At 42.3% G+C, this 72,089-nt stretch overlaps 2 protein-coding genes across 2 annotated transcripts in view; one reads left to right on the top strand and one right to left on the bottom strand.

The window, feature by feature from the left end:
• The window catches only part of DIPK1C (divergent protein kinase domain 1C), a gene marked incomplete at both ends in the record, with an annotated part of 17,028 nt that extends 14,691 nt beyond the window's left edge, over positions 1-2,337 (top strand). Inside the window, one exon of the mRNA XM_079718195.1 lies at positions 2,137-2,337. Within this exon, the coding sequence (XP_079574321.1) occupies positions 2,137-2,337 (201 nt within the window). The remainder of the gene's footprint in view (positions 1-2,136) is intronic.
• Positions 2,338-37,958: 35,621 nt separating this feature from the next.
• On the bottom strand, positions 37,959-67,922 carry LOC307061934 (uncharacterized protein C18orf63; the record flags this gene model as incomplete). The annotated part of the gene is made up of 12 exons (XM_079717307.1): positions 67,762-67,922; positions 65,458-65,536; positions 63,455-63,511; positions 61,552-61,663; positions 60,604-60,645; positions 59,065-59,141; positions 51,609-51,718; positions 48,658-48,754; positions 48,464-48,546; positions 47,078-47,261; positions 38,203-39,201; positions 37,959-38,015 (listed from the first exon to the last, which is right to left on the bottom strand). Exons 1-12 carry the CDS (start codon positions 67,893-67,895, stop codon positions 37,959-37,961), a joined length of 2,031 nt encoding a protein of 676 aa, XP_079573433.1. The 5' UTR covers positions 67,896-67,922.
• Positions 67,923-72,089: the final 4,167 nt, after the last annotated feature.

The following is a 72,089-nucleotide window of genomic DNA, read 5'->3' as shown; positions in this document are numbered from 1 at the left end:
CTAAAAAATGGAATCCTGAATGTTCCAGAAAAAAACTGGGAGAATTTAAAGTACTACCCTAGAGTTCGGAAGGCCTTTCTGAGTACAGAACAAAGCTCAGAGGCTATTAAGAGGCACAACTGACACATTTAACCATTAAAAAAAAAAAAAAATCCACATGGCAAAAACAAAACAAAGTTACAAAAAATATGAGCAAATTTAAAGGTTAAATGAGAAAATTGGCAAAATGTTTGCAACTGCTCTTACAGACAAGGAGCACAGAGGACACAGACAGCTCTTATCTGTCTGAGACTCAGAGCTGCTGAGACTCACGGCATCCCCCAGCACCGTCCTTGGCTCACGGCAACCCCGCATCCCAGGGGCAGCGTCTAGTGATTGGTCAGTGGGGAGGGGGGAAATGCAAAGCCCAGGCCCCTGGCCTCGATAAGGAAAACTCTGTAGGCCATTCCAGTACCAGAAGTTTTCCTTCTCCCTTAGTTCCATGGAAAGATGGTTCCTGAGAACGCCCCTCAATAAATCCCTGCATGCAAACCTCCACCTTACAGTCTGCTCCCCAGGAAACCAATCTAAGCAGGGGGTTAATATCCTTAATATATAAAGATCATTTACATATCAGTATGAAAAAGTTAACAATCTGATGGAAATGTGGGCAAAGAACATCACCTTGACCACCCACTGGAAAGGAAGCACAGATACTTTCAACCTGACTGATAAGAAGAGCCATACAAATTAAACCATTTTCATTCAGCAGTTAACAAAAAAGAAAGACGACACGTGTTGTTGAGGGCATTCTTGTCATACGCTGCTGTGAGAGTGTAACTCGGTACAACTTTTATGGGGTCAATCTGGCAATATCTATCAAAACAAAAAATATGCATACCCCTTGGCCCAGAAATTTCATTTCCAGAAATTTAGTCATATGCAAAATGAAAAAGATATCTGCAAGATATGTATTGCAGCATTTTTCATAATAGCAAAAGTTAGTGAACAACCTAAATTTCCATCCATAGGGAACTAGCTAAATAATTTATGATATGCATTTGAGGTACAGCCATTAAAACAAATGGAATATCCTTATAAGGACTGATTTGGAAGGCTCTCCCTGATATTTCGTTAAATGGGAATGGAAGCTATAGAACAGTGTGTGTAATATACTCCCATCCATGTAAAGTAAAAGAAAAAGGAAATGCATGTATATTTATAGACTCTCCAGAAGGACATTCAAGGGAGTGGTTGCCTCTCAGAGCCAGGAGCCGAGTGTCTGGTTGTCAGGAGTGGGATGGAGACTTAAGATTACAGCCTATCTTTTGGGACATTTTCCATGTTTGCCCCTGAAAATGTATTATCAACTCAAAAGAGAAATAAGATAATTTGTTTCTAAACAGAATCCTCAGTCTTGCAGAGGCTGGGAAACACAAGTCAAAATTATAGAAACTAAACTAAACAAAATTATAGTAGCTCTATAAAATTGAGGCATTTGTTAACTGAGTCTAATATGAAGTGTGACATAGAAAAATGGAGCAGAATATTAATTATGCAGCGCTCCATCCAACACGGAGGGAACCATGAAGCTTGTAAAACAGACAGCGTGTTTAAATGGAGAATTTAAAGAGATCTTCAGTCTCACTGAATTTCATACCCAAGGAGAATTAAAGGCTGTGAGATAGTGGCTTAATTTTTACTTCTAAAATAAAACATCTCAAAGGCTCCTCAAAAAGAGTCTGCAGCCTTTCCCTTCCAATATACCTTTTTTTCAGTGAGCCTCAAAGTACTATCACGTTTGCATACCCCTTGTCACCAGCGTGTCCTGGGGCCCTCAGGACAACCCTGCCAGGTGGCGATGACTGTCACCGTGACCAACCTATGGATAAGAAAGTGCGCCCTCAGGGGTGCGGTGACGGTGGGGCTGGCAGCCTCGGGCCTGCCCAGGGCCCACTCCTTATGCAGCAGCTCCCGCCTGTGATTTTTCTACTGCAGTGTCCTCAGTCCTTTCTGAGTGTCACCCGGAGCTTCCCCCTCGGCATTTCCACCGCACCCGCGGTGGCCTTCTCCCCGCTGGGCGGGTTAGGGTCCAGGAAGGGCCCTTCCAGGAGGCCCCCGGACCTGAGCTGCCCGCCCCCTCCCGCCCTCCCCCAGGTCGTCTGCGACAAGATCCTCCGCCACTGGTTCTCCTCGCCCCGCGGCAGCCCCGCCGTCTCGGCCCCGCTGCGGCGGCAGCTGCGGGCGACGGTGCTCGAGTGCGCGGCCCAGGGGGCCCAGGGCGCACCGCCCCGCGTGCTCGCGAAGCTGCGGCGCCTGCTCCAGGCCGCGCTGCAGGAGCTGCGGGAGGACGAGTAGCCGCGGCCCCCGCGCGGTGAGGGGAGCGCGTGCGCAGCGCGGACAAGGGCCTCGGGGACGCTTACTGTGTGCGGAGGGGGCCGCCCGGCGCTGTTCGTCCCTCAGCCGCCTCCTCCCTCTGCTCTGCTTTGAGGACCCCCTCCGGGCCTCGCCCGTCACCCCTTCGAAGTGACACGAGGGAGGGGGTCCCGGCGCCGGGTCCTCGGAAGGAGGCTCCGCTGTGCTGAAGCAAGAGCCCCGCCGGGGCCCTGCAGACGTCACCACGTCACAGAGCGCACCTGCGTGCGCGCACGCGCGCATGCGCGAGGGTGAGTGCGCGCGAGGGTGAGTGCGCACGTGGCCGTGAAAGTTGCGCGGGTGTGTGGACGTGTGTGCACACGTGTGTGAGCGGGTGAGGGTTTGGGGCCTGTGCGCCTCCGGGCGGGGAAGGTGTCTCCTCTGGCGTATCCACTGGCACCGCGGGCCTCGCTAGCAGAGAAGTGTCACCTTGCTTTTGGAATTGAAAACAATAAAAAACCTAAGTCTCATCTCTGGGAACTGTAGTTTGTACTGGCGAGGGTGTGAAAGCAGAGTTTACAGTGTTTTTCATTTTGAGGAACGAATTGTAACATCGCCTTTAGGGAGCACTTCATCTCTTATCACAGTACATCCTCCCTGGGAGCAGGCGTTGCAGGCTTGGTGAATTCAAGGCAGAGCCGGGCCCAGCTGGCCTGTGCTCAGTGCCTGTCTGTGACCCGGCGCCTCTCTGCCACTCCAGTGAAGACCAGGCCGCAGGACCCATGTCACCTGTTGGCAGAATTGGTTCCAGGGGGTTCCCGACGCTGCCACTCTGCTGCAAGAGAGCAAACGGGAGGAAACCGCATGCTGGTCACTCCCCCGGTGGGGCACGTGGAGCTGGCCAGAGGTCTGTCCACCTTGCGGGGGGGACACAGTCCTAGTCCACATCTGGGGAGGGTGAGAGCTCAGCAAACCACCACAGTCCACCCTCAAGGTAAACCCAGAAAGATGCCAAGAGAGGATTAGGGATTCTGTTGATGGTTTACACACATGAGAAGACAAAGTAATCTGAAGTTGTAAACTATCACAAATTGACAAATTCCAAGTATTTGTCTTTTCCTTGCCCGAACCCCTTCTGCTGCAGACAAAGAGCAATTGCCTATGTATGCTGGTTCGGCTGCATCCCCACTCGCCTTGAGGACGGACGTGCCTAAGGCCCCCCAGTTCCAACTCTGTGACTCCCCACGCTCTGGTCGGGAGGACTCCTCCCCTCCCCCATCACCACTGGCATTGTCCACATGACTGAATTTCATCAACGGCCTCCCCTAATCAAATATATGAACGACCCACTCTGCCTAGCAGGCAGTAAAAAGCCACGTCTGTCACTTTTGTGGCAGAAGTAAGTTAAAACTAAAGTTTGAGCACAGGCCCTGGATTAGTAGATTCTAAAAGAAAAGAGAATTGGCTGCGGTGTGCCCAGCGGAGGCTTGTTGCACCTGAGCTGTGCTATTCGAGGTTGTGTCTGCAGTCGTGAGGGTCTTAATGAGTCTCGGGGCCCTCGGGGCAGGTTCTCTTTCTGAGCCTACGGTTCCCACGAAGACAGTGAGAAATAGACGGCGAGGGAGGGAGGCGCAGGGGCTTTTCGGTCTGTGCCCTCAAAACAGTCAGCTTTTGCATTGTGAGGGCACATGGGTCTCCTGTGGTTGCCCTGGGGTTACAGCCCTTCCTTGGCCTTTGAGCTAACCGCCCAGGCAGCGGAGGGAAAAGGTTCCTTTTCACTTCAACCAGAATGAAAACAAATGTTTCTGTTTCTCATGGAGGCTGTGCAATATGTAATTACCCAACACAATAGTGTTTTTATTGCTGAAAATTGCAGTTTATTCCTTCCCCTGCGTCTGACCACCCATCTCACACACAGACACACACAGACACGCACCATGCCCTTTTCCCATCCCGCCTGGGGAATTCCCTCTATGGCAGCATCTCTTAGACTGTGGTGAAGTTCAGTTTTTGTTTTTTGTTTCAATTTTCAAACCCTTGCAAAATAATACTTTCATCCACTTTAAACCATGTAAATCAATCCCTTCTGGCCCATGCTGCTGAAGGGGGCTCCCCAAAGAGCAAGGACAGAGCAGAAAGGGGCGGAGGCCGGTGGGGTCTGCTGGATGTGGCCCTGTGTGGGGCTGGCTAGAGCAGAGCTGGGAAAAGGCATTCATTCCTTGATAGGCACAGAAAGCATCTCTACTCACTGCTATTTTTTAAACTCCCTAAAGTCAGTTTTTCTCTCATCTTTTCAGTTTATAAATGAAAGAGCTCTTTCTCTTGTGTCAAGAGTAAGGCCTGGCTCATAGAAGTCACGTGGAAAGTGTAGCTGGTTACAAGTATGATTCGATCACTGTTACAACTTCTACAAAAGCCACTCGTACTGTAACTACTAAGGAGAACTGGCCCCAGACAATCCTGGAGGGAAGAATTCTACTTTGGACCCAGTCTGGCGCAAAGCAGGGTCTCAGTCACAAAATTCTGCTGACAGAGACATTGGAACCTCTGCCACCATGGCAGCTCCATCTGAACGAGATGGGTTGACAGAAAACTGGGGAGTAGTGATTCTCTGGGAGTCGTCCCAGAATCGTCTGGAGGCTTCTTCAAAGTCAAAATTCCTGGGTCTGGAATCAGGATCTCTGGGGCTGAGGCTGCCCCCAACCCCCATGATTTCCAATGCACCCCAAAAGCTTGAGGATAGCCTCTAAGTCTATCGTTGCGGAGGCCGTTACCAGTTGGCTCCCAGGGGACTTGGCTGGAGTGTGACGCTTACAGAAGGTCTTTCCTCAAGCAAGCTCCTCTGAGCTGCAGGGCACTGAGTCAGTTTTTCTACAAAGGATCATCTTTACATAAAATAATGGCCTGCTGACCAATTACTTTTGCATAATAGACATGGAGGTACGACTTTTGTCCTTCCAACTTCTATTCCTTAACGTCAACTGTCACCAGCCCGTTTACCAAACTCCCGACTGGTGGTCCAGAAGCACTGCTGCCCTGGCCCTCAGCTGCCTGTCCTGGCCGAGGAAGCGCCACTTTGTCCCCATTTCGCTGGGAAGCGCCCCCTCTGACCGCTCCTTGCTCCCTCCCTCTCACAGTCCTAAGAGAATGCCCCTTGCTCAGGGCAAGGACAGAAAATATGCAGTCGCCCACTCACTGTGTGATTGCTAACTGGGAAGGGTCCCCCCCAACTCCACTGAGATCGTTCCTTTTAACTCGTTTAGTCTCTCTCACTCCACCTTTGTTGCCAAAGCTTGATGTGCCCTGAAAGAAATCTCTGGCCTGGGACAAGCAGAGTCTGGGACACTTACCGGCTGTCACATTTAAAAACACACCTCAGGAAACTGCATGACTGTTTTCAATGGCTATGGAAGGGGTTTCCCGGGATGCTTTTGCTCCCCTTCTTAGCAGGACCACGTCTCCTCCCTCACATTTCTGGACTGTGGGTGTTTTGATTTGCTTTTCCAGTGGTGATGAGGAGAAACTCGGGGCCATTCATCCCTTCTCACCTGTTCCTTTCCTGCGCAGGGTACCTGTGGGTGTTCTAGAAATATCTGCCTATCTGGAGAGGACCTGGCTGGCCTGGATCCTCGCCTTCCTTCAAAGCACATCTTGCAGGCACCACGCGGTTTCAGAGAGCTGGAAGGAGTGGGCTAGGCTCCGCCCATTAGCAGAGCTTCGTGTTACGTCATCACACCGCTTCCCTGAACGGAAGGCAGCAAATCATCCCCAAACCTCCTTTCTTCAGACTCTTCGGCCCTTCAAAACTTCATTCTTTGCTACTATTTTCCTTCTCTCTAATCACTTTTCCTTTTATCCTCTCCAGCCTCCTGACAGGCCTTTGAAGGCAGGGAGATGAAACTGGAGACGTCTAACAAGGAGGCATGTCATTCTGAGAAAGCTACAAAAGTCTCCAAATTAGTGCTTTCTTAATCAATACTTTGACTCACTATAAAAAATTCCTGCTTACCTTCGGCTCCTGCCACATCTTTAATGTTGCTGTTTCCTCTGAAAATACTCGGCTGAACCCCTGCAAGCCGGCCTTCGCCAGACCCCGCCCCCCCGGGACCCCCGGCCCTGTGGGAGCTCTGCTGTGCAGAGACCAGGGGACTCGGGGGCTGCCATGTGAGGAGCAGCTTCTCTGTGGGCGGTGGGGCTGGGTCCCCGGGAGGGGAGGGGAGACCGCATCGCACGAGCACAGTTTCTCGGGGTCAGGGCGCTTGCAGCAGCAGCAGAGGGGCCGAGGGGCCTCCTGGTCCCTCTTCCTTGCAGAGCGTCCTGTTCCACGGGTGTTAACGCTGTAGGCTTTCAGTTCTAGGAGGGCAAACTACAAAGCGTTTACAGACAATTCTGATTTATTGCCTTTCTTTCCCACATGTTCTGTGCAGTTCTGTGCACCTGGGACCTCGCCTCATACCCACACGTTTTCCTAAAGGAGGCCAATGTCTACAGCAATGCTTGAGAAAGAAAGAGGCAAAGAGCAGGCAGGAACGTGTAGCTCGGACTTGACAAGTAAAATCGATGCACTCCATAGGTTTTTTTCTTGTGGTAAATATACATAACATAAAATTTACCATTTTCAGTATAGTTCAGTGGCATTATGCACAGTGACGATGCTGTATGACCGTTTCTGTCTGCAAATTGAGACTCGTGCCTGCTCTGGGGCTGCTGGGCCAAGGCAGTGTGGACCCTGGCTTGGTGGGGACTCTGCACACAGCAGTGGCTCCTGTGACCCTCCCCAACACCCACTGTAGAGCAGGGTCCTGCGCCGTGTGGGTGCTCTGTGAACATGGGCTTATTTAATTCTTATCTCAACACTGAGGCTGGAACGAGCTCGTATTAGAGATGAGAGAACAATATGTGAGGTCAAATCCGAATTCTGTCCAAGGCAGAAAACCCTCAGTCTTTTGACCTTGGCCGTCACTGGACAGAGATCAAATGCTCCATCAAACTCCACCTACGCGTCATGCGTGGGGCTTCCAGCACTTCAGAGAGCTCCAGGGGCCTCTGAGCTGACTGTGGGTAAACGCTTCTCTCAGGGGCCGCTCTTGCAGGGAGACCAGCAGAATCTCTCTGCATCTCCAGGACGTTTAGGGTGCTCAGGGTGCTAGGAGCACTGTTGCTGAGCCCAAACTCCTGGGAGGTCTAGGATGCAGGCTTGCACCGACCACCAGGCTTGGAAGGACGGGACTGACAAAAGAGTGAAGACCCCAGAGTGGCCCTGCACGGACGACCCAGTGGCATGCACGGAGGAGGTCTGTGTCTGCAGGACACAGGCTCCCTTGGGCTGGCATGCTTAGCAGGACCAGGCGGGACCTTGCAAAATCATGCCCCTTTTATCCCGTTTGCATCCACCAAGTTCTCTGCACTCACTCACAGCACCATAGGTTCTTACACGGGAAGAAAATGTCAGAGCAGCAACAGTGCCTGACATTGTTTCAGCACTAACTATGGGTCAGGCATTAAGTAAACACCTCACACGTGTTATGTCATTTAATCATCTCGATTCTAACGGGGATGGATGACTAACGTGCACACAACCCAGAGTTGCAGCCTAGGGTGTAGAAAGGCCAATAACTTGCCTGAATTCACGCAGCTTGTACACGATGGGGTTGATGCCTGGGCCCTGGGCTGTCCGGCTCCAAGGCTTTCAGACTGAGCAGCAGTCATTGCCAGATGCTGCTCCTGAGATGATGGCGTTCGACCTTCTCATCAGAAAACAAAGGAATGCCAGGCCCGAGTGTGGCTGGCCCACAATCAAGGACTGAGAGCTCTACCGTGTGCGATGCTTGCCTTCCCAGGCTCGGTTGGCAGGAAGAAAACCAGGCGGTATGGGTAACTGTAGTGATTGTACCATGTGATTTGGGTTCTGAGTCCTCTCCCATGGAAGCTGGGCTTCTAGGGGCCTCCCCGTTCTCTTTGAAGGCTGGGACGTTCTCTTGCTGCTCTGCCCATCACGGCCCCTCTCACCACTGCGTCTTCAGTTGCCTCTGGCCCTGCCCCTCTGTCCGGGATGGAGAGCACCGAGGACAGGACACAATTAGGCGTCGTGATCCAGGTACCAGGTCATTAAGATGGGACTGTGGTCATGGGAGCTCAGAGTGTAGGGCAAAGCACATAGCCCGGAGCTGCAGCATAAGGTTCCAGGGTTAAGATGGGATCTCCCCACGTGGTGTATTGAGGCGGGTGTGCCAGTTTGTCCTGCTGGGGGGGAGAAGCATCATCACTCCAAGCGGGTTTTGAAAGATACTGACAGATGGAGAGTGGGAGTAGGACCACGGCCAGGGGCAGCTGTGCTGTGAGGAACACAGGGTACACGATGAGGCCCCTCCCAACATGACGGTCCCCCCACTCCCGGGCTCTGTTTGGAAGAGTCTGAGAGAAACGGGGGAGGGGATGCCCAGTGCAGCTGGAGTTCTGTCTAATTCTAGAGGAGATGCCTTCTTTGAAAGAACAATCGATTCCCTCCTACACATTAGTGAGGGCATCCCAATCATTTAGAACAGGAGGCTTTAGCTACCACAGACAGCAGTGAAAGGGCAAAGAGGCAAAGCTATTTGTAAAGACCTGAAGCGTGGCTGGCCTGAGGGATGAGAGCTGCAAACACTCCAGAAGACAGGGGCGTCAAGCTAATGCAGCGACTCCACCCAGAAAGGCTGGAGCCTGGAAAACAAATAACAGTACTCTGTTTTCCATAATGAAGTGATTTATGCAGCCTCTTGGAGGGAAAATGGCCAAATTCTCTTCTTTAGTAGCATAACAATGCGTAACTTTAGAAGTAGAGTCATCTGGGTCATTGGGGGTATTCACAACCCAGTTTGCTGAGGGCAGGGGTGTGCCCCTTGTTTGCTTGGTTCCGCTGGCATCTGGGAGCAGGCGGTGGGGACAGCAGGGCCCGGGCCGGACTGGGGCACGACCACTTCCAGCAGCCTCTGTAAAGCGCGTCCTCAGGCCAGCGTCTGCAGCACACGCCTCTGGTGACCCCACTGCTCTGTTCCCTCTGGGGTGGAGCCTGCGGGGCTCACTGCCCCCGCCCTGCCTGCCCTCCACCACCCAGGAGAGACGGCCTTGATAAATCCTGACGTGACAACAGCCAGCTGCAGAACAGTTGGTATATTACAATCCAATTTTTTTTTCGTTTTTTAAAGTTGAAATATAATTGGCATATAACATTGTGTAAGTTTAAGGTATACAACATGTTGATAATATAATATATATGATTCAACATATATTATATTATGATTACCACCATCACGTTAGCTAACAATGCTATTATGTTACATAATTACCATTTCTTTTTTGTGGCAGGAACAATTAAGAGCTAATCTCTTAGCATACACTTCAATTTTTGTTAAAGAATAAAAAGCACCTCTGTGTGCATGTGTGTATACACGAATATTTGAGAATATATGTATATACAAATATATGTATTTAGAGCTCTAGAAGTATACGCACAAAACTACTGCTTGTGATTATCTCTTAGAGAGGGTGGGAAGGATATTCACTTCTTAAATTATATCCTTCTGCATTATTCCTGATTTTTTGGTAATACTCATTTTTGGTAATTAAAAATTAATAACAAATACATATTTTAAAAGTCAAGGTTTTCAAAGTTTTCCAAGAGTCAGTTTTCAAAGTTTCCCAGGGAAACTTATTTTAAACTGTTAAATTTAATAAGATTATGGGCCAAGGCCTTAGAAAAAAATACAAGTCTATAAAAATCAAGGTTATTTTTGTTCGGATCCTTAGTACAGAACGGTTCTGTGAGTTGGGAAGCAAAGCAACTCTGCTCTTACACTCAAAATATGTGTTACCTATTGAATAACATAAGGGGTACATGGATATTTCTTTTCATGGAAGGGGCTTGGTTTCATATTTTCTGAAACTTAGAATTTATATTTATGAATACGATCCTATATAAACACAGCGTCTATGATAGGCTATGCTCGTAGTTTGAGAGAAAACTGCATTATTTGAATGTACTGTTCATTCTTGAAATGCTTTCAAATTCAAGGCACTATTTACTCAACTATGTTGACTAGATGGAATTTGACTTTACTTCTGATATTGCCTTTTTTTGTTTTGCAGTTTTCTGAAGTAATTAACCTATTTTATTTGGGGGGGACAAGTAGACTATATACCTAAATATAAGTAGAGATAAAAGACACGCCTTTCAAATCCCTCTCTCTCCACAAAGATGTGGCAAGTTTCTGATTGCTGCTACAACATAATTCATCAAGGACATTGGCGTTGTGAAGCCTTTTCTTAAAATTTTCAAGATACAGGGAGAAAAAAACAGACATGGCAGACAAAGAAAGCAGGTTTGTAAAACTTTGAAGGTAATTCACCAAAAGTATATTCGGGGCCTTTGATACCTTATTTTGCTTTGGTTTGGTTTTTGATTTTTCTGCTTTAGGATTCTTGAGAAAATATATTTCCTTTCAAACCCAAAGGCTGTACCATAGTGATCTCTGAAACACTTTTTGGACAGAGGAGAGGGATGACTAAGCACATCTGTTTGGGTCCAGCATTAGCTGGTGTGCAGGAGTCCGCTGGAAATGAGCACCAGCACATCTGCGTCTTGGCCATACCTTTGTTCTTGGATCCATCTTTGTGACTCTGTTTTCCCAAGCTTCCAGGGATTGGAACGTCCCCACAGGGGGACCATTATGGGAGGGGCTCACGGGAGGACAGGAAGCGCCACATGGTGACTTGGAAAGTTCACGGCAGGGTGGGTGAAGAGGCCAGTGGTGCAACTAATTTTCAGGTCCATCGGCAAGGGCCCCAGAAGACAGCTGCTCCTGCTGCCGGTTCCCAGGGTCCACCTGGGCTCAGAATAGGTTCTAACGTGGGGTTTCCTGGGAACACGCAGGCCTGAGACCCCTGATAAAGTTGTCAACGCAGCCATCTCCTCTCCAGCTTCGCTAAAGCTCCTCTTCAGCTGAGTCTGAAGATTAAAATGGGAGGCCCAGTTTCAACGAATAAACAGCCAGGTTTAGGCGCCTGTTCTAAGGAAATGGCTGGAATGTGTTAGATTAGGAGACAGAAGTTATTATCTTAGCTATCCATCGATCCATGGATCCATCCATCATGTAACTATATCTATCTATTATCTATCTATCTATCTATCTATCTATGTACTATATTTAAGATAGATAGTCTTTCCTTAAAAAACAGCTTGTACAGAAAGCAGAAATGACAGATCAGCACGGGAACTGGAAACCTTTCACAGTTGGGTGCCAAGTCCTCATAAACGCACTGGTGGAGCCTTTCAGCCAACATGCTTGCAGAACACTCAATGTTCCTGAGAGGAGAGATGAGAAGAGTCAGGGGAACAGGAGCGAGGTCCTCCCTGACCCTTCTCCCCATCTTGGAAGTTTCCTTTTAAAATGCAAACCCTCCGTGTATAAGTGAAAGAACAAATCACACTCCCTTTCAATTTCCCACTTCCCTCCCCTCTTCCCCAGCTGGAGAGGATGGCCCAGCCCTCTATGCCTTTGTAAGAAATGGGCTCATTTCTCCAGCCCAAGGAAGCATAATCTGAAAAGGTGCTGGGGGGATGGGGGGGTGAGCAAAACACTAACACAAGATGCAGTAATGCACCCACCCCTCTGATGGCATCACAACCTTGAAAACTGTGGGGTTCTTAGGAAAATGTTTGCATTCCTCTGTTTGGATTTGATTCCGTTACTCCTCACTGAGGTTGGATTTGGGAGCGGGTGTGCACGTGTTTGTGTGCGTGCGCATGGGTGTACATGTGTGTGTGTCCCTATGTTGTGCTAGTTGGTACCAGCTTGATGTTTGGAAGGAAAGGATGAAGAGACCTGAGGGGGCCACTGAGGGAGCCCATGCCAGCTTAGCCTGTTCTTCCATCGGTAACACCCTCAGGGTCTGAAGGCAAACTCTAGCAAGGGGACAGGCACCCCTGGGTCGAGGACAGGTTATGTGCCCGGGGCAGCTTTGTGGCCTAGAGAAGGGGTGAGCCTGTGAAGGTCTTAGCCTGTTTTGGGTGGTCTTCCCCTTGAACCTATGGAAGTGATGCCATCTTGTACTGTTAAAAATCTCCTTCTTTGGGACTTCCCTGGTGGCGCAGTGATTAAGAATCCGCCTGCCAATGCAGGGGACACCGGTTTGAGCCCAGGGTCGGGAAGATCCCACATGCCGTGGAGCAACTAAGCCCGTGCGCCACAGCTACTGAGCCTGCGCTCTAGCGCCCACGAGCCACAACTACTGAAGCCCGCGCATCTAGAGCCCGTGCTCTGCAACAAGAGAAGCCACCGCAATGAGAAGCCTGCGCACCGCAACAAAGAGTAGCCCCTGCTCGCTGCAACTAGAGAAAGTATAGTAACGAAGACCCAAAGCAGCGAAAAAAAAAAAAAAACAACCAAAAAAACTCCTTTTTCCGCTGTGTAATTCTCTTGAGTTGTTGCTCTAAACCCTTCAGGAGACTCTTCCCCAACTTCACAGGCGGTGGTAGGCAGAATGGGGGCTGGGCAGAGAGGCAGGGGAGCAGGCCAGCGTCTCCCTCTGCTTTGCCTGGGAGAGGAGCATGTGGTGTCCCCAAGTCTAGGAAGGGAGTTCTGGGGAGAAAGCTGAGGGGGGAGGGGTGCCCACGGAGGAGCAGCTGCAGAAGGACCCGGGGCGCCCCTAGAAGAATAACGGAACTTCACACCTAGAGTGGAAACAATCGAAACCTTTTTGGTCCAATAAGAAAGGACCCCAACAAGTCACTTAGCGGCTGTAAATAACTTATAATTACTGAGTAACTTGCTGACATGGCCGGCAAAGTCGTCCATCTGACATCACAGGGAGGAAAAGAGATGTCCACACACAGCTGGCAGAACAAGTCATGAAGGGACTCTTGCCAAATGGACCTAATTTCTGGATGTGATAACAAGCTTAGTGGATAATGGGAGTGCAGTGAACTAGAGCATCTTTCTGCTTCTTTTGAGCATTTGTGGCCTCTCCATAAAACCTATCTCAGGGAAAACCAGCTAGTTTTATATCCATTGATTGCATGGATTTATTGGCTCCTATTTTTTTCCCAGTGAAATCATACACCAAGTAATCATTAATAGCTCAATGTCAAGTCAGGAGGAAGTACTGATCTGAAGAAAGCACTTTTCTCAACTGCTCCCAGGTTTGGAAATTGAAATTGACATTAAGCTTTCTGATTCCTTGGAAGAAATAAATGGGAATCAATAAAAGAAGACTCAGTGAGACCTAAACAAAGAAATTGGTTGGGAATAGAAAAACTAAAAAAGTAAATGAAAAATGGTGGAGACAGACATTTGAGCAGGAAAAGAGGAGCATGCCACAGAGAAAGACCAGCAGTCGTATGAGACTCTTTCTGGATGCCTAACATAACATGATTGGAGTTTATCCCTCATTCCTAAGGGGGATGGCCAAGTATCTACCAGTCATACGTGGGTGCTTTGTCATGCATGCCAGCTCTACCCTGAAGGCTTCCTAACCAAGTTCCCTAACTCATGGGTGGCACTCATCTCTGTTAATAACCCAGCACTGGTAAGGTGCTTACTCCTCTCTCAAAAAGAGGATGCCTAGAATCTATTATGGCAAAATTCAGGGATAAGGAAAGTAGATTGGAGTTTTCCCTGGGCCTGTGAAGGAATTCTGCTGGTCCCGCATGTTTCTAAGGTAAATGATTTGGGAGCATTGAGGCAGGAGGAGGCCTGCCACACAGTCCTGATGGGTCCCCGGATTCCTTGCTAGCTCAACTAATCCCCATTCAACCATCTTCCTAAAACCCACTAATCTCATCATTTTTCGGCTTTAAAATCTGCATTGCCTCTAGAGAAAGTCCAAGTGCCAGCTGGGATAACATGGGTTAGTATGAGCTGCTGGAGCTAGTCTGCATTGAACTGAGTCATGCTAGCTCTACACCAAGCCATGCCATCCAAAAAAAAAAAAAAAAAGACTTTATTTCTTGGAGCAGTTTTAGGTTCACAGTAAAACTCAGCAGAAAGTACAGAGAGTTCCCATATACCCCCTGTCCCACAAAAGCACAGACTCTGCCACTATCAACCGCCCCCCACCAGAGTGGTGCTTTTGTTATAACTGATGAACCAGCATCCACTCATCATTATAACCAAAGTCCACGGTTTACATTAGGGATCACGTTATGGGTGTTGACAAACGTACAAGGACACGTATCCACTATCACAGCATCATACAGAGTAGTTTCACTGACCTAAAAGTCCTCTGTGCTCCACCTATTCACGAAGGAAGAAGGGGGATCTGGAGGGGGATGCAGGAAAGAGCCATAAGGTTGATGGGTGGATTGCGGTCCGGGCTGGACTGGAAGAGGGTCGAAGAATAAAAGGATGGATTGGGTTTCCTCATCCTTGAAAGGAGAAATCAGACACAGTGGTCAACCCCTTTAGGGGGCCTTTCAGATTGGTGGGTGAGAGGATGGGATGCCCCAATGTGGATTAAAGGGCGGGGATTTGTATGTGTTAATTCACTTTTATATTCTGAGTTCCTGGCACGTTAACAGGTGCTCAATAAACACCTTGGATGAATAAGCCAGACAAACTAAAGAACAGGGAACTTAGCTGAGCGAGATGAAGGGTTTCCATGCCGCGCCCATTACCAGCCTCTGGAACTGATGGTGAAATCCTGCCTCAGGAGGCAATCAAGTCTCTGGAGGGTGTGACTGAACACGCATTTCCTGAGTGCTAGAAGTGCGGGGTGTTCAGCGTGACTAAACGGTTTCTTAAGTATTATCTGATCTGGGAAAGCAGTAGATGTGCAGTTAGCTATAAAAATAGAGCGAGGCAATGCTGTCAGAAGAAGGAATAGTGCTGCACGCACAGCAGTGTCTCCCCAAGCTGGCTGAGCATGAAGACTCTCCAAGACAGCAAAGGTACAGGGTCCATCCCACACCTTCCAAACCAGAATCTCTGGCAGCGACTCTGGAATCCTCCCTCCGACCTTTTACAAAAGCTTCCCCGTGTGATTCTGATGATCAGCTAGGTTGGTTTGCCAAATGTTGGTACAGAAAAACAATCAAGTGGGACGTCTTTAAAAACTGGCTGGCGCTGGCCTGTTCAAAGTGATCTTGGTGCAGTCCCTTCTGGAGGCCGGGGGCCAGCCTTATGCTTGTGAGCTGAGGCAGGGTCTGCGGGGTGGAGGACGCCCCTCACAGATCTGCCCTTCTTCTGCCGAACACTCCACCACCTGCAGATGAATCCCCCATTGCGAGGACTCGCCTCTACGGAAGCAAATACTGCATTTCCGGGAGTGTAAACTATCATATCATACACCTGCATCTGTTCCCTGCAGCTGCTGTAACAAATTTCCACGAATCTAGTGGCTTAAAACAACAGAAGTTTATTCCCTTAAGTTCTGGAGGCCAGAAGTCCAGAATCAGTTTCCCTGGGCTGGAGTCAAGGTGTCGGCAGGGCTGGCTCCTCCTGAGCCCCCAGGGAGAATCCCTTTCCTCACCTCCTCCAGCTTCTGGCGGCTGCCGATTCCCCTCGGCTTGTGGCCGCATCCCTCCCCTTATCACCTCGCCTTCCTCTCTGCCATAGTCTGATCTCCTTCTGCCTCCCTTTTTTTTTTTTTGCAGTACGCAGGCCTCTCATTGTTGTGGCCTCTCCCATCGCGGAGCGCAGGCTCCGGAAGTGCAGGCTCAGCGGCCATGGCTCACGGGCCCAGCCGCTCCGCGGCATGTGGGATCTTCCCGGACCGGGGCACGAACCCGTGTCCCCTGCATCGGCAGGCGGACTCTCAACCACTGTGCCACCAGGGAAGCCCCTGCCTCCCTCTTTTAAGGACACTTATGATTATTTAGGGCCACCAGGTAATCCAGGATAATCTCTCCATTGCAAGGTCCTTAATTTGATCACATCTGCCTTTTGTCACATCAGGAAGCGTTTGCAGGTTCCAGGAATTAGGATGTGGGTCTCTGGGGGGGTGGTCACTAGTCAGCACACCCCAACACCGGTCTGAGTGAAGGACCAAACGCAGGCATTCAGCAAATTCACTGACTTCCTAAATATAAGCCAAACCAGCTGCACGGAGTGACAAGCATTTTGTTTGATGAGAAGAAGAACTGTAGAGCTGCTGAGAGGAGGCCTGGGCTGTGCAAACAAAGGCGGAGGATGCTGGGTTCCCCAGGAGTTTAGTGGACTCTGGACTCCCGGGCTAGAAAGCAAAGCTCAGGGCTGGGAGTGGCAGGGGACGGGCAGGAAAGCCCCAGGGACAAAGGCCCCCCAGCTTCTGCAGGGATGTGCCTGAGGGTCCTGCTCTGCTTACCTCCGCGTGTGACAGCGAGGCCCGCGGGAAAGGACGGTCGTGAACGTCTTGGGCCACGTGATAGTTATTACCATCATTGCTTCAACCTGTTCCGAAGATCGTTTCTGGGCTGAGCTATCCAGTTCCCAAAAGGAGATACTCAATTTTCACTTTTTTTCTTTTGTCCTTTTAACCTAAAACCACACTGCTCTGAGAAACTTTATTCTTCTGTGAAGCAAGAGCTCACTAACGCAAACGGTGGGGGGAGTTGCTAAGCGTCGCAGCTGCAAATACTGAAATGGAGACCAGCAGGTTACAAATCATCAGGGGCCTATCCACAAGTCTGTGTGATGAGGTCGGAGGGAAGGGAGTATTTTTAAAAAGTGCCTCAAGACTATGAATAGAAGGTCACGGAACTTAAATAACTGTATTTTAAAAAAAGACATTCTTTTCCTTAAAGCAATACTTGAATAATAATGTTTTTGTCTTTGACACCAAATAAAGTCATTTAAGATGAAAAGCTCCTTCGAGCTGCTAATGCTTGGAACTGACTTAGACGTGAGCGCCCGTGCCCCCGGCCCTGAGTGTGTGGGAATGTGTTCTTCTCTCGAGTGTCCCAAAGGGCACATGCGCTGTGGGACCAGCACAAAGCCAAGAGGGGAACCCGGGTAGGTTATCGCCAGCAGGGCCCCTGGGGAGCGGGGTGGAGTCTCTCAGAGAACCCTCTCAAGTCTGTGTCCTCAAGGAATATGCAGGGATGATTCGCGGGGACTGGCCCTGGTTCCTGCGTACCAACCCCGGGAGCGGCCTGGGTTAGAGCCGCCTGCTGGTCTGATGGCTGCGGGGAGCCGCCTAGGGCGCTGAAAACCCGCACCCAGACTGCTGCTGGCCCGGGGGTCAGGCCACTCGAGATGGCTGTTCTCTTGCTCTCTGTACATCCCCTGCCTGACCACTCCCTGCCTCACCGACACTACTCCCAGGAACCGCTTGTCCCCTGCCCCAGCTAGTGACTATTCTCAGGCCAGAACGGCTCCAACCGGCTAGTTTATTAAAGGGACACCTCTGCCCTGATGGTCAGTAACCTGTGGGGCTGTGTGGGACGTGCCCCAGCTGCTGGTTTCCCCGGTAACTGATGAGCCCACCTGACATCAATTCCCCTGTAAACTGTAGCCTCCTCCCCGAGTAGCGAAGATTGCTGCCATGTCCCGCCTGCCGTCTACCGTACTCGGTGGGGCGTCGCTCCAGGACCCTTTGTTTTGGGTGTGTTAGGTCCCCTGTCCACTAAGCCATTTATGTCTTTGTTGTTGTCTCCCGGCTCTTTCTTCGGTCTCAAGGCGGGGCAACTACAAGGCTTGCAGTTCTGTAGGGTGCAGTCCAACACCTTGAATGAACACTGCGTCTTTCTGAGCTCTGTTTTTGTTGGTTGGTTTTTGTTTTATAAGGTAGAATCCAGTGCCCCCAAACTTCATAGGGGTCTGAAGGCAATAAGGTATAGTGCTGAAGTGTGCATGTCACCACTCGTGGATGTGTGCCTCAGTTTCCTGGTCTGGGATAGGATGCTGTTGGCCTCTGAAGGGCACTGGGCACAATGCCTGCCAAGCTGCCAGGGCCTGAGCGAGTGGCTGTCTACTCCCCAGCGCTACACAGTGCCTGGCACAGGGGTGGTGCTGGAACGACTGTGACAGTGTTTTCCAAACCAGAGCACTCCATGGACGACTGCTCCCATCCCAGGACTCGGTTTTCCTACTTAGGAATGGCCCCTCTAACTCATCTCTTGGCTGTATGGACGGCTCTCTTCACACAACACGGTAACGCAAGGACTGTTACCCAAACCAAGCAACGCAGTCATGGTGGGGGACACGCCCCCATTGACACTGGCTCTGAAGCTGGGGAGCGGGGCTCCAGGGCCCCTTCTCTAGCTGCCACTCCCGCCCGTTGTCCTGGTTCAGGTCTGGCCTGCAGAGTCGCTTGAAGGGGCTGCACAGCTCCTGGGCTAAAGTAACCAGGGGACTTGTGCCTCCGTGTGCAGTGACTTGATCTGGGGCCTTCCATGTCCTGGCTTGGTGCTCTGGAGGTTTTAGCCAGAAAGTGGCCCTGTGGCTGGACACCAACAACATCGGAGAGAGGCCCTGGGGCCTGGCTCTCTTCCAAGTCAAATGACAGAAGTCAGGGAAAAGCTGAGGCCAGGCTGCAGAGTCAAGACGAACAATGCTACAGGGCCATTAGGAGCCGACCGAGAAACCAACCGACTGAGGCCTACCTGCATCATTAAGGAGTTCGGTCAATACCAGCCCTTTAACTGCTGCCTGGAGAGCTTATCGGATTACAAATGAGTCTCACCCACAAAAACACAGGGATTCATTCCTAAATGGTTCGTGAGTGGTTCACAAGACCACGTCTACCTGAAAGAAAGAAAAGTGTATTTTGCAAGGGACAAACCCAGCAGGCCCCCAGGGCGGGGAGTGCTGCAGGATAATGGGAATCTCCATCTTTGGAACTGTGTGGGTCTACTTCTCTCTAGGGTTCTTCCTTCCTGGTCTGTCCCAGTGCTTGGATCAGGATGACACGGAAAAGCCGATTTTTAGTGCAGAGATCTTAGGCTCTGTGAGCAGAAGGAAATGTTCGCTATTTAAGTAGCTGTAGGCAGTCCTCTAGAATAAACCCCGGATCTGAAGATAAGCACTGATCAGGATAAATTTGTCAGCACTTTATAGTTGTCTGCATCCATTCAGGCTGCTATAGAGAACAGGTTCGACTGACTCGGGTGGGGGGCTTATAAACAACAGACATTCACTGCTCACAGTTCTGGAGGCAGGAAGTCCCAGATCCAGGCAGATTCGGTGTCTGGTGAGGACCCACCTCCTGGTTCTTAGACAGCTGCCTTCTCACTGTGTCCTCACAAGGTGGAAGGGGCAAGGGAGCTCTCTGGAGTCTCTTTATAAGGATGCTAATCTCATCCATGAGGGCTCCACCCTCATGACCTATCACCTCCCAAAGCCCCCACCTCCTCATACCATCACCTTAAAGGGTAGGTTTGAACCTGTGAATTTTGGGGGGACACAAACATTCAGACCATAGCAATATCCTCTTTAAAATGTTAATTCTGGAATGTCAGTCCATGTGCAGGTTTCAGGAAGGAGAGCCTTCCTAAGACAAGAGCCGTGGCAACATTTATGGCCCTCCTCTTGAATTCCCAAGGTCAACGACCCTGGGGGGAGGGGAGGGATGGAGGCCAGGGCCCCTGGAGGCCGACGGTGAAGGCGCTACATGGAGCCGCATTGCGGCTGAGCCAGCATGAGAGGACATGGTGGAGGAACCATAACTGCTCCCACTAAGGCCCTGTCCCGCGGGGCTCAGACACAGGGCACTGAGCTCTGTGTGTGGCTGAGAGAAAGTGCCGGGGCTGGATCTAGCAACCCTGCTCATAAACAAGTCTGCTGGACAGTCACGCTCACTCGGGGCTTCGCCCCCTCAACCTGGGTGATAGGCACGTCCTGCCTTGTGGACCGCAGAGCAGGGAGCTAATCTCTCTCGTTGGACTGGGGACTAACTGGGCATCAATACTGTCACCTGAGCCCCTGAGTCAGCACGAGCAAAGTGAGCTTCCTTCCGCAGGGGTGAAGGTGGAAGGTGCTGGGAAACACTTTCAAAAGGCTCTCTCTCCCTCCCTACCCCCTTCTCTCTTTTCTCCTTTTTCTCCTTCTCAGTTCTACTACCCTCTGCTCCCTGGTGAGGTCGTGGACCCTCACGTGGGGACAGGCTGGGGCCCTACCAGCCAAAGATCTCCTTTAGCCTGACATTGGGGGGCTGCCAGGCCGTGCCAACGGTAGAGAGAAAACACTCCCAGTGTCTGCAGCTCCCTGAACTGGATACCCTGAACAATGGCTAGGCCACCTGCTGAGAGCTGCTTAAAGCTATTTGGGTCATCAATTAGATCAAAGAGGCATTATAGTCCAGTGAATGGCCGCCTCTGAATAGATGTGAAAACAGCTTTTGCTAGAGTCCCAGAGTCCCAGAATCCAGGGATTGCAGAGGACCTAAAACCTTCCAGTCTAATCACTCAGCTCAGCTGATTGCTGGAATTCCCTTTGGCAATACCTCTGCAGGTTATCCAGTCAATATCTGAGCTCTTCTAATGACTGGGAGCTCATTACCATCCAAGGAGGCCCATTTGGATGTGTTAACTGGTATAAAAATTTCTAATGTGAATCGAAGTAAGTTTCCATTTAGCGTCTGCCCATTAACCCCATTTTATCACTGAGGCTGTGCAGAGTAGGTCCCCTTCCTCTTCTACACTCATTTGTTCAGCAAACATTTGGAAGATTCCAGAGAGCAGCAGAGGTCAAAAACATGGACCTGGGGCTCAGACAAGCCTCAGATAGAATTCCCAGCTTTGCTGTTTTGTGGCTGAATGACCTTGGGCAAGTGACTTAATCTCACTGGGTCACAGTCTCTGCATTTTTAAGTGGGGGTTAAAAACACTTGGACTTCAGAAAGTTAGGAGCAATAGAGGAGACATCTGTGGAGCATAAGCAGACAGCAGCTGCTGCTGTCTGAGTACGTAGGCTGGGCACGGAGTGTTGGACCCCCGAACTCAAGGGAGATGCACAGACTGCCGCTTCCTCACGGCCCAGGGCAGCAGAGCAGTTTTCAGGCTTAAAGAGTGAACTGCTGGCACTAGGACAGCATCCTTGGATTTTCGTATCAAGCTGGACTTGGTTATTTTATTAACTGAAAATTCCAATTCTGCCCCCTGATCTCAGACTTCTGGTCAACACACACATGGTGGATGGAGCTGATATGGGAGACACACGCCCCCTCCATGATGGCCCCACTCCAAAAACACACAAAAATGCTTGATAAAACAACAACACATTTGCAAACTCAGATCCAGGCTGAAAATTCCCCAGTGCCAGAAAGAAGGGAACTCAAAGCCATAGCTGAGAACCAAGATGGAAACTTAGTGGACTGTGAGGCTCTCGGACCTCTGCTTCCACCTGCAAGAAGGAAGGAGAGGAGACACAGGTGCCCTTCTTCCACTCTCGGCACAGAGCTGGGGTTTGACGTTCACTGGGGAGCCAGGGAAGGACCCTACAGTAGGGAGCTAATCACCCTGAAGGTTGGGGGTGAGCAGGGGTAAGAAACTTCTGTTCATCTGACTGAGGACATGGCTCAGAAACACACCACTCACTCTGGGTCATGTGTGTAAAAAGAGTCAGCAGAGTTCTGGGCTACTTGCAGGTGTAGGGTCTGAATCACACCACCTATGAGGTGCAGAAACCCTCAGCTGAGAAATTAACATGTGAATCTGGTCCAGAAACGATGACATCCAGGGAGTCCCAAGGGAGGTTCCCACGTCCCAGGGCAGATGCAGGGCTGCATGTGGAGACAGCTCATACTGAAGCTGATTTCACAGCCAAACAGTACACATGATGTGAAGAAACAAACTACCACTTGAGAGTAATCAGATGTAGCAACTGGGATAAAGAACCTCCCAGGAAGCACCAATGACAGAGCAATCTGGAAGAGACATCACCATAAATATGCTTGAAATCTCAAAAGGGAGGGGAGGCAATGAAACAAGTGCAGGAAGATTTAGAAAGGAATGAGTAGAAACTCTAGGAATAAGAAATAGTTATTATAATGAAAACTCAATAGTGGGCAACATAACAAGGTAGATGTCACTGAAGAGATCATTAATGAATTGGAAAATAGATCAGCACAGAGAGTTAAAGAGAACAAAGATATGGGACGTTAAGCAACATGGAAGACAGAATGAAAACTTTCAACATATCTACAGAATATGTCAACTGGCTCAGAAAGGAAGGATCCCACAAGGTTTCCTTCAGAAGAAAGAAATGCAGAGAACAGGGAAGATAAACTATTTGAAGAAATAAAGACTGAGGATTTTTAGAATTTAAGACCCAAGTCTTTAAGTTGAAGAAGCACACAATGTCCTGAACAGGAAAAATAAAAGCAACTCCACATTAGATGCATCATAAACAAACTATGGTATATTAAAGATAAACAACCTTCAGAGAAAAATCACACATCCCTTACAAAGGAATGACAACTGGACTAAAAACAGACTTTTAATCAGTAATTATAAATGCCAGTAAATAATGTTGAGAGAAAATAACTGTCAGCCTAGAATTCTATATTCAGCTAACTTATCATTCAAGAATGAGGGTAAAATAACATTTTCAGTCTAAGACATTTGCCAGGCCAAACCCTCTCTGAGAGAATTACTAAGGGGTAATGAGAAGAAAGTGGAACCCCTAAAATACAGTGGGCAATGCAAGACCCAGTTTGTTAAAAATGATGAATTTTGAGAAACTTAAAAACAAGGTGGAACTAAAATAACTGACAAAAAATAATGTGGAAAAGGAAAGGACTTGGGAATGAAGACATTCTGAGGGAGTGGTTTTGCTCCAGAAAATGATAGAAATTTTAACTAAATTTAAGTCTGAGTGGGAAGAATTAATTGCAGAAGATTTAATTGATGGAGAAACCTACTGTGCAAAGGGAGAGAAAGGCATTTAGCTTAGCTACTAAGATTTAAAGGAGTTAAATTAGGAACTTCAAGTCAGCCAGACCTTGAGGGGAGAAAAGTCAAGCTTTCGTCCTATTATTAAATTGGAATTCCAGTCTCCTGTTTCGATAATAAATATTGAAATGGATTCTGACCACCTGGATGCAACTCTAGGAAAATGTGAGTTGTGTTTGTTTAGTTTAGCTAAGGAGAATGGCAACCTTGATGTTTACACTCCCCAGTATTTTAGTGAAAGACTGGGGGATATATCATGGACTTTTAGGTAGAAGCCATTTGAAACTGGGAGTCTAGTGGCAACTCGTCAGAGGTCAATCTCTGCTAACCACTTTTCTGAAAATATTGTGACCATTAAGTAGGAAAGGGAGAGGCAATCGCCAGGTACTGCTGATCAATGATTTGAGTGGAATCAGCATTAGATAATAAATCAATATACAACATCTACCCCATCGTCTTGTCTTCCCTAGCATTACTGCTTGAAAAGAGCTCCAGAAACCAGAATCTCCTAGACTGGAAAAGGCTGAAGCTATTCCTGATGGCTTGTCCTTCAGAGCAGTTTGATTCAGAGTGAGCCAGGAAGACTATTCCAGGGTGTTGAGCCTGCCCAGAGGGGCATATAGATCGGGGGTTAACATTTAGATCGTTCAAAAGAAACTGCGTTTTAAGAATGCATGTTAAAAGAGATTAGAAATACAAACTGTAACTGCCCGATCGGGAGAAAAAAGGAGGGGAACTAAAGAAAATTTGATAAATCCAATAGAAATGGTGAAGTAAGGAGCCAAATAAAAAGGAAGGCAGACAGAAAACAAAATGACATGGCAGAAATAAATCCACTGTACTAAATGCAGGCGTGAGCCTATGCAACATTACAAGGAAAAGGAATAAAAGTTATAAAAACTAGAAGAAAGAAATAAAAATGTCAGTATTTTTAGATTGCATGATTGCATATGTAAAAAACTGGAAAGAATTTATTATTTAGAAAACTCAAATTAATTAAAGAATAAAACATATCAATCAATTGAGAGTTAAATATAATTAATATGAAATTTAGTCTTTTTGCTAGAAGCAAACAATGGTTAGAAAATGTACTTGGTAGAGATGTTATTTATAATAGCAAAAGCAACAACAAAAGTCTTTAGTGATAAATCTAATAAAAGATGTGTACACCCTTTATGAAGAAAAGACATAATTTTAAGAAGGGACATAAATGAGACTTAAGTAAGTGCAAAGACCTACAAGGATCTACATGTATTCAAAGATCTACATATATTCAAAGACATACTGTAAATATGTTTATTTTCCCTCATGGTTGCTACTGCTGTGGTAGTATAAAAACCAAACTTTTTTTATGCTCACAGATTCTGTGGGTTAGAGTTTAGAAAGCCAAACTCAAAACAGCAGGAACAGGCAGGAAGGCCCACTTCCAAGACGGCGCCTTCCCTCATCAGTCAGGCCCTGGTATGAGTGTAGCCCTGAGCACCTGCATGTGGTCTTGTCAGGGGCCTGGGCTTTGCATGGATAGTGCTGGGCTCTGAGCAGGAGCTTGCAGATGACATTTGATCCCAAGTTAGAAAGGTCTTGGATTTTTCTGTTATATGCAGCCTAAATTTAATGTTAAGTGATACACTTGCATATCTTTGCACCCCAAAATTCCCTCACAAACTCCAGCAGCATAGATGAGTAATGTTGATTTTACTTATGCTGGAGAGGGATATTATATCGCAAATCATATGAATTCCTAAAATCCTCTTTAAAACGTTCTTTCTCGGGACTTCCCTGGTGACGCAGTGGTTAGGAATCCACCTGCCAATGCAGGGGACACGGGTTCGAGCCCTGGCCCGGGAAGATCCCACGTGCCGCGGAGCAACTAAGCCCATGCGCCACAACTACTAAGCTTGCGCTCTAGAGGCCGTGAGCCACAACTACTGAGCCCACGTGCCACAACTACTGAACCCCACGCGCCTAGAGCCTGTTCTCTGCAACAAGCCACCACAATGAGAAGACCACTCACTACAACAAAGAGTAGCCCCCGCTCGCCACAACTAGAGAAAGCCCACGCGCAGCAACGAAGACCCAACACAGCCAAAAATAAATAAATAAATAAATAAATTAAAAACAAAATTCTTTCTCCAAGATTCTTTTTCCCTACAGCAGCTGTTTCATTCCTAGTTTTTCTCTCCCATCCTTTATCTCCTCTTATCTCCCTCATATCTCCTCTTAAGCTTAGCCAACCATTCTTTTCTCCCACTCTGCCTCAAAGTTTTGTCAACCTGCACACTCTGGCCCGGCTGTCTGCTGAGCAAGACAAGACCACCAATTGCTCACCAGGTATGTTCCTCTGGGGCTGCATGTCATTCTTCCACATTTTAGATCATAATTCATGGCTTACACCTTTCCAGCCACTCCACTCCCACCCCCTATATCACATGGTAGGGTGTGGAATGCACAGAACTGCCACCTGCATCTGTGTGTCCCCATTGGCCAGCACGGTGTTTGGCAGCTCGGGGAACGAATGATGGGTAGAATTCAGCAACACCTGGTCCACTTTCTTGTCGCCACACTTCCTATTGCAGCCTCCAAAGCAAATAAGTCTGATCTCTTTGCCACATAGAGAAACCGGCTGAACCAAGGTTATGCTCAGAGCCACTGGGAGTTCTTCACTCCTCCTGACCTGCACTTGGGGGGCCATGTATTTTCCTCCTTTTGGGCTCCTTCTAAATAGGGAGCAGGACAGGGAGGACCAACTTCAATTGTTTGGTAAGCTACAAATTTTGAAGCAAATGTATGTCCGGGCTTCATGTGTTTCTGTGGACTTTGCTCTGTGCTTTTCTTGGCTTTTATCCCAAGCCTCTTGGGCAATTATTTTTGGCTCATTCAGTGAATGGCTTTAAATCAATTTCTTCTATCCCGAATGCTTAATATAGGGCTCGTCCACATGTAGTATTCATAGTACTATTGGAGAGTGTCCCTTGTTAATAAACCTTTCTGTCCCTAAGCCAGTTCCCTCCTCATGGGTGCTGTGCAGTCTGTTTTCCTGGGCTGATGGAGAAGTCTAAGTGGGTTCTCCCCTGGAGGAACTGTTTCTCAGACTCCATTTCCATAGGGTGGTAGGGAAAGGTCTGAAAAATACTGCATTGGAATTTCCACAATTTCTAATCTACCCAGATTAGCATAAGGCCTTTTAAGTCTCTAAAGATTTTTGGGCAACAATGGAGGTAAAGGGGCCAACTACATGTTTTGTGGGTGAAGAAAACCCTTGGGCAGGGCTGCTTCCACTACAAATGGAAACCCAGGTCAGTGTCCACTCCCCCAGTCCCCAGGTGGGAACAGATTATCGTGCCCAGGCCCTGATCAGGGCTGGGGGTGCAGGACTCAGGCTGGTGCCCCAATCGGGGCTGGGAGTGTGGGCCTCAGGCTGCTTGACGTTTTCTAATCCCCTGTCCCTCTGTATCAGTTTCCTATTGCCGCTGCAGCAAATTACCACCAACTTTACCTGTGAAACAACACATATTAATTATCTTAGGGTTCTGGAGAAGTATGAAATGGGTCCTATGGGCTAAATCAAGGTGTCGACGGGATCATGTTCCTTTTAGAGGCTCTGGGGATCCTGCTCTTTCCAGCCTCTGGAGGTCACCTCATTCCTTGGCTCACAGCTCCCTCCTCATCTTCAAAGCCAGAAACATGCCATCTTCAAATCTCTCTCTCTCTCACCTCTGCTCCATCCTCACATCTCCTTCTCTGACTCCCCTGCCTCCCTCTTTCCCTTAGAAGGGCCCTTGTGCTTACAATGGACCCACACGAATATTCCAAGATAGTCACGTCTGCAAAGTACTTTATGCCGCATAAGGTGACATACTCAAGAGCTTCTGGGAATTAGGTCGGTGCGTGTTAGTGGGGCCATCATTCTGGCCCCTCCCCGTGTACTGTGAGACCCTGAAGGTAAGGCCTGTGTTGGTCCTTCTAGTTTCCACCCTTCTCACACCCAAGTCCAACACAGGCAGCACTACCTCCAATGGCTGGATGGCTGGTAAGTGTAAAATGACTGAGTCTGATAAATGGCTTCTCTTGAACATTGATTTTCCTCCACAGAATGATGGCTGCGCTGTCTTCGGAGGGCCCATGGCCCTCCCTCCGCCTTCTTTGTTTTTTATCTTCATTTCTCTATTATCAACTTCCACCTCATTTTCACGTTTTTTGATTGCATGAGGAACTTACAGAACTTACCAGCGGAAAGGGAGGAGAAGGACCACTAACTGAGGGACGATGTTTCTTCTGACTCTGTTCCCCAAACGCAGCTGTGGGTAGAGTCGGGGGGTCACTGTGTGGCAAATGGGCCAGCCTGGAACTGGCTTTTTTAAAGCACAGAAATGTGCTAGAACTTCAAATCATTTCTGTATCTGCTGTCTTTTTCCTCTATTAGATGGGGCTCTTTAATATTTCTCTGCTCTTCCTTTAAAAAAAAATCAATAACAGCCCTTATATAATTCAGTGGCTGGAAAGACAAGATAAACTCAGCAGTTGTCTAGGAAGTATGAATTTTTTTTTTTTTTTTTTTTTTTTTGCGGTACGCGGGCCTCTCACTGTTGTGACCTCTCCCGTTGCAGAGCACAGGCTCCAGACGTGCGGGCCCAGCAGCCATGGCTCACGGGCCCAGCTGCTCCGCGGCATGTGAGAGCCTCCCAGACCGGGGCACGAACCCGTGTCCCCTGCATCGGCAGGCGGACTCTCAACCACTGCGCCACCAGGGAAGCCCGGAAGTGTGAATTTTAAGATTAGGAAGCAGAAAAAGAACACACTGCTTAGGGAGCTCGAGATTCTCAACAGGAATAGATGGATATGATTCCAGCTTAAAGGTGACAGTTCCAGAGCCCAGGAATTTTCTTTAAAGACAAAACCCAAAGCAGTTCATAGTCTCTCTTTTTCACCTTAAAAGCTTTTTCCCCCTTAAATTATTTGGCCTACATCACTTTAAATACAGAAAATATGGGGGTGGGGTGCCTTTTGGGTTCCCAGACCCAATTCCAGCACACGTGTGGAGGCTCCCTCACACCAACATGCAATTCTTGGACTCCAGCTGACGACTTCAACTCAATTCTGATGCCATCCACCAGGAGAGAGAATCACATTCCACAGGCTAAGGTCTGATCCATAAGGCCGCCCTCCACTTCAGACGCCAATCCCAAGTCCAGGTTGTTACCTGTGCTTCTGACCAACTGGCCATAAATCAGAGGTCCCCACAAGCCCCTCCTCAGTTTCAATTAACTTGCTAGAATGGCTCACAGAACTCGGGAAAACTGTTTTTTCACTAGATCGATTTATTACAAAAGGATATTAAAGGATAGGAATCAACCGCCAATGAAAAGATACACTGGGGAAGGTACTGGGAGGGGTTGTGGAGCTCCCATGCCCACTCCAGGCGCCACTCTCCCCAGATCACGACGTGTTCTCCAACCTGGTGCTCTTGGGTTAACTACATAGGCACGACTGGTTACATCATTGGCCACTGGTGATTGAGTCGACCTCCAGCCCCCTCCCCTCCCAGGAAATCAGGGGGTGGGACTGAAAGTTCCGTTCTCTAATCACACGGTTCACATGGCAACCAGCCCCCACGCTTGCGTGGGATCCAGAAGTCACCTTCCCTGAAGTGTTTTCAGGAACTGAGGACGAGAGACCGAATATTATCTCACTGCCCTTATCGCTCAGGGAATTCCAAGGGTTTAGGGACCTATGAGCCAGGAACTGTGGATTAATGACCAAATATATATTTCTCATACTGTTTCTCATCCGAATGGCCAAATATACATTTTTGCTGTAAATCACAATATTGCAGATGGGCATTGCAGCACACACCATGGTTCAAATCCGATGCTTGTCAACACAGTGAGTAAAGAGAAGGCAGGTTTATATGCTTTTACAAGCACATGAGATTACCTGAGAAAGGTGCTTGCAGCCCAGTGGTTCTCAGAGCAGCATCACCTGGGAACGTGTAAGAAATGCGGGTCCCAGCCCAGACTGACACGTTTGAGAACCATCCTCCTCTAGTACGGTCAAGGAGTCTAGTCTGTAGGAGCCGTTGTCATCTTCAGGGCCAGCTTGCACTGTCTGAGTTGAGATGTTCAAGGACAGGATCCCTCTTCCAGCCTCCCCAAGCCCTGCAGATACATGGAATTCCACAATTAGCAATGCATTCCTTTTATGTTAGGCATTACCTCCCCCTTTTAAAATAAGGGACATTGAGAAACACACTTATGCTGTGCTCCTTCTGGGACCACCAGGGTACCCTCAGACCCACAGCTATTTTGATTGTACAGCCGAAGAGAGAGAGCCACAGCTCCTGCAAGGACACTGGTGGCATTTGAAAGACTATGGCCCTCTAAATTATTTTAATGTTATAGAATGACATGAAAAAGTATGAGGAAGTTAGGATTTACCATATGTCAGAGAAAAATAATACAAGTGATCTGTGCATTCTGTGTACAAAAGTCTACCAGGGTGAGGGGTTTCCTTCTTCTATTGCTAATGGGGTGGAGAGTTGCAGAGGGTGACCCCTTGATTCTGGGTTTATACCCAGCTTTGTGCTGAGGAAGTGCCCCCCTAAATTTTACACAAGGAGGTGAACCTGGACTGTAAATCTGGAGAGTTCTAAACTCCCTCACCTGTACAATACTTTGTGGAAATTACCCAGTTTAACTTTTCTGGAGAAGAGCTACCTTCTCATGGGAGAGGTGCTGAGAAATGCATTTTTTAAACATTTATTTACTTATTTTTGGCTGCGTTGGGTCTTCGTTGCTGCGTGCAGGCTTTCTCTAGTTTCGACGAGCGGGGACTACTCTTCGTTGCGGTGCGCAGGCTTCTCATTGCGGTGGCTTCTCTTGTTGAGGAGCATGGGCTCTAGGCACACGGGCTTCAGTAGTTGTGGTATGCGGGCCCAGTAGTTGTGGTGCATGGGCTCAGTAGTTGTGGCTCACGGGCTCTAGAGTGCAGGCTCAGCAGTTGTGGCGCACGGGCTTAGTTGCTCCGCGGCATGTGGGATGTTCTCAGACCAGGGCTCGAACCCGCGTCCCCTGCATCGGCAGGCAGACCCTCAACCACCGCGCCACCAGGGAAACCTATCATATATCTTATAAGCAAAAGTACTTTTGAATTCTCTGTTTACCTTTCTGGTTTTTTCTTAGTGTTTAGACTGTAATTCCTTATGTCATTTTGGTTCTTGGATGTTTTCATGAACTTTAAAAAATTCATCCAGCATTATTAGTTGCTTTCCATGAGAGGGTTAGTTTGAATAACCTAGCTTGCCATTATCAAAAACAGGAACTCCAGAAAGAAAGCTAGTTTTCAAATTCTGATTCAGACTAAAACAAGCATTTACCAAGTTGAGAACCAAAGGGAAATGAGGGTAGTGAGGCTGTCATTGCTTCATAAAAGTTCGATATTTATTTCTTTTTTTCAGTATGGCAGTATTGGTAAGTAGGAGAGCTAGAAATGAATTTGAAAAAGACAATTTATATAAAATTTTTACTCTTAGCAATAAAACCTTATAATGGTTGAAACAGCATGTTTATAAAATTCCATTATGTCATTCATCTTAGCTAAATGATTATACTGACATATGTTCCCTTTACATGCAGACCCAGGATTTTATTTTAAAGCAGCTTAACTCCTGTTCTTCAGAGATTTAAATATTCTATTCCAAAACTATTTTAATGATGAGATAAGCAGATATATAATAAACCATGGAGCCATTTATGTTTTGCCAGATTTCTCCTTGAATATGACTGCAGATTTCTGCTTTTTTATACAGGAATGTAGGCTACCAAATGTAAATAATTCCTATTGATCCTCTGGAAAAAAGCTAGGGGAACAAAATATTAAAATATTACTTGCATACTATATATAATATCTTTCATCTTTGAATGTTAACAGTAAAACATCGTTGAATATTTAAATTCAGAAATTTAATAATATAAAGTAGCAAGGATGATCTCTGTGGAATACAATAAAACATTAATGCATTTTATTTTTTGTAGAAACTAGGAAAAGTTTCACTGGCAGAAAACATATGCAAGATACAAGTAATATTTAAAAAATCAATCATGAGCATTCTTAAAAACACAAGCTGATAAACTACGATGATCAACTGTTTATGAGTGTTTCTGTTAATATTTAGTGGTAGCGGTTTTCAGAAATTTTACAGATCATAGATGAAAAGCTTAAATTGAAAAATCCTATTAATTTGTTATATTCTCAGCGTTTCCTTTTTTTCTGGTTATTCTGAAGTGTTTGCACTTTTGTTTCAGATCACACATGTTCCTTCGATCTTGCCATCTCTTCCAATGACCGTCCTCCCTTCACAGCCGAACTTCTCACAGAAAACTCCGGCACTTGCTTCCTGCACACCTGACCATCCTCTGTGCTTCACCTTTGAACCACAGCAGCCACTAGGGACCTCTGAGACCGAAGCCTTCTGCCTCTCAGGCCTCCTTCTCCTGGGCTTTTACTGACACCAATGTTGCCACCACATACCCTCCTTTTCCTTGGCTCTGGGACTCCACACCTCTGCTTTCTGACCTTATCCTGACTGCTTTTCTCTGCACCTTCGCCCTCTCCCCCATTCCTTATGCGTCGATATCCTGTCCTCACAACTGTCATTTGTGTTCTTCTCTTTGCTGCTTACACACACTCACACATGCCTTCAACTAACGTTTCTATGTGGACAACTCCCCAAACGATACCATGTCCTGAATTTTAATCTAGTTGTCTACTGATTCAGTCCAACCCAGTTTATGATGGACGGAATCAGTCATCTTCCTGTTACATCTTCCCTACCACTCCTTCATTTCTGCATTTTTAAAGGGGAATGCTCTTCTTGCACTGGTCAAGTTTGAAAATCCAGCTTCATCTCTGAGCCTACCTCTCCAGCATGTGCCATCCACAGCCAGTTTCACTGACCAGCCACTTCTACGTCTGTTAGTACTGTCTTATTCTCCATTCTCTGCTCCTTGGAGTAGGTTTCTGGAATAGTCTCCAGATGATTTCTACATGCCTAGAACTCTCCTTGACCACCGTGGCCCAGTCTACACTCATTCTGGTCCCTGTATGAAGCACATGCTGACCACACCAGAGTCAGTGTTCACTGTTCCTTAAACGCATGTAACCTCATCGGGCCTTTGTTCGTTTTAGTTCTTCTCTTTGGAATGTCCTTCTTACTGTTCCTCCCGTGTCCCAAATGTGTCAGGCATAACCACTGCTTATCCTTCAAGGTCTTTGAGGTATTTAATGCCAGTGAGTAAAGGAAACAGAAAAATTGTGTCCAGAGATGTTAAGATGACAGAGGCCATGGGAGAACAGTGTTTCAAGAAAGGCGTAATCACAGGATAATATTGTTAAGGAGTAAATGAAAATGAGTTAGAAAAGTCCACCGGTGACTATTCTCAAGTGAGCAGTCTACACTCGTGATTTCCCATTCCCCCCTGTGCCCCCCTTCTCTCTTAAACTCACCCAGTCAGGCTTTCACCTCCATCATGACACAGAAATTGCTTGTCAGAGTCATCAACGACCTCCATGCTATGAAATGGTCAATGCCCAGTCCTCCTCGTACTCCAAAGCCTGCTCCTTTTCATCTCAGTTGATAACAGTTCCATCCTCCCAAGTGACCAAGCCAAAAGCCCTGGAGCCCTCCTCAGCACCTCTTTCCCTCACATCCCTAATCCTGTGGACCTTAGCCTTCACAACGTATCCAGAGTCAGCCACTTCTCATCTCCTCCTCTGCTACCAGCCACTTTCATCTTTGCCTGGATTCCTGCAACAGCCTCTCAGCGGGTCTCCCTGTTTCTTCTCCTGAACTCTCCTCTACCCCAGTCTAGTCTAAACACAGCAGTCAGAATGATGCTGCTGAAATCTAAGCCAGGTGTGTCACCCCTCTGGTCCCAACTCCATTTCACTCAGGGTAAAAGCATGTGTTCTTGATCAGGTCATATCTCCTGGCTTCTCCTCTCTGGCCCATTTAACTCTAGCCACTCTGGGCTCCCTGATGTCTCCCTGAACATACAGCCTGTTCCTTACACCTGGAGAGCTCATCCTTCAGATATCCATGTGGCTAACTCCCTCTCCTCCTGCATGTCTTTGCTCAAGGAAGGCTACCTAAACCATGTCTCTTACTTTGCTCTATTTTTCTTTTTTCCTATACTTGTCACTTTCTAATACATTATATAATTTATTTATTTGTTATGTTTATTGTCTGTCTCTCCCTGCCAGTGTTCGCTGATATATCCCAAGCATCTACAATAGCTCTTGGCACATGCCAAATACTAAATAAATGTCTGTTGTATGAAAGAATGAAAGACTTTGAGAATAAAGGTTCTGTAAAGTGGTGAGAACCTAAAATAGTTTACGTGGGTCCAGCAGCAAATGCATGTGAAGAAATGGAACCACAGAGGTAAAAGAATTTGTAATTTATCTAAGCCTTTCCATTCCTATAGAATCACTCTGACATAGAAAAATACATCTATTTGAAATAGTTTTTTTAATTAAAAATAAGACACTATGACACTATGTAGGATACAGCATAAATATTTTAAGCATCAATAGGTAATGACCATGACATCTTTAAGCATTTATCAATACTGACCATTCTTAAGTATCAATAAATACCCAATATATTGTCAATTCCAGCATAACAGCAGATGATGAGCAATTTGAAAAAGAGAGCAAGAACTGGTTAGTGAACTGGTTAGTCAGATAAAAGCTAATCATTGACCTACCCGTTTTTTTTACTTATTTGCTATGTAAGAAACAAATAAAATATAAATAATATAATGTATAATATAGTAATATCTAATAAAATAAAAATAAATAGTAACATAGTAAGCAACAAATACTGTGAAACTTAAAATATGAAAGGTACAAAAAAAGCTTTTTTACATTTCTATGAAGGTGATTTTTAGCATTAATTTCAGCATACTCGGTTTTTAAATGCCATGGCTGATCTATACATAGGCAAACAAAATCATTTGTTTATGGTTTTAAAATTGTAATGGTTCTAAAACTGACATATAATTGGAACGTGAAGAATGGTTTGGGGGCAGGGTAAGGGGTATTCCACAATGCATATAAATTAAAACAAGGAACCAAAATCTTCTTTAAAATGAACCAAAATGTTCACTGATTTCTCCAGTGAATTTGAGCACAACAGTTTGGTCTGGACTCTCGTCTCTGAACAGGGAGTAGTAAATAATCAGTCAATCAATCAATTTATCTTTACAGTAAATTATATATATATATACACACACACACACACACATATATGTCTATGTCTTTATATGTTCTATGTGTATACATATTTTTGGTAAATTTTCATTAGGATAAATATTGTCAGATGAAAAATAAACCGACTTTATACCAGAAAATAGACTGATTCTAACATAAGCAGGCTGTGCCATATAAGTTAATATTTATCTGAAGAAGTGCTTTCCTATAAATTCTAAATTTTAGGCACTAATGGAGTGGGGGGGGCTATCAAGATTACTTATATAAAGAATTGGTAGATACTACACACTACTTAAGCACTGGATTTATCTTTTTAAATTATTTTGCTAAGTCTAATAGTAAAATAAGTTTTTATTACCTGAGACATGATAACTGGACAGTAGCAGGAAGGCAGCCTAAAGCTCCACAGAGCAGGAGGAAGACTGGTTTCAAGAATGAGTACAGGTTGTGGTCGACTGACCAAGTGACCAAATATATATCCTTATTAACAGCACCTTCATAAACAAATGTTTTCACCACGCCCTCACAAACAAAGTGACATACTGTTTTTTACTGCAGTCTACTAGTTATCTATCATACTAGTTTTAGAATGAGAAAGGCACACTCAAAATAGGCTTTAAACCAGATGTATTTCCCTATGAAAATGGTAAAATAATTATAAAATAGAGATAATTCTGGAAAATAGAAACTTTTTCAGTAAAGGTATACAGTAAGTTAATAGGGCACAATTTCAAGAACAAGAATTATAATTACAATTTTGAAGTAAAGTTTGTATTCATTTTTGCCTTTAATTGCAGTGGTTTAGTGAAGTAGCAAAGGCAGTAAGTCACACTAAAAGAATCTAAGTTAAACTTATACTTGACTCTCTGCTGGCTCTTTTTTAATGAAGGATTATTTCAGTGGAATATTAATGAGGATTTTGGTTTCTTTAAATATCTTACCACAACAATTATATCACATTTTGCAAATTAAATTTCTAAAATGTTTGAAAGCCAGAATAATACTAGTTAGGAGAGAAGCTCCATTTCTGTTTCCCTCTTTTTATATATTAGATAATTTATTTGTAATATGGACCAAATATCATTGTTGACATTTGTTTCAATACATTTATACCCCTATGTCTTTGCCAGGCACCCAGAATGGGTTTGCTGGAGAATAGACCACATGGCCGATTGCAGTCTTATTTCAGTAACCCAGTGTATAACCTACTACCTGGCACATAGCATATGCTTAATAAACAAGGAAGAACAAATAAATCTCCCTCCAATATTTTGATTACATGATTGAAGGCTCTAGTTCTTCTGTGAAATAGATTTTATTTTTATTGAGGGCTTCCTGTTAGTTTGCATATTTACACTAAAATGAAAGTTAGTGAATCAATGAAGATATGGTAGACCCCCAAAATTTAATGTATATATACACATTCTTTTTTTTTCTTTAAAAATATGCTATACCTTATCTGTAAGAGATATACACTAAATTATTTATGGGTAAAACTATACGACATATTGAATTTGCTTTAAAATAGTATAGGAAAAAAAGTGTATCTGTGAGAAATAGATGAAACAGAGTGGCAAAATATTAATAATTGTTGAAGCAGGGTGATAGGTACTGAGAGGTTTTTTATACTATGCATGTTGTGTGGTTTGAAAATTTCAACAGTAAAAATAATGAATTCAAATACTTTTCAATAAAAAAAAGACAAAATAAAGATATTTCCAACTAACAAAACTACTATATAACTGAGATTTTGCAAAGATCTGTACTAGACTAATTATATGATGCTGTTATAGTGAAAGGCTGTGAACAACTTAAATGTCAATCAGTAGGGACAGTTAAATATAGGATATCCACATTGCAATGGAACACTATCCAACTATGAAGAAACCTGTTGAGTGATAAAAGAGTTTCCACAGCAGCGTATGGAGCCTGATTCCATGTTCACAGGAGTGTGTGTGTGTCCATCCACTGTTCAGAGTGGTTATCTCTGCAAAGAGGAATTGCAAGTGGTTTTTGTTTTTGTTTTTTTACTTTTTTCTTGAAACTGTTTATTATTACTTAACAACTTTACAGGGGTATATATTAATTTTATATTTTGGGGAACTTCTTTTCCATTATGATATCCTATGATTTTTCTCATTATGTTATTCTTTCTAGCTGATGGACAGATGTTTTAATTGTTAAAAACTGTGTTAGGTCTTAAGTAATTCGAAGTGGGAAAGTGCTATATTTCTAAAACAATATGAAATCTAGAGTAGATTTCATTTATTTTTAAAAATGAAAATAAAAAACTTTAAGGCAAAAAACTTCTAGCTAGCAAATACATTTTTTCCTCAACCACCTACTGACTGCATATAGTAAGCTATCAAAAACTACATGAAACTTAACATTATAAAATATATGAAAATATATTTAAGTATCTTTTGGTAATTCAAATCAGGCTGAAAACTCTATTAATTATAGAAAGAAATAGCATTTGGAAAACAAAATAAGAAAATGCTTTGTAGTTTGTTCATAATAAATTTGAATTGAAAATATTCCAACAGTTCTATGCAAAAAAGTATTTGTGGGTATTTTAGTAATATGTTTGTTAGATTAAACAGATGGCAGAATGGAATAAAATGCAATTTCCAGATGCATGGTTTTGTGATTTCAGTGCTGTGGACTCAGCCTTATCAGCTAAATCTCACGTTTAACTTCAGCGAGCACTGCAAAATTTTTTGGAGTAAACTTGAACTAATGATTAACTTTTGAAACATTTAAGGTTAATCAACTTGGGTAAGAGTCCAAAAGGTAGGTGTTCTAATGGCTATGAAATCCTGTATCTTTAGGCAGTCTGCGCCACGCCTTGTTCTTAGTCTGCAAAGACCCCAGCACAGAGTGGGTGGGAGCCAGTGATGGGACCTCTCTCTACCTCATCCTTCTTCAGGGGCCTTTACAACACATTACAGTTGCTGTGTACAGTCCTTAGTCAAGGACTGTAGTGTCCCCACCATTTACTATTTCCTTGCTGATTTTAAGGCTTCAAGGAATTAAAAGTAGCTCCTTTGGTACATGAGATCGGGGATCCCTAAACTTGGTAATTCCAATTGTGTTAATAAAAAATAAATCAGGGACTTTCCTGGTGGCGCAGTGTTTAAGAATACACCTGCCAATGCAGGGGACAAGGGTTTGATCCCTTGTCTGGGAAGATCCCACATGCGGTGGAGCAACTAAGCACACGAGCCACAACTACTGAGCCTGCGCTCTAGAGCCCGCGAGCCACAACTACGGAGCCCGCACGCAACAACTACTTAAGCCTGCTCACCTAGAGCCCATGCTCCGCAATAAGAGAAGCCACCGCAATGAGAAGCTCGCGCACCGCAACAAAAAGTAGCCCCCGCTCACCGCAACTAGAGAAAGCCTGCATGCAGCAACGAAGACCCAACGCAGCCAAATAATAATCAATCAATCAATCAGAAGATATCACCTAAGTTACCTGGTGGATATTTCCTTCTTTCACATCCATGTCCTAAGCTTTAGGAATGATGAGAGATTTCTTACGTTTTGATTTGTCCAAGTTATGTATCTGTAACCAGATGAAGAATCACATTTTGTTATAAATTAACTGTATATACTTGCAGTTGTGTTAGACACTCTGTTTCTTAATGTTTCTAGATGATCTTGGGCAAATCATTTAAATCTTTATTTAGGGGTTTTAAAGGTCTATCACATGGTCAATATCCCCAGATTAAAATTGTTTTTAGGTTTTTTACCTGGTTCTTAGAAGAACTGGATTGTCCATAATGTATAGTATTGGAGTGAGGCTTCTTTGAAGTTTCTGAAGAGTCCTGACATAATCTCCTTTTAGACTTGTGGGCTGTTCTGCTTACTATTAATCCACGGTCACTTACATCAGCTTCTTTAGTTTGATCAACTGATTGTTGCTGCAGCAGTTGGGAATCTTCCGTTTCTGTGTCTGATTCAAAAATGTGTGGTGGTCTTTTCACTTTTAGTGACTCGTGGCCTTTCCCTAAAATTTGTGTTATGTATTTCCTTGTCAAATTTTCTCTTTCATTCACTTGGAAGTCAACAGCACTTTTTATTACACCTAACTTGTTATTTGACATCTGAAATACTGAACTATTAGATAGTTGCTTAATTTCACTTAAACTCATGACTGATAATTTTCCACTAGAAGGGGGATTTTCTGTCATATTTTCAAAGGACTCAGTGTTTTTTTCTTGCAGAGATCTAGGAGTCTTCAACTGAATTCTGCGATTAGATCTTTTTTTAATAGCTGGATCTAAATTCAGTTTATCATCCTGGATCACACTAGTTTTAAGTGAAAGCAACTTGGATTCTGTAACAACATGTTTTCTTTTCAGGTTGTCAGGTTCTAAGATATTTTTGTTCATCTGTAATTGTCGATTTTTGAAAACTGGTATGAATTTAGGGGCAATATTATGTTGGGAGCTAAAATCTGTGTCTTGAACTTGAGTACTTCCTCTGTTGAGCTTTGGTACTTCCAGATGTACTTGTCCTGCCTTGTCAGGCAGGGATTTCTTTCTGCTCTGAACAGATTCTGGCTGGAGGTGCAGAGTTGAGGACACATAGGGCTTTGGCTGGCTGACCGAAAGCTCCACCTTGTGGTCCATGGCTACTGAATGAAGTGGAATACTTTGAGCCTGGACGGGTCTTGTGGAAGGGGCCTGAGCCAGAGAGGACCTGAACTTTTGTTTAGTGGTTAGATTAGGCGCCTTGACTTTGTTTTCCTGAAAGGATAAAGATTAGGAAATTTAGAAAATGTAATAATGTCCTTAATGGAAAAGAGATAAGATATAAGACATCATCAAAATAAGGATAAAAAGTAACACGACAATACATAGAACAGGTAAAGAAAAACAAAAAACAATGAGCCTTAGTGAGCCTTATGATTTGTATCCTTCGTTAGATACCATCCTTTCAAGATAATATTTTAAGATGAAGTTATATTCTAAATTGTATATAAATCAACTATAAAAACTATACCCTTAGCTGCTACCATCGTCCTCCAAACGTGCTTGTTCTGCTGTCTCCCTCAGAATGTCTTTCCCTCTTCTCTCCATTTTTCCCTCTCAACTTCCCAAGGATCTTCTATCAGTTACTATTTATTTGTCACCAAAAAAATAGGACAAGGTAATGCTCTTATCTTTTAGTGTGCATGTTCAGTCTCCCTAAGTAGATACTAGATTCTCTGAGGGCAGGAACTATGAGTTACTTATTCTTACATCCTTCACATTCTTAAATCTTTCACACAGTTACTAACAAAACACTTACTCAGAAATTAAATTAATGGAGGAGGCGGTTGCATCTACACTACGCCTTTCAGAACAAGTAGGATTTTGAGTATAGGGCAGTGACTGTGTCTTAATCATTTTGCAGTCTTATTGCCTACTAGAGTGCCTGGTACCTGGAAGCAATTCAGCAAGTACTCGTCAAACTGACTTGTCAGATACATCAAAGAGAAACAAGTGTTCACAGTCTTCTTAAAAAATTGTTGTAGAAAAATATAAAGCATGAAATATACCATTTAATCTATTGTTAAGCATACAGTTCAGTGGCATTAAGTACATTCCCCACTGTACTTCTGTTGTGTAATCACCACTATTTCCAAAACTTTATCTTTATCCCAAACAGGAACTTCATAGTCTTTAAGCAATAACTCGTTTCCTTCTTCTCACAGCTCTGGTCACCACCATTCTCCTTTCTGTCTCTATGAATTTGCCCACTCTAAGTATTCCATGTAAGTGGAATCACAGTATTTGTCTTTTTGTGTCTGGCTTATTTCATTTAGCTTTTCAAGGTTCATCCATGTTGTAGCACATGTCAGAATTTCATTCATTTTTATGGCTGAATAATATTCCATTGTATGTATATACCACATTTTGTTTATCTATTCATCTGTTGCTGGGAAGGGCTTATAGCCTTTTAAAATACATACCTATTAAGTCTTAGTGTCTGTAAAAGAGAGACATGTGACAATAACCTGAAACACTGAACACAGAGTTCTTTTCTCACCCTCTGACATAAAAAACACATAGATTCACACCTTGAAATAAAATTTAAAAAAACTATCTGGAACAATATTCAAACCAGAACAATTGTTTTTTCTCTCCCTTACTGGAGATTCAGTTGTTGAATATAGTTGGGAGGACAGTAGGACAGAATTTTAAGAGATAAGAGTTGTGAACAGGCAGAGGAAAAGTGAGTGAGTGATCCAGTTACTTATTAGGCAAATCATACCAAAACTTAGTGGCTTTAAACAAAAATAATTATGTTTTATCTTTAATGATTCTGGGATTTTAAAAAAAAATTTTATTGATTTTTTGATTCTGGGATTTGACATGGTTTAGCTAAGAGTCTCTCAGGCAGTTGTGGTTAGATGACTCTGGGGCTGGAATCACTTCCTCACTCACATGTGTGATGATCGACACTGGTTGTCATTTGGAGTACCTACAGGTAGCCCCTTCATGTAGACTGGGATCCCTCACACGTGGCATAGCAAGTGTCCCAAGAGACAGGCAGAAACTGTTTTTCTTTTAATGACCTAGTCTTGGAAGTCATGTAGCATCACTTCTATCACAGGCCTGCCCAGACCCAAAGGAAGGGAACATAGACCCCATACTACAATAGGAGAGTTGTCACTGGTCAGAAGGGCATGTGGCTGGGTGACCTTGTAGCCACCTTGAAAAATGGAGTAGAATGTCAGAGAGCAGTTGGTCTCTTCCCAACTTCAAGCCTCTGACATCATAGTACAGGTGACCTACAAAAGGGCTGGTGCACTTGGCAATGGAGATGCATACAGGCCCGACCCAGGATTCAGAGAGCTGAAGGAGGAGATGTGGTCTGGGCAGATGGAGCTATGGCCCACCTTCTGCTCCACATCAACAAGCTGCCACAGCTTATCCCGATGAGGCTGAGTTGCAATCCTGGCCTCACACAGACTTGCTCTGTGTGAACGTAGCTCTTGCTTCGCCTCCACCTTCCCAATCACGTGCCACCCTAAGCCAGAACGATGTAGGAAGGAATTCAAGGACACATACCTACAGCGTACTCAAGTTGACATAACACAAAGTCACCACAGAGAACAATGCTCCTTCTCCCACCATGGCTATTCGTGGGAGAAGTGGGAAGTCCCCAGTAAAGTCCTGGGTAAGGTTTGGGTGATGCTCAAAGTAGGTGACTGGATTCACTTTTGTCTGTAGATTTCTCAAGCTGGAGTCTTATCCATGTCAGGAAGGCAAGAAGACACCCCTCTTTACTTCCTCATAATTTGCAGAGGGCACAGAAGAGGACCTAGCCAGCTTTCATGACGCTGAGTGAAGTGATGCAGAAGCTAACTGAGGAATGGTTTATAATGCCAGGAGATTGCTAGGCTGAGTGAAAAAGCACACACATCAAGGAGTTTGTACTGTTTGATAGGGCTGCTATAACAAAGCCACCACAAACTGGGTGGCTTAAACAACAGAAATGTATTGCCTCAAAGTTCTGGAGGTGAGAAGTCCAAAATAAAGGTGCTGGCAGAATTGGGGCCATGAGAAAAGGATGTGTTCTAGGCCTCTTCCCTCGACCTGGAGATGGCCATTTCATATTCACATGGCATTCTCCCTGCAAATGAGTCTGTGTCCAAATTTCCCTTTTATATAAGAACACCAGTCACATTGGATTAGGGGCCCACATATGCCAGTATATAATCATTTCTGTAACAGCCCTATTTCAAACAAGGCCACATCCTGAGGTCCTGCTGGTTAGGACTTCATCATGTCAATTTTTTTTGGGGGGGGGGAGGGGTGCACAATTCTACCCATAACAGGGTTTGACATGTAGCTCTAGAGAAATTCAAGAGCGGGTACAGCTGTTCTTCTGAAGACCATCTGTACAAAGGAGCTAGAAGAACACCTTGTACACCATCTTTGTCAAGATACCACATGAGACCAGAAACATCAGACTACTGCAAGTCAAGAAGTTAATGCCTGCCCTCTCCCCTCCACTACTCAGCTGTGACTGTGTGATGGATGTGACGGATACGGTGGACTGATGTTCAATACCCATTCCACCCTCCTTCTAGAGCCTGGAAATCTAAAATGAACATTTTCTCCTTTGCAGCTAGGGTTCAGGATGTGATTTAGGATCAACCAGTCAGATGCACTCATACAATATTTGGAAGAAAGAAGTGAGGTAAAGCCATACTTTTGTAGTTTCTGCTGAAAAGTTTACTTATGAATGCCTTTGGTTTTTCAGTTGCAGAGTTAGCAGAAGCCCAAGTGTCCACTCACCAGCTTTGCAGGTGTCTGGAAACAGAGCTTAGGGCATTCATTCTCCTGATGTGGACCATTTGAGGCAAACACACCAAATGCCCTCACCCTATATAGGCTTTCCCCTGTACGTAGATGCTATCACGGGGAGAATGATTCTTAAATTTGAATGAAATTCTACCTCAAAAAGATGTTTTGTCATAAGCGGCTGAATCATCTTAAAATGTCTAGATTGAATTTTTTCCACTTGATGAAAAAACAGGTCAAGAACTAAGTTGAAATCAATTATAGAAAATCAAAGAACATTTTTTAGACCCTTGGTTTTCATAAACCGTAGTAACTGTTAAACAATATACCTACTACTTGAGATACCAAAAGAAGAACTCATTCTACACAGATTCATGTAAGAATAGATTACCTGTATTTTGATATAAAACTTATCTAGAATATGTATCTGAAACGTTTATATTCACACCCAGTTTCATCTTCATCTGTCTCTCAGGAATATATATCTGGTGGAAATAATTTCCAGGAGCTTGTTTTGCTCCCTAGCCTGTCAATGTATTATTTACTCCTTCTTTCAATTTCTAAAATATAGTAAACAGCCCAAAGGGGGAAACCTCTTCTAGGTTTACGTTCAAAAATTTAAAAAAGACTACAAAAAGGGCCAATGTAAACAGCAGATGAAATCATAAGTAATTCACAGAACTTAAAATACTTAAATTGTCAACAAACCAAAGTTTTGTGAAGTCATAACCTAACAAAAAAACATATGCTTTACCACATGATTACCATTATTCTGCCAGGGGTCAGTGTGGCTTAGTTGACTTTTAACTTCTAGAACTTTACATACAATTTATATAACTTTGTACATTAACATAAAATTATAGGGAAACCAAAAGCTTTAACTTATATTTAGATATGAATGGACATCTAATGGAGGCCTAGAATTAAGGAAATTGTTAAAGGAAGCTTGAGGACTGATCAAAATGATGGATCAAATGTGTTTTTTTCTATTAAAATTTGGTTCTGTGTCTTGCACCACCTGAGTGTTTCTTGATTAAAGTCCAACCAGGATTCAGTTAAGCTTAGGATTTAAGTACAGGTTTGTAGGAAATATGGGGCTTGGAAGAATGTGTTAAGTTTAAAAGACATGACACAACAAGGAAGCCATCATTCAAATGCAAAATACGGGACATTTTCCAGGTAAATGATCCAGTTTTCCCAGCAAATAACTGGCATAAATAAAAGGGAGGGGAGTTTGGAATGTTATTCAATAAAAGAGATCTAGGGCTTCCCTGGTGGCGCAGTGGTTGAGAGTCCGCCTGCCGATGCAGGGGACACGGGTTCGTGCCCCGTTCTGGGAAGATCCCACATGCCGCGGAGCGGCTGGGCCCGTGAGCCATGGCCGCTGAGCCTGCGCATCCAGAGCCTGGGCTCCGCAACGGGAGAGGCCACAAAAGTGAGAAGCCCGCGTATCGCAAAAAAAAAAAAAAAAAAAAAAAAAAAAAAAAAAAGAGATCTAAGAGATAGAACAACCAAATTATGTGGACCTTGCTTGGATTCTGACTTAAACGAAACCTCTAAAATAAATCTTTGAGATAAATAGGGAATTGCAGTATGAACTGGTATTAGGTGATATTAATGAATTATTGTTACATAATATTTTTAAAAAGCTCTTATCAGAAAAAGACACATACTAAAGTCTTTACAGATTAAAATAACAGCGTATCTTGGATTTGTTTTAAAATACTACAGTTTACCCCCACCCCAAAAATCCGTCAAGGAGGAGCCAGATGATAGGCATACAAGAGTTCGTTATACTATAGTAATTTCTTTTATGTATCTTGGAGAATTCCAGTAAGTTAAAAAAAAAAAAGCTAGTTTGGCTAAGCACTCCTACTAATTTACTTTTTTAAGTCAGCTGAGTTTTATCAAGTAGTTTGATCAATTTGTTTTTCATTTTTTAAATTTATTCTTTTTAGTACTTCATGAATCTTAGAGCTAAAAAGGTTGTAGCAATAATAGGAACTAACATTTACTGAGAGCTCAAGTACAAGGAACTGTTCCAAATAGGATTATCTAATCCAAAAACAAAACACAAAAAACCCTATGAAGTACTGGGAAGGAAATGGTGATGTGCTGCTCAGATCCCCTTCAAGAAAGGGCTGCTCCCCCGCTGCCGGGGTACTGTCAGCAAACCACCTTTGGCAGTCAGCCCCTGCAGAGACTGCCTCAGTTATGGAGACCCATCTCACCCTATAACCTGCCTGTCTCCCGGTGGCCCAAATCCAACGACAGATGGAAGAGGTATAAAGGCCTGGCTATTTTGGCCAATGCAGAACCACTGTGATGGGCCGTTTTAGCCACTGTGCTCCTCAGAAGGTTGGCCATGGCTATCTGGCACCTGCTTTGCTTTTGACTTCTCCCTTTACCCATTCTTCTTCCTTCCCTGCTGTCTGTAGGTGTTGATTCCAAGGGCACTTCTCAGTAAGCATCACACGCACTGGACTCCACTTCAGAGTAGGCCTCCTAGAGAGCCCAATTTGTGACAAGTGCTATTACTACCACTACTACTATGCCCCATTTTACAACTGGAGAAACTGAGGCACAGGGAGATTAAATAACTTGCCCAAGATTATACAAGTAGTAAGGAGTTGAAACCTAGGCAGCCTGTCTCTAGAGCCTGGCTCTTAACCACAAATCTAAACTTTTTCCAATTTTAGAACTAAGAATCCATTCTTTGGGTTTCAGTTTTAATTTTGCAATGTATTTAACTGTGTGGCTTTGGTTAAATTACTTGAATGCTGTGAGCTTCAAGTTTCTTCTTCTGCAAAACTGAGAAAACAATTTTTTACCCCAAGAGTCTATTTTGATGATTAAGTGAGAAGGCACAAAGAAGGCACTCAATAAAACTGAGGAGAAATTCTTATTGTCAATGTACCAATTGTCAGAAGCAATATAAAGAACAGAATTTCCAAATAAGTGTTATTTTTCATTTAAGAAGCAAATTTTTGCAAATATATTGTCTGGACTCACCACTTACAAAACACATGTAGGCTGGAAATATAAGGTATTCAAAAAATATATTCAATAAAAATGCATGATGTAATGACATATCTTCTAAATTCCTCAGATTTGGACTTGGCCAACAACTAAACTTTTTAAAATGTTATGTCAGGGCAAAATTTTAAGATTCATAAAGATCATAAAGATGTCAATTGGTATTTGTCCATGCACACTCCCTTCTAAGGAAATGGCCTTGCCTTATAGCACCTGATATCTTGGCTATTACGTTTTTATAGCATTTATATGAGGTGTTAGCCCCTAACCCAAGGATACCAGATCCACAGGCTGGCTAGTGACAGATGGTGTGACCTGGCTAGAAAAGATAAAAGGGGTCTATCAAATACTGGCTCTGGTGAATTTTACTTGAGGATTATAAAGAGAATGAAACAAGTAGTATGGCGGCAAAAGCTGAAAAAATGCCATGAGGCATAGTGTTTGAGCCATAGCAAGTCAACACCACATGAAAGCCTAAATCGCTAGTATTATAAGTCAAGAAAGGAGACTCAGGAGACACAGAAATATTCAAATAATTCATATTACATTTCGAACTGTTCAAATTATTCAAACCTCCGTCTTTCCTTTTGATGAAAACACACATATTTGTCATTTAAAAGAAAGATCATTTTTGAAAAATTTAAATTCCACTTGTTCTTCAAAAACTTCCCTTTTGTTTCCTTTTGACAAAGAAATCTTATTCTATTGAGTGTGAAGATAGGCCATCATATTTTCTTCATCAATATTGCTTAATTGCTACTTATTCTTTTTTTTCATAAATAAGATTTCACTTAGCATATCATCTTACAATGAAAATGCTACCAAGTTAATTCAATTTCTATAAACGGAATTATTCAAAGGCTTTTTCAATCAATCAGACTCAAATGAAGTGGCAGAATTTCAAAGAAAACTTGGATTTGTATGAGGCAAATGTTTCCAAACTATCCTATACGATCATTTATTCATTTATTCTTTGAAAAAATATTTAATGAACACCTATTAAGTACCAGGAACTTGGAATAAGAAGATGAATATGCTCTTTGCCCTCTAGGAACTCATGTTAAATTAGAAGAAATAGAACAGTAAACAACTACTACCATAATACCAAGTTAAATACAATAATAATAATAATGACAATAACAAATGGTTAAGTACAACAATGACAAATAGTATTAGGGAAACACTGAACTGAGAGAAAAGACTTATAGCACAGTGGGTAGGTAGTCCATCACTGAAGACAAAAGGTGCACAGCATGTCTTAGAGAACTTGGTAGGATATGGAATCTCTTACCTGCAGATACAGCTTAGTTAGTTCTTGTGTGTAGTAGCACGGTTTAGTTGTCATCTTTATGGGAAATCCACATACATGGGGCAGTTTAGATTTTAAATCTGAAAGAAAACTTTTCAACACACTTTCCATATCTACCCTTGGAAAGAACTGTATGGGCTGACTTCTGATGCAACTGAGAGGGTATCTGAACATTGTTAAAGAACAGTGGGACATTTTCTGTAGATAGAAGACAGCATTTTTTAATGGAAGTAAAACGGTCTTAAAATAGTAACTGCTAAAAAGGCACATAACTAAATCCTAACTATTTTATATATTGCTTATTCCATGTTATCCAAAGCTATAGAGAACATTTACTCACAGGAATCTTAACTGCTTAAACTTTAACACTCACAATAAAGATGACTCACAGTACCCTTACTATATGGCTTTCTACACAGACTGGCAAACTAAGATTTATAAAAAAATGATTTATAAAAAAGATACTATGACCTTTATAGATTATAAAAATAAGTGTTTATAGTAAACAATAAACAGGCTGCATCTCCAAGAGCAGTAAAAATTCAGTACAGAGAAACAACATGTATAGATTGTATTCAAACTCTGAAAGCAGCTCTTTGAGAAAAGCAGTTACTTTTTCTGATGAAAAATATTCGGAAGACTTGGAATAATGTCTTAGCACCTAATGAAGGGGAAAAATTGATACCTGTCAACCTCAGCTGTATATTATGATTTGGGTTAGGAAATGCAGAATACAGAAAGAGAACATTAGGCTCCTCCCTCTTCCATTTGGAAACTCCCCCTGGTCAGAATATAAAGAGACAGAAATGGTGAAATAAGTACTAATTAAGATAGAAGAGTTTCACCTGAGCGCTGTGTGCTTTTTGTATGTTGATTTTTAAAAATAACATTAAGAAAAATATTTTCTTGAATCAAAGGGGTGCATTAAGTGCAACTCAAATCCCCTAAACTTTGACAGTAAAATTAAATACCTTAAAAAGAAAATTTCATTAAATGACTAATTCTTTTAATTCTACCCTTTCAGTAATATCCAGCATGCCACAGGAGGGAGCCCTTGGCTAAGGAGAAGCCTGCAATTATTTTCTTACTTTCTACTAGGAATCATGTAAACATCTTTCCTATCTACTCTAAAGTTTCTTCTGCTGTCTAAATTGTTGCAGTAGTGTTTAAGGGGAAAAAATATTTTTATTAAGCTCATCCTCAAATAAAAATAGCAAAATTCTAAGGAAAACGAAAAACACTTATTCAGATAAAAAGAAGTAGAGGGAAAGTAGCTTCATTTGAACTTAGAGAAGGTTGAAAATGATGACATCAGGGCAGGAGTAAGCCTGGATCATAAGGTGGGCAGAGAGCATATATAAAGGATACGTGAAGATCCTTCTTCCTATCATTTTGAAGTAGATGCTGCAGTATATTTTAGTTCCACAATTTTCTGGAAGCTTATAGCTATACTAAAAATTAAGAACAAAGGTGAAATTCTCCTGAGAAAGCTAAACTTAAGGTTAAATTACAAGAAGTAAAATCAAATAGCTACTAATGTAATATATGTTTCTATTCCTTACCAGGTCATCCCAGTGCATCTGGAAATCTTCATATGAGTGAAAAGGACAGTCAGGGGGTATGGTGTGAAGAATACTTATTATTTGTCCCATTTTCATACTATAAAAGATAGAGGTGGTGAAGTATTATGAGCCAATGCTTGGATACAGTTTAACTATGTGATCTGGAAAGCATTCAAAAATTTTAGCAACTATCAACACATAAGTAATAAGCTACTCTCATTTGTTCCCACTTCTCTTTTTTTTTTTTTTTTGAGGTATGTGGGCCTCTCACTGTTGTGGCCTCTCCCGTTGCGGAGCACAGGCTCCGGACGCGCAGGCTCAGCGGCCATGGCTCACGGGCCCAGCCGCTCCGCGGCATGTGGGATCTTCCCAGACCGGGGCACGAACCCGTGTCCCCTGCATCGGCAGGCGGACTCTCAACCACTGCGCCACCAGGGAAGCCCTGCTCCCACTTCTAAATTAACATTGTACTAAATTCTTAACAACTAGAATTGTTAGAAAAAACTAAGTTGAACTGATGCAAACAATAAGCCAGTTATAAACACAAACTAATGAATACAGTGTTGCCACACAGAGGTATGCCTGGTAATTGTTACACTTTAGGGAAAAGTCTGTTAAGAGCTGAATGAATCAGAGTCAAATCTTGTTCCCTACGTACCTCTTCTTGGCTTCAATGACCAAGGCATTGTGTGTATGCTGCTTGAAAGTTCTTTTGCCTAAGCAGGTTAAAATTTCATGCCAATAGTCATATTTATGTTAATAATAAGTCATTTTTTCCCCTGAAGACAGTACAAACTTAAAACAGCTCATATCAAATGATAATGAATCATTAATTATATGTACAAGTTTATAATATTCTATTGATATTATAATAGTTGTAATTTTGTAATGAGATACCTAGAAATTTTACTGTTTTAATACTAGGTCTAATAAAAATGTAAATGTATATCAGAGGCCTTTAGAGTCATGCACTTTAAGATTCTCTCTCTAAAGTGTACTGTGTTTATGTGGTCTGTTTAGCAGAGTTTACCAAATAGAGTAGCATTTTTGGCTTATCAGTATAGTCCCAGGTACTAATGTATACACAGTAAAATGATGCTCTCCCTTCATGGCAGTTTGAGGTTTTTCAAGCTGTTTGATGACCCAGAATGGGGAGCTGTTTGAGTTCTTGTTTCTACTTGTTATTGTCAGATTCTAGGCTATATATACATTCCCACTTTTAATCATGTACTTGCCTATAGTATCTCCTCCAGGTAAAAAAAAATTTGTTAAACTCTTACGTAAATTAAAAAAAAAAAGTAGATAGATATTTTTATTTTTTTGGCCACATCCAGTGGCATGTGGCATCTTAGTTCCCCAACCAGGGATCGAACCCGTGCCCCCTGCAGTGGAAGCGCAGAGTCCTAACCACTGGACCACCAGGGAATTCCCAATAGATAGATCTTTTTAAGCAGTTTAATTGAGATGTAACTCACATACCATACAATTAATTCACCCATTTAAAGTATACAATTTAGTGGTTTTTAGTATATTTGCAGATATGTGCAACCATCACCACAGTCAATTTTATTTTTGTTTATTTTAAACTTTTTTGGCCATGCCACGTGGCTTGCAGAATCTCAGTTCCCCCAACAGGGATTGAATCTGGGCTGAAGCAGTGAAAGCCTGGAATCCTAACCACTAGGCCACAAGGGAACTCCCACCACAGTCAATTTTAGAACATTTCATAATCTCAAAAAAACAAAAAATGAGTTGAAATAAGGTAGTTTTTTGGTTACAGTTTTATTGAGGTATGATTGACTCTCAATAAACTACATATATTTAAACTGTACGACTTGGTACATTTTGACCTATGTATGTACCATGAAACCATCACCACAATCAAAATAGTAGACATACTCATCACTCTTCAAACTGTCCTTGTAATCCCTCCCTCTAATTCTTCCTTAGTTGGCATTTTCTAGATTTTTATATAAATGGAATAATATAATATGTACTATTTTTTGGTCTGCATTCTTCAGTCATGTTGTTGTGGTATCAATATTTCATTCCTTTTTATTGCCAAATAATATTCCATTGTGTGGATATACCACAGTTTGTTTACCTATTCACTTTTTAATGGGCATTTGGTTGTTTCCAGTTTTTGGCTATTACAAATAAAGCTGCTGTGAACATTTGTGTCTTTTTTTTTTAGATAAATTTTAATTTAATTTTAATTAATTTTTTTATATAGCAGGTTCTTATTAGTCATCAATTTTATACACATCAGTGTATACATGTCAATCTTTGTATGGACATATGCTTTCCTTTCTCTTGGGTAAACCCCTAGGAGTAGAATGGCTGAACTGCATGGTAGGTATATGTTTAACTTTTAAAGAGACTGCCAAACTGTTTTCCAAAGTGGTTGTACCATTTTACATTCTTCCCAATCATATATAAGTTTTCCAGTTCCTCCACATTCTCATCAATATTATATCAGGCTTTTTAGTTTTGGCTATACTAGTAGGTGTGTAGCAGTATCTTATTGTGGTTTTGATTTGCATTTTCCTAATGACTGCTAATGATGTTGAGCATCTTTTAATGTGCTTATTTGCCACCCATATATCTTTTTTGTGAATTACTTGTTTAAATCTTTAATTATTTTTTAATTGAATTGTATATTGTTGAATTGTAAGAGTACTTTATATATTCAATATATTATGTATTCTCAGTAAAGGTGCTTTGTTGGATATATGTTCAGCAAAAAAAAAAAAGTAAATGTATAACAAAATTATTTTAGTAATTTGATGGCTTCTGTATGACAATATTGTTTCAACACCTTTTTAAAGTGATAATTCAGTTTCAAAAATTCACAAAAATGGTTTATACTTTTGCACATATCAATGTTGAAGCAAAATAAGAGACAACTACTATCTTGAACCCACCCTAGATATTACAAATTGAAATCTTACCTTGGCAAAACATAGCACCAGTTGCTCAAAATCGAATGTCCCGCAATAACATCATTCTTGTTAGCTTCAAAATCCTTTACAATACTTTGAGAAATATCAAATTCTCTTAGCTTTTAATAGAAATAAGATTTTAATGCATAAGTCCTCAAAAGAATTTGGCAAACAAAAGGAAACATTAAACAACACAGATTTATTACACAGTCAGTTATGCATTATATAGTTTCAAAGGCTATTACACTGAATCATACATAACCACTTTACATAATGTAATCAGTGTTTCCACTCACCCTGTTTCTCCTCTATACAGTATATCAAATATTTCATGCTTTCCCTCTTATCTTCCAAACCCAAACTCGTGTTTTGTACTTATTTGAACTGGTTTTCAGTTTCTTTAATTATGTTAATTTATAAGAAGTTGAATCTCTGTCCAAAGGAAGGTATTTACATTTTGTCAGAATAGCATCTTAACTAAAGTAAAAAAAATTTTTTTTAACTGGAGGATGTGTTAGGGAGTTACACCTCTATCTGGTCTTTTGGAGGGGAGAGAACAGAGCCAATACACTCACTCTCCTTTTGTATCCCTTTTCCATGTCTTGGAATGCTTTTTTCTCTGGTCCTCAGGTGCCCTGTCTGTAGGGTATTTAAGCCTGTAGGCAGCCAACAACTTGCCACTTACAGTTTTCTCACCTTAGGAAGTGTGGGGCATTTTCTTACAGTGAGACAGAGATTAGACAGACCTCAAGTGAGGTGGAAAATAAAGTATTAATGGGTGAGAGAACACTGTATTAAGATTAGAGAGAACGGTTCACAATCATTTGCCCTTATCATCCATCTTTTGGGAAACAACATTCTAACTTTACTGCCTACTGCTTTTCAATGAACTCCAGCTAACCTGGCCCATTTCTTATTGCCTGGACAATTCATAAGCATTTTAACAATGCACTGGCTTAAAGCATTGCCCCACTCTGATTTATCTGAGTTCTACCAATACAAACCTTACAGGCCTAAATCTAGACCCTTCTCCTCCACATTCAGTGACTTATCCTTCTCTGAATTTCCATTGCATTTATTAGATTAATGGAAATGGGGAGCAGGGCAGAGCAAACAACCATGGATGTAGGAAGAGGAAGATGATAGGCACTGGTCATGTTGAAAGGACAGCAAGAGTGAAGAGATACCTATTGTGCTGTACACTGGAAATAAATCTGGTGCTGTGATAGTCTGTGCTTAAGAGATTAGTTGCCTGAGCTGTGGGTTAAGAAAAAGATGGTCAGTGCAGGAATGGCTACGACTGTTAGAAAAGACTGGCTGCAGGTGGATGAATAAATTGTTTAAGGGAAAACAGAACCTGAAATCGAATTCAGAGAAGGTGGGTATCAGTTCCAAATGTTTGAAGTTTATGAGCTCTCACATACATCTACTTACACAGCTTGAGTTTATATCCTTCTGAGTATTTTCTACACTATTCAGGGACTCAAGGCAATTGCTGCAGGGATCTCCATGATACTAGCACTATGTTTATATTGGTCTTTCTCAACTTGGAGTTTTCTGAAGTTATTTACTTAACAAATATTTGTGTCCTTATGTGAGCAAACCCACATAAGAAGGTACTCAATAAATATCACTTCCTCCTTATAATGCCAACCTAAAGAATTTGGACTTTATCTTCCCTAGGCAACACTGAGATACTAGAGATATTTAGGTTGGGGACCTCTGTTTTAGAAAGAGAACTCTGCTGACACTATGAGGAAAAATTAGAGAACAAGAAGGAAAACTGCTGGAAACAGGAAGGCCAAAATGGAGACCATTTTAATAGTTCAAGCAAAGGAAAGGAGTCTAAATTAGAGCACTGGAAATGAAGACAGAGAGGAAGAGATTTCAGAGACAAAGGTAGACTATTGAAGAGTGACTGGATATAGCAAGCAAGAACCAAAGATGACCCTGAAGCCTCTGGCTGGGTGACTTACTGGCTGTTGATGCCAGTGACCAAAAGAGTAAATTCAAAGGAGGAGCAGAGTTGGGGCTGGGGAGGGTGAGAAGTAAATAATTCAGTTTTACACACAACTGGGTCTGAGTACCATTAGGACATTCATGTGAAAGTATCAGAGAAAGGACAGACAAGCTGAAATTACACAAGGATGTCTGGGAGGTATCACTGTATAGGTTCACCACTGGAATGGGTGAGCCTGTGAAGGAGAAGAAAAGAGGGCTGAAAATGGAACCCAAAGGTTCCATTTACAGTGTGATAAGCAACATTTACACTGTGATAAGAGAAAGATGAGCCATGAATGAATGGAGGAGATTCTGGGGAAAAAATACCAAAACAGTTTCAGAGAAATCAAAAAAGGAGCTGATTCAAGAGAGGAAAATTTTGTCAAAGTTCCAAAGGTTTCAAATATGAATTCCCTCAGACATCTCCTTTTTCTCTGAATTCCTAAAGAAACATAGTTCCTATAACAATTATTTTGATACTCTATTGCCAAAAAAACTGCGATTCAGTTGTTGTGTTTTTTACTCAATACTTATTAGGTATGTACTTCTGTAAGGCTCTTTGGGACATAAAAATTTGAGCCAAGGAACCCAAGGCTAGGTGAAGGAAGTATGTAGTGTAGTAGAAAGAAGAGAGTGGAAGGACAAAATCTAAATCCTGAATCTATTCACCTTTATGACCTACAGCAAATTACTTAAACTCTGTGTCTCAATTTACTTATGAAGTAATAACAATAGCCATCCTTTATGAACCTCTACTATGTACACTTAATGTACTTTATCCCATTAACCTCCTAACATTGTATGAGTGAAACATCATTACCTTCAATTTACAAGAGATCCAGGGCAATTAAGTAACATGCCCAAAGAGGCACTGCTAATAAGTGCAGAACTGGGGACTTTAATGTAGTTCTAAGCCTACAGTGAATTTTTTCGGTGTGTGAATTTAACCGGTGCTGAGGAAATGTTCCTTTCTCCTGGTAAGTTGTGTGTGCATGCCTTTTCTTCTGACCAAGATAAAAACTTCTGGAAGGAAAAGATGTCTTCCATCAGCACCGTGCACATATACATAATGACAACCAATAAACAGTTGTCTATGGAATAAATACAAATTTGTTTCCAGGTGCCCACTTCCCAAATTTTCCATATAATTAAATGATCAAGGCAAATAGCTTAAGATTACATAATGCTATTCTGGAATCTATTCCTCATGTAACTGTGGATTCAATTATAATTGCAAAGCATCCACCAGTAAAACAGCAGTTTATGCATATAAATTTCTTTTTAAACACTTAACTGTCAGGAATGCATTATTTTAAAGTTTAAAATAGTCTAAAATTCGATAAATGAGTAAATTATTGTTTCAAATACTTCTTGAATCCGTTTAAACTCTAAAGATAAAGGCTAAAATCCCATTTCTCATAATGAATTATGATAAACTGTCTTAAAATTTGCCTAGATAGGATCAAAGATCAGAATTTAGAAAACTACTACAATTTGTAGCCCACAGGAGTTAAAGAGGATATAGAAACAAATGTCACTTAGTTCAACATATAAATTAGTCTTCCACTCCACTCAACCTTCCACTCATTCCACAAATATTTACTGGAGTGACAGGTACTATGGTAGGCTCTGATGATAGAAAAATCAATTAAGACACAGGCCCTTCCTTCTAAGACTTCTAAGTTTAATGAGACAGTTACATGGACAAGAATATGTGATACACGTGGCCAGGGGAGCACAGAGAGAGGTGAGTCTTGGGAGTTGTGTAAGTCTTCACAGAGGGGTGATATCTGAAATAAGCCTTGAAAGACGAGTGGGAAGATGAGCCAGAGAATGGACACGACAAGCTTGGAGAACAGTATGAGCAAACACGTGTAAGTATGAAAGACCATGTTATCTTTGAGAAACAATTAGTAGTTTGGCTACTTGGAGAGCAATGATGGGGGAGATGAATTTGGGTCAACTGGTATATTATACTAAAGAGTTGAGATTTCATCTTATTGATAATAGAAGCCATGGTAGATTTTTAATAAGGAGAGTGAAAGTGTAGAAGATGAACTAGAAAGGAGAGAGATGGTTAATATCCTCCTCCTCACCTTTATTCCCCCCTCCGGACCTATAACCAATACTAGATTTTGATAAAATGAAAATTCAATCCAATTATCTTTTAGTATACTGGGAACAAAGGTAAATAAGGCAGGACCCAGACTCTCAAAGAAATTACAACTTAGTAGGAACATAGACATGTATGAAACTAATTTTTATAGCAGTCTGGAGGTGAAAAATGACATATCAAAAGTATAAGTAGGGCTTCCCTGGTGGCGCAGTGGTTGAGAGTCCGCCTGCCGATGCAGGGGACACGGGTTCGTGCCCCGGTCCGGGAAGATCCCACATGCCGCGGAGCGGCTGGGCCCGTTGAGCCATGGCCACCGAGCCTGCGCGTCCGGAGCGTGTGCTCCACAACGGGAGAGGCCACAACAATGAGAGGCCCGCGTACCGCAAAAAAAAAAAAAAAAAAGTATAAGTAAAGTGAGATTTAGAGGAACTGATGAGCAATTATAATTTAGGGAATCAATTTAAATAAACTGAACAAGCATCTGTTGAGTGTAAATGCTGAACAGAAGAGAGAAGCGTATCGCCCCCATTTCTGGTGTTTGCTTCCATGTCAAGAACGATCTACTAACACATATTCATGATGTAACTCTCCTTCACTCACCCCTCCCAGGGCAGATGGGATGGCTTATCTGGTTGGTAAAATTGGGACAACTCCTACCTCGTCCTCTTGGGAGCTGGCCTGCTGGCAAAGAGTGGTGTTCTGTATTCTCTCAGTCATACTGGGAATGGTGCCTGATCTCCCAAGTGAATCTGTGGGTTTCTGTTACTGCCTTAAGTTCGTGGGTCAATCTACCTAATTCTAGGGTTCAGACAGGTCACATTCTCCAGTAGCTGTTTTTCTTTTTGAGTAATAAACAGTGTGACCGTATATCTGTTAAAATAATTAAAATGAAGACCAAACTTGAAAATTCCTTAGGCAGACAATACCAGTTAAGCTACAAAGGCAAAACCTAATTTAGCTTATTCTGCAACACAAGCAAAATTTAACTTAGATTATTTCTTGTAAATGCCTCCAAAAATCATAAATGAACCACACTGTTTTCCAAAGTGGTATGCTACAATAACTTTTAACCAATCCCCTGTCATTTGGAAACCCCACTGCTATAACCAATCATTATAAAGATTAAACAGCTTCCACATTTTTGCTATATAAGCTGTCCTATAACAACACACCTCTAAGCTTCATTCCACTGTTGGTTTGAAGACTCCCAGTTCACAAACTATAGCTTTATGCACAATAAACTCTTAATAAATACAATTTTGATTGATCTGCTTTTAATTTTTAACATATCCCAGTTCATACACATTGGGCCAGTATCCCATTAGGTTAGCTAGTGTCCCTTTCACTCTCAAAAGTGTTCATTTTGGATGATAAATTATATTCTCATCCTAGTAATAAAGGTGGTGTTCTGATCTCTATATGTCATACTCTTGTCATTCTCTAATTGGTTCAAATCTCAGATATATAAAACAGAAGTATCATCTGTAGAAAATTCAAAGGGCAGTAAAACACAATACTGGTCCCTAAGAAGCTAATTATAAGGCAACTTGGAGATACAGAAATGAGTATAACTCTAAAAATACAAATAGGGGGACCTCCCTGGTGGTCCAGTGGCTAAGACTCCGTGCTCCCAATGCAGGGGGCCCGGGTTCGATCCCTGGTCAGGGAACAAGATCCTACATGCCGCAACTAAGAGTTTGCATGCCGCAACAAAGATCCCACGTGTCGCAACTAAGACCTGGTACAGCCAAATAAATAAATAATATTAAAGTAAATAAATAAACAAAAATACAAATAAGTATGTGAGCATGGTGAAGAGTAGTGTGAAGGTTTAAAAGAGAGTGAGAGATCACAGTGGGTTTGGAGCCTTGGGAAGGTTCCTCATCAGTACCAGATATTCATGTTATGCCACCCATTCTGTAACAGAGAAGAACAAACCTGAAATATACATGATGGCCCACTCTCAAGGCTCTGCCTCCCAGGTTTGACCTTTAAAGGTACAACACTTTTCGTTCATATAGAGATAAAAAGTTGTGGAACAGAGAATAACATTTGTCTTGTTGGAGGTTTACAGGAACATCGTGACCTGACCTACATGGACAGCCGCAAGAACAAAGGATTCGGCACGGAGAAGTTTGCAACAACTAGCCACACCCCTCCCTTTTTAGTATAAAAGAAGCCTGAACTCTAACTCGGGTAAGATGGGTCTCTGGGACACTAGCCCACCAGTCTCGGTCTGCTGGCAAGTGACTACTCCTTGCCCCAACACCTCATCTTTCAATTTACTGGACTGTTGTGCAGCGGGCAGTACGGGCTTTGACTCAGTAACAGTTCCAATTATTTATATTCAGGTCAGCTTTCCTACTGGCTTACATAACTCTTGAAGGCCAGAAAGTAGATTCTATTCATTTTTGACTTGTCTATTGCCTCAACATAACAGGTAATCAAAAAATTATAGAGAAATGAATAAAGTAGCATTTGAGCTGGCCCTTAAAGAATAAGCATAATGTATAGCCAATCAGAGGGGCACTCTAAGCAAAGGAAGAGTCATCTGTGCTATAAGTGGGGTATCTCAATCTGGACGCTACTTACAGTTTGGGCTGGAAAACTCTTTGTGGGGATGGGAATGGGGTTGCTGTCCTGTGTACTGTAGAATATTTAGCAGCATCCTGGCCTCTATCCACTAAATGCCAGTAGCAACACACCCCTCCCACTTTGTGACAGCCAAGTTTTCTCCAGACATTACAAATGTCTCATGGGGAACAAAATCACTAATTTTGCCCTCCACCCTTCTCTGTTGAGAACCACTGTCATAGAAGAAGGAAAATAACATTTACTGAGTTACCATTAATGTGTAAGATTCTATGCTGGGTGATATGAGAATCAGCAAAATAAAAGACATATCCTTCCACTAAGAAGGAAAAAACTGTTATGTGTAAAAAATAGATGAGAAAAAAAAGCTCTAATAATGCCAATGGGGGGTTATTACATTTAGTATGAGCTGAAATAGCATTTTTAACATTTGGAGATGAAAGAAGAGGCACGAAGTGGGTGCCGAGGCAGGGCAGGGCAGTGGAGTCTTGAATGCCACCTAAAAAGATTTTTGAGCAAGGGAGTAATATAATTAGATCTGTGTTATACTGACAGAATCGTGTTTTCTTTGGTAAACAGATTTAGGACAATATCAATATAGCAAGCATTTAATAATATGGATTTTGATAATAAAAACTTTCTTATCACTCTTCTTGCTAAAAATTAAAACCTCCTAGCATATCAGTAATAATAATAAATATATTAATTATATAGTAAGTATAGTAAGGTTAATTATAGAAATAAAATATGTGGTACCTGAGGTGGTGGCAGTCTGATTGTGTACGCTTCTATGCTTAGACAAACTTGAGTTTCTGTTACATTAATGTCTAATACTGAAAATAAAATTATTAACTGTGAACTTTCCGGAATTATTACTCCATCCTATCAAATTAAGTATTTTAGTAACAAAAGAAATTAATTTAACTCAATGTATTCAAGTTGGAAACTCAGTTAAAAACGGATTTTTTTCACACATGGTAAAATTCAAATAATCACCATATAATATTTGATGGTCTATAGATACGACATCTAAAAGAAGACAAAAGCATATGTGGGTATGCAATTGTAGGGTAGGGTTACAATAAGAAAAATGAGACATCCCACAATTGAGAGGAAAACTCAACAAAATACTTTTTAGAAGTCTGACATCTATTATATGTGAAAGATGAAGGCTCTTCTTAAATTAGAAGAGGAACCAGGCCATGCTTTTGACTTCACTAGTCTTACTAACAAATGTCCTCAAATATACTGGCAGATATATTCCAGATCTTTCAGAGCCCCAAGGCTTCTATCTTGCTTTCTTGTGATTAAAATTACTCATACAAGTCAGATAGTGGTACCTGGAATAAAGCACGAGGGGGCTTCTGGTGTACTGGTAGTGTTATACATCTACAATTTGTCAGTTTTGCCATAGAATATTACATTCAGTAAAACTAGAAGAAAAAATTCTAACATATGATTGAGGAATTTTGCTCTCCTAAACTGTTATCTTTAACCTCTGACAGCTGTAGTCTCCTGACAGTGTTTGGGGATGGAACTAAATTTAGGTAATGAACCCGTTCATCCAGAGCTAATGCACAGTGACTGCCACTGTCCAACTTAAACATAAAACCAGAGCAAGGAGGGCAAATAGGCTTCAGCTTGAAAGTCAACTCAGAGCAAATACTCTGTGGATTATAGGTGCTAGTCTGAGATTTAAGGCTATGGCCAAATGGTAGTACAAGCTACCATGACTGACAATAATGTCTACTTGGCTCAGGATTTCCCCCATCTGCTATCTCTGGACTACTATTTAGGAACATGTCTACCTGCAATACAACCATGCACATCAATGAAAGAATCAGATTAAACCATATTGTAAACTGTGTGTTTTAAATCATCTGTGTCTCTTTAGACAATCTTTTTTTTAAAGAAGAAAAAGAATCATGTACTCAAAAGAAATAAAGTTTTTACTTACAACACTACTAAAGAATTCTTATGATATGGCTATGGAAACTATACTTTATAAATGCCTGCAGAATTAAACTCCTTTTTGGTCACAGTTTTCTTTAAGTAGAGAAATTTAAAATATAGCTTTTATTCCAATTAAGAGAAGTGAATTTTTTTTCTTATGTAAGTAGAATGTATATTTTGAACCAGAGGTGATTTCCTGAGTAAAACTGTGATTGTAACAATATATGATTAAATTCTGATATAACCTAATCAAGATTTTAACAACCTAACCATCTGTACCATTCTTTAAACAACTGTTATTATATTAATGTTTTAACTATTAACTTACGTATTTTTACTTACCAACAGCACTTTGCTTTCCCATCTGAGAAAGAAATTCTCTTCCTTAAAAAATTCATAGGATATGCCATATCATTAAAACTTATAAATCATGCTTAATATAACCTTTTTATGTAAAATTATCAAAGCTATGGAAAATTCTTTAAAATACAGTTTTAGGGACTTCCCTGGTGGTGCAGTGGTTAAGAATCCGCCTGCCAATGAAGGGGACACGGGTTCGATCCCTGGTCTGGGAAGATCCCACATGCTGCGGAGCAACTAAGTCCATGGGCCACAACTGCTGAGCCTGCTCTCTAGAGCCCGTGAGCCACAACTACTGAGCCTGCGTGCCACAGCTACTGAAGCCCATGTGCCTAGAGCCTGTGCTCCGCAACGAAGAGTAGCCCCCGCTCGCTGCAACTAGAGAAAGCCCGTGGAGCAATGAAGACCCAACACGGCCAAAATAAATAAATGAATAAATAAATTAAATGAAGTTTTATATGACTATCTAATGACAATTCAGAGAAAAAATATAATCAGTCAAAAAGTATCTCTTCAATTCAAAGGACAGAAATACCCAGTTCTTCCCTCAAATATTTATTCCTGGTATAAAATATTTAGAAAAGTTAGATCTCAACAAAAAATTCGAACAGACTTTTGGTTCCAACAATACTGGTAATTTGTGTTCATTTTATTATAATGCTCCATAACTTATATTTATTCCTCTTTAAACGTCAAGTATTCTATAATAAAAACATTTTTTTTCAAAGAAACACTAGGAGCCCTCTGGATATAATCCCAAAGTAAGGAGATGACACTTATGTTGATGTGGGCTTGCTTGAGAATGCTTGGTTGGGGCTATGCTTTAAAAACCATTCCCTAAAAATAATATATCTTAAAATTAAAAACACATGTACATAGTAGCAGTAAGCTAGTTCAGAAAGCTCCAATGACTGAAAGAGATAAAGTCACCTTGCACCAAGAGATGGCCAGCTTTATTCCAGGCTGGAGCAAGTCTAGCTGTGAGTGAATATGAAAGGCAGTTCTGAAGAATTACAGGAATTACTTGTTGTGGAGCCTCCACCTAAAATATTAAAGCACAAAATATGGGCAAGTTCACAGCAATTGTTATGTCCCTATAAACTCAGAGAAAAATGTCTGTGTGTTTAGATCACCACCTAACAAACTGGGCTATCCTGGATATAAGTTACAGTCATCACTACAGCTAATCCTATCTGGTTCTAAAGTTAAAGAAGTGTTAAAATATATTCACTTTGAAATTATGACTATAATGGGCAAATTCTACCTGCTTATCCTGGCTCAATCAGCCTAAATTTTTGGAGCTCCGGTGCTAGGACCTTAAACTTACTTTGTATTTTGCTGTACACAAAGCAAACAAGTCCAGAACTATATTGTAGTATTTCTCATTATGGTTGACTCTAGTTCAATAACACAAAACAATTAAATATTTACATGGGCACACATGCAACCAGCAGAGTATCTCTACTTGTACAGAATTTTTAATGATCAGATGGGAAACTCATGAGTACCCCTAGCATATTGATTAAAGAGGGTTTCCAGGCTGCAGTGCAGGGAGGAGGAATCCTGGAAGAGGCAGTGGGCTCCGTGGGTTGAGCAGATAGAACTGAGAGTCCAGGGAGGCCAAAGAAGCTAGAGTTTGGGGGTTAAGTACTGAGAGAAGAGAGCTGCATAGAGAGAAAGCTCTGAGATCAGCGGAGTCCCTCCTTGAGTATTCAGTTACATATGGAAGAGCACATGCATATGAGGAAACTTCTCAGGGCTGTTTGCTATACAAACGTCCTTACAAATGTAGCCCAGAAGAAAACACTGCCATTGCCTTTGCTAGCATGTAGAAAAGTGAGCAGGCCAAAGATAACTGTCACCCAATAGGTAAAAAGGAGGGAATTATTTCCTACTTTAAGATTCATGAAGGCAGGAAACCATGAAAGCTGGTTCACAGCTTTATCTCCAGAAACAAGTAAAGTGCTCAGTATATTATAGATGTGCAATAAATCTCTGCTGTGATTATTATCATGTAGAAAATATCTATCTAAAGGAAAACTGAGCATCATCATGAAGGCTCCACAAGGGTGGGAAAGAATACTGCCTTCCCACAGATTGTAAATGATGGCTAAAACCAGCTTTCAGGTTATTCAAACATTTCTCAGGGAACTTCAAAGAATCTCCGGGTAGTGTTGAGATCTTATCATCCTCCTAGAACTTAAAGAAAGCATCTCATCTTGGGGATGACCGAAAACCTCATTAACCCGAACCCCACTAGGTCTAGGAACAGAAGCCAGCAGCGATGCCTGGATGGGCTGCTAGGATAACCAAGGATACAGTGCCTCAGAGATCAATGCAGACCCATGACGGGAGCCCCAGCAAAGTCTCCACGGCCTGAGGAACTGAGACACGACAGGTACTCAGCTCCACGCATTCATTGTTTTTTCTTGCTAAGATCCAGACACTCACCACCACGGGAAATACAATCTATACTGTTTTGTTCCTCTACTTAGTAGCTATATGATTGTGGACAATACTTCCACCTCTCTGGGTTTCATTTTCTTCATCTGTAAAAATGGGGATATTCACTCCTTGGAAGATACAGATGATAAGTGAAATTATGCCACATAAAATGCCTGCAAGAAAGTACCCAACAAAATTAAGACTCTTCCCCTCTTTCTCTATTAAATGTGCACAAAATAATTGTTCCGGGGAAAAAAATGTTGGTTCTTTCACATGCATAGCAATAACTTATGACAAAGATACTCCCATTTTTGTTTACTGACAAAAGAAGTTGAATACAAAATCAATATAAACAACATCTGGAATTATTATCCTTTTAAAAACTTACCTTAGCTCCATATTTTTCAATATAGGCATTGAGTTTTCCAGCTTTATAAAATGGTATCTATTAAAAAATCCACATTGATAAGAAGGACTTAACATAAATATATTACTAATAATGCACTACATAAAGAATTTAAACATTATACAGCACAGCAAAGCAGAGGGCCATCATCTTAACAGTTTCTATGCCCAGGAGAAAGAAGCAGGTAATAATCATTCTCGTCCTGAAATAGAATCTGTGGGTACATTCCAAAGTGAGGAAAGCCTTTCTGGGAGTGACCTGAATCCAGAAACCATATAAATGAAAACGCCAATAAATTTCATATAATAAATATTTAATACCTTTCTTAATAAACAATAATTTCTTAAACATGAATAAGGAAAATGGACACAAGTGGAAGATCAAGAGAAAGTTCAACAGGCCAAGGTGTTCCAACTAACCAATGAAACAGAAATTAAAAGAAGATATTATTGATATTTTTAACCTAACAAATTGGCAGATACGCAAAGGCTGCTAATATTTAGTGTTTGTGAGGATGCTGAAATATAGGTTCTCTCATACACTATTTATTAAATGTAATCTAGTACAAACTTTTCAGAGCACAATTTAGCAGCATGTAGATTATAGTTTAAAATGTACTGCAATCCAACATCTAAGAATTTAACCCACAGAAACTACCAGGTAAATAAAAATGATATAATTTCCACTTTCTGAAGCATGGTTTATAATAGCACAAGACTAGAAACTCAGATGAGCATTAGAAGGTAATAATTAAATTATTATACACCCATACAATGAAATATTTCACATCCTTAAAAATGAGTAAAATATATATGCTGACACAGAACAATACCCAGGCTGTTAAAGGGGAAATAAAAGGTAAGTTTCAAAATAGTATGTATAATAATCCCATTTTCTATTTTAAATATTTTTGTAAAAATTTTTACGGCATGTAATATCTTTGTAAGAAAGTAAAACATATTTTTAGATGGCAATTTTCCTCTTACTATTCTTGCTAAATTAGGGTACTAGAATTTACTAGAACTCTAAAACAATGTCCTCATTTCATAAATTTTTCAGGTAGAAAAGAACACAAATAAGAGACTTTACTGTCTACTTGTTCACCAACAGCTTGTCTTTCTTAATAGCTATATTAAGGATGAAAAGATAAAAGATGGACATACAACCATAAAACCTAGAAGAGAAATAAAAGGCCTGAAGAAGATTTTGAATGGCTTATCAGCATTGTTATTAAATATTTATTTCACTGGATTCTGGGGAATTAAAATCTCAGAATAAGAGGATTTTCAGAAAGATTTTTGACAAAAATCTCAGGATAATATAATTTTTATAAAGATTCTTGGTACTTCATTTATCATTCCCAGTTATATACAGCACTGGAAATATATTTCTTGTTCTAATTTTACTAAGAAAAAATTTTAATGAAATTTCCAAATTAAAAAAAACTATTGAGCATGTGGTGGTATGATGAATTGGGAGATTGGGATTGACATATATACACTACTATGTATAAAATGGATAACTAATAAGAACCTGCTGTATAAAAAAATTAATAAAATAAAATTCAAAAATTCAAAAGAAAAAAAACCCTATTGACCTAAGTTCTTTAAAAACAATTGGAGATTTGCTGGAACAAGAAACTTCTTCTTTTATATTAAATGTAATTCTAAAGAATAAAATATAAGAAAAGGATTAAGTCTGTGCTATCTTGAAAATTACGCTGTAACATATTTTATTCATTGATAATCTGTATCTTAACATTAATGACAGGGGAAACTAAATATGAATTTAGAGCCACAAAAATGGATCTTAAACATCAGGTATATCAAAGTTAAAGTCTGTTAATGGTTTGATCAACCTACAACAAGATAATTTGTCTTCATAAACCATGTTCAATTGAGCTTTAATTAATACATGAATTAATGTTTATCAATATTGCTCCCAATAATTAGTAATAATACTTTATAAAATGTTAAAATACTAACCGCCATCACCACCCAAATTTGAGTAAATATTTCAGGTACAGGTGATGTCAGGATATCTTGGTGCAAAAACAGCAATTGCCTGTGGAGATGAAATGTATTAATTTTAAAGTGGACTGCCCACTCTCTGTTTTTCCTTTTCCAGAACATTTAAAAATTGCTTAGTTCGGGCTTCCCTGGTGGCACAGTGGTTGAGAGTCTGCCTGCCGATGCAGGGGACACGGGTTCGTGCCCTGGTCCGGGAAGATCCCACATGCCATGGAGCGGCTAGGCCCATGAGCCATGGCCGCTGAGCCTGCAAGTCTGGAGCCTACGCTCCGCGACGGGAGAGGCCACAACAGTGAGAGGCCCGTGTACCGCAAAAAAAAAAAAAAAAAAAAAAAAAAATTGCTTAGTTCCAATCAAAAGTTTAAGTTTCTTCTAGCCAAGGACTGTATATAGATTTCTGTATCTCTCCCCACACTTAGCATGTTACCTTGAACACTGTAAGCAATCAGGCAAGATTTGAATTAAGAGAATTATAAAGTTTTAGATATATTAATATGAAAACTTGTCCATGCATCTGTTTCCTAACTCCTTTCATCTGTGAACCAAAATTTCTCTTTAATTTTATTTATTTATTTTGGCTGCGCCAGGTCGTAGTTGCAGCACGTGGGATCTTCGTTGCGGCATGCGGACTCTTAGTTGCAGCATGCAAACTCTTAGTTGTGGCATGCATGCAGGATCTAGTTCCCCCACCCGGGATCAAACCCAGGCCCCCTGCATTGGGAGTGCAGAGTTTTACCCACTGGACCACCAGGGAAGTCCTCAAAATTTCTCTTTTAAAACTCCAATTCTATCTTAAGTATAGACTTGAAAAAGTCTAACCACTGTGAAAAATCCAGCTCTTTTAATTCCTGTTTCTTCCATTTTCCCTTTTTTTTTTTTTTTTTTTTAAAGTAGTGGTCAGAAGCACTGGAGGAAAGAGTCTAAGGATTCACCCATCAGTGAAGTTATCAACTACTTTAGTGTGAGAACTATTGACTAGATTCTTTTTCTTCAAAAAGGAATTTTTTTCCAAGCCAGAATGAAGTGGGTAGTGGTTTTAGTACAGTATTCAAAAGCCAAATGAACTTACAACAACAATCATTACAATTCAAATTACCATCAATAATTTTGCTGGAAAAAATGGGAAAAACATAAAAGGGAATAGAGGTGGAAATGTAAAAATTTTCAAAACTATTAATCATCAAGGAAACAAATTTTAAAAACCAGGAGTGTGTGTGGGATTACATCAAAAAGTGAGATGGGTCAATCTGTTTCTGGTGGCCTCATCTTTTCTGGAACTGTGGTGCAGCAGGTACCTGCTTTTGCAAGGCCTGCCTTTGTCTGACACAACCACATCTCTGCTCTCTCTGTTCCAGCCTCTTTGTCAGTGATTGGAACGATGAGTCAAAACACCCCTCTCTATGGGCATGACCCATGAGGGTGAACAGCAAAAAATCTCTCTTAAGGTTTTCTACTTATTTGTTTCCCAAAGGGGTCACAAGTGAATGCTCAATGGGTATTAAATTGTACCTTAGCAGGAAGGGTACAGACTCCTGGCTGCACTCGAGTGGGAAAATATACAGTGGGCAGGAGAAAAGTTTTATAAATAAGAGCAAAATGGAGGACACCCCAAGAGTGTCTTATTTCTGGCCCCTAGCAATCTTATATGTGTTTGTTCCTCTCCAAGAAATTCAGTTACAGATATAATATTGTTATGTATTCTAAGAGTTCTTTTGTGAATGTCTCAAACAATTTAAGGGACTAATACATGGTGGGTCCTCAGTAATCACAGTGACTTTAGGCTTCAACTAAGCTGTTTTTCAAAGACTATCTTGGGTCAGATATTTCAAGATAGTTCTTGGAGAAATACTCTTGAGAAATACTCTTATATCAACCTGAAAATTTAAAAATTATATTAATCTAAAATGTTTACAGTATCTCCTGAAGTGTTTCATAAACAGTAGGTACTTCATATATATTTATTAACTACTGTCTCTATGTTTTGGGAGCCTGACTTAATTCATCAATGTCTATAAAATATTTAAATTAAAATATCACACAAGAAGCCGCAAATATAAAAACTCAACAGTGAGATAGTCTATCTCAAGTATTTCAAGTCCTCCCCTAAATGTAATTCAATATACCTGATTAGAACAAAACTGGATTCCTTTATCTCAAAATTATATAAACAAATTGAGTAAATGAGTATTTTGCTTTAAAGGAGATACTACTAAAACAGCTCTTAAAGGTCTCAAAAAGTTATAAGATGTGTTTTTGTACCTGCATATCTTCAACTGTGTACTCCTCATCTCAGTATCTGCCACTCCATTACTCAATATTATCCTGACAGCACAGAGTTTGTGTAAATCTGGAAGTGTGATGAAGAACAGTGACTGCTTCCTAGAGTCATTCATACTTTCTTGTTGACTGAATGTCTCAGTAATCAGGCCTTTAAAAATAAACAACAATAAAAGGGTAGCAAACTATTTTACCAATAGGGTTTCAATACCAATCCATTACAGAATATTTGATATTGTGTTAGTATAAGATGATAAAAACAAGTTAGCAAACATCAGCAGTTAAATATCATTCACATTTTACCTTCGAGGTTTTCTAACGATAATCTAGAATTTGGGGGAGGGTACAAGTTTTATAAGGATGTAATTCATATAACATAAAATTCACCTATTTAAAGTGTACAATTAAATGGTTTTTATTATATGCACAGAGTTGCGACCATCACGATACATTTTAGTACATTTTTGTCATCCCAAAAATATAAGCTAGAATTTTAAACCTGCAGTTCTATACAACAAGTAGAATAATTTGAATACAAATAATATAAAAACCCCACAGCAATGTGTATTAAATGCCTACTCTGTTCTGGGTACTAGATATGTTTCTACTATATTGTTTTTATTTAACAAATTCCTTCTAAAGTTTCTGGCTATTCTTAAGTTTCATTTTGTTTTCAGGAAAATGAAATCTTTCCTATGACAAGAATAATTTAAAAAAAAATCAAAATGTATAGCAAAGTCTTCTGCTGTTTCACGTTATCTCTATAAAGCACTTCAAAGTTGAAGAATATATTTTCATTATCTTACACGAAAGAAAATGTTTACTGAGATCTCTAAATTTTTATCTAGTTTCCTTTTCCACTAATTATCTGGCTTTCAAACTGCTATGTGGGACACATTTTACAGTTGATAATTCACAGGGCATACGTTTGGAGTCTATCTTATGTACGACAGAAAAGAAAGCTGCAATGTAAAAGTAAAGCATATAATTTAAGCTCAATTTCTCTAGGGCACACAAATACATCCAGGGAAGGTAACTGGAATTCTAGTACTTCAAACCTTTAAACACCTACATAGTTTCTCTCTTTAAGAAGAAAAGTAGGAACATATCAGTCCTGGAACCTGGAGTGTGACCAGCCTTAGGTCTGACGTCAGGAACCAAATGTCTCTGTGGTGCCATTCGAGGAACAGTGGCAATGCCCTTCTGCTCGCCACACATCTTGCTCACTCAAGTACCACAGTGCTTGACATTTTCATCATTAAAGATCACTTAGGTTCTTTTAAAAGTGGAAGTACTCTTGGAAATGATTAACACAGACAAAGTCACACAAGGTGTTAAATACCTAATCAAGATGATTTCTGATATTAAAAATAGAAACAGTCCTTCCTTCTCTCTGCTTTTCTACTCTCCTATGTAAATGCTTCCTGTTGTGATTCTTTTTTTTAAAAAAATGAAGTACAGGGCTTCCCTGGTGGCGCAGTGGTTAAGAATCCGCCTGCCAATGCAGGGGACACGGGTTCGAGCCCTGGTCCGGGAAGATCCCACATGCCGCGGAGCAACTAAGCCCGTGCGCCACAACTATTGAGCCTGCGCTCTGAAGCCCACGAGCCACAACTACTGAGCCCACATGCCTAGAGCCCGTGCTCCGCAACAAGAGAAGCCACCGCAATGAGAAGCCCGCGCACCACAACGAAGAGTAGCCCCAGCTCGCCGCAACTAGAGAAAGCCCGCGCGCAGCAATGAAGACCCAGTGCAGCCAAAAATATAAATAAATAAAATAAAATAAAAATGAAGTACAAAGTTCCAAGGCCAACACAATCTACTTCACAATTCTGCTAAAATTCACTTCCTCTGAAGCGTTTCAGTAAAGGGCATCAATAATAAATAAAGTAAAATATAAAACAAAGAACTGATTATGGCTTGGGCCCAGAGGTACAACTGTGCATATTTTAATGGAAATAGGTCAAAGACATGGGCGAAAGTTAGAGATTTGTTACTTCCATTTCTAAAACACATTTCCCACTAAAAGCACTTTCTGCCTCACTTTTCCTTTAAATATCTTCCAGCAAAGTCACCAGGAAATTCCTGCGAGTGGTCCTCCCTTTCTCTTGTCAATCCTCCAAGAGTGCTCGGACAACTGTATGTAAACAACACTGACCTGTTCAGGAATAGGTGAGAATTTATTTAATTTTACTATTTAGAACTACGTTAAAACAATGTTTTTTCAGTTCATAATTGGCACAACTTACAAATTAAAAGTTTGTTTTCTTTTCCTAGATTGTATACGAACTGTAACGTTAAGGCTCGAAACCCGGATATACTATATATAACACATACGGATGAACTGTTAATTAACACACGTATCAGAGACGAGCGTCTTTCACGTCCAAGCTGACAAATGGAAAACTTGCTGACTCCAAAATAAAATTCTGACCACATTTCTGCCCTGGTGGAACAGGTACCTACAAGATTCTCCGTGTGATGACTCAAAAACCCCAAGAGAACCAAACTCGCTGTGAACGCCCAGGCTGTGAGGTCTAAGCAACTTTCGGCCGCTCTGGAGCTGCAGTTTCTCCCTCTGTTGGGGTCCTCGGTGGGGAAAAGCCTGCCTGCAGGTCGGATTCCTGCTGGCCCACCGATGCCTTCCAAGGTCAACAGGCCAGTTTCCCCGCCCCGCACCGCCGGGCCCCATCTTCTTAACGCACAGCATGGAACTGGTGGAAACATCTCCAAGGTCTTTATTTAGCTTAAGCACCTTATTTAAAAGGCGGTTCTGTAAGTTACCGATTAAATAAGGTGCCCTACTGTTGGAACCTGTGGGCCTTCGTGAAAGAACGACTCTTTGTTCCTTACCTTTTTCCCTTTCACAAGCTAGAACTAGCTCTTCAGCGCGCGCGTCCTGTCAAAGCAATGCCCTCAGAGCGTTCGCCCCCGGACGCGAACGCACGAGCTTCCCGGTGAGGCGGCCCGGCCTGCAGCGACCTCCCCGACTCACCCTCTCAGTCTCTGGCTCAGACAAGAAGTTGGTCTCCCGGGTCACGGCCTCCTCACCTCAGTCTCCCGGGCCGCGGGCCCGCGATCCTCAGCGTCCTCCCGGCGGCTCTGAAGTACCGCACCCAGCATGCCCCGCGCGCCCCGCGACCCCAAACGTAACCCCGCGCGCTCCCAGAATGCCCCGCGCGCCCCAGTTTTTCCCGCCAAAGCTTTTGACTGCCTGCGCTGTTCTGCCGGCGCTCATCGTTCCCCGAGAGAAAAGCCGGCGTTGGCTCTGGTGTGGCCCGTCTCGAGGCCTTTGCTGTCTTGCAGAGAGAGGTAAGATGCATCCGCGCAGTATGGTCGCTGGGGAGCCACAGGTGCCGAGCCCCGCGCTCGCCGCACTGACGGGCTGTCCGGCCTCACGCGTACGGCGGCCCTTGGATCCGCTGAATGTCAGGCGGTGGAACTTCCTGAGTGGGGCGCCCTGCAGCGTGTTGTGGAGCGGAAGCCCGGCGCAAGGGCTAGTGCCTAGGTATTTATTAAGCGCCTGCTGTGTGCCCGGAGCTTTTCTAGGAGTCACTGATGGAGCATTGAACTAAGAGCATTCCCTGCCCTCCTGGAGCTTGCATTTTTCTTGAGGGTTGGGGGATAGATTAATACGATAAGTGCGCAAAATGTCGGTCTGGAAGGTGGTGATAGGTGCGCTGGGACAGGGAGACGGAGTGCCGGGAGAGGCCCTTTCGGAGGTCGCGAGGCCTCATGGAGAAGGTGACATGTAGGACAGAAAGGAGATGGGAGTGGGCGGCCACAGGCAGGTCGGGGGAGGACGTTGTAAGGGAGGGAATCGCGAGTACAGGCAGAACGCCTGAGGCAGGCGGGAAGGTGACCAGCTGGCTGCAGTGAGCTGGAATGACAGGTAGGGACGCGAGGCCGGGAGGTTAAAGCGGGTCAGACAGTGTTAGGCTTGATAAGCCGTATGTATTGTAACGGGCGCACCCAGGCGCTGTGCCGAGAATGGACTGAAGGGAACAGAGGGACAGAAAGGAGAGCAGCTAGGAGGCAATGGCAGTGGTCCAGGAGAGGGAAGATGCGGCTGGGATCAGGGCAGAGGCAGTGGAGGTGATGAGATGGGATTGCACTGTGAAGATCCTTTGAAGTTAGATCTAATAGGCTGTGGATATGGATTGACGTGGAGTCTGAGAGTTAAGCATAGCTGCAGGGTCTCTGTACTGACTTGGAGGATGGGGTTGCCATTAACTTAAGGGGAAGACTGGGAGGAGAAAGTTTGTGGATGAAAATAAGAGGAGGCCAGTTTGGGGACACGTTAACTTTGA

Source organism: Hyperoodon ampullatus (assembly GCF_949752795.1).
Source record: "Hyperoodon ampullatus genome assembly, chromosome: 13".
NCBI classification, from domain to species: Eukaryota; Metazoa; Chordata; class Mammalia; order Artiodactyla; family Ziphiidae; genus Hyperoodon; species Hyperoodon ampullatus.
The sequence above is the reverse complement of the archived record's forward strand: the minus strand, read 5'-3'. Positions and strand labels throughout refer to the sequence as shown.